This window comes from Cricetulus griseus, assembly GCF_003668045.3.
Source record: "Cricetulus griseus strain 17A/GY chromosome 1 unlocalized genomic scaffold, alternate assembly CriGri-PICRH-1.0 chr1_0, whole genome shotgun sequence".
Classification (NCBI taxonomy): domain Eukaryota; kingdom Metazoa; phylum Chordata; class Mammalia; order Rodentia; family Cricetidae; genus Cricetulus; species Cricetulus griseus.
In genome coordinates this window covers 71,458,434-71,530,522 of record NW_023276806.1, presented here as the reverse complement: position 1 = coordinate 71,530,522, position 72,089 = coordinate 71,458,434, and the positions used below count along the sequence as shown (strand labels likewise).

At 37.4% G+C, this 72,089-nt stretch overlaps 1 protein-coding gene across 2 annotated transcripts; it reads right to left on the bottom strand.

Moving 5' to 3' along the window:
- Positions 1 to 31,012: 31,012 nt before the first annotated feature.
- On the bottom strand, positions 31,013 to 67,609 carry Rbm46 (RNA binding motif protein 46). Of its 2 annotated transcripts, none has more exons than XM_035452030.1 (4): positions 67,459 to 67,609; positions 59,244 to 59,711; positions 57,821 to 58,603; positions 31,013 to 31,212 (listed from the first exon to the last, which is right to left on the bottom strand). In XM_035452030.1, exons 1-4 carry the CDS (start codon positions 67,607 to 67,609, stop codon positions 31,013 to 31,015), a joined length of 1,602 nt encoding a protein of 533 aa, XP_035307921.1. The 2 variants fall into 2 exon arrangements, with proteins under 2 accessions (XP_035307921.1, XP_035307922.1); XM_035452031.1 differs by lacking the exon at positions 31,013 to 31,212 and adding an exon at positions 36,329 to 36,384.
- Positions 67,610 to 72,089: the final 4,480 nt, after the last annotated feature.

The following is a 72,089-nucleotide window of genomic DNA, read 5'->3' as shown; positions in this document are numbered from 1 at the left end:
TGTGTTTTGTTGGTGTTTTCAGAGAACACTGTGGAGCCTATTTCTCTAGGTGCTTGGATTTGTACATCTTGTTTCCCCAGCTCCTGTTTGCCCTTGAACTGGTGACCAAGTCAAACACTCCAGCAGTACACATGAATCAGTCTGTGTTACCAGTTAGAGTGCCACTAAACAAGAATTTCCACTTCCTATCACATTATTACTATTAGATAATTGTGTGGCTTTTGTTTGGACATCATTTGGAGAAACACCTGGAAGGCTGGGGCAGCCACCTTGTTGGTAGACACTTGCAAATATCAGAAAACTCTTATATTAAGGTGTGTTTTTTTCCTTACAATACCCAATGAACTGATCATAGTTCTATATGGTCATTGAGGAGTAGAATTTATTATTATATCTCAAAGAAAACAGTAACAAAGCCAGTGTTTCGGCATGTTTGTCACTGCCCTTATCAAAGAACTTGGTGCAAGACTTCATGGGATGGAGTTATATTCATAGCACACAGAGGCAGAAGTCAGTGTCATTAAGGACCACTGTGGCCAGAAAAGGCAGATGTACCACAGTGACTGGGTTCATAACAGACAAATAGTCAATTTTGTTGATGGATTGAACTGGTCTTGGGCAGTTTGCTGTCTAAATATGATTATACTAATCACAACACCAGAGTCCTCCTTCTGATTAATCATGCCCCAAAACCCAATGTGGAAATTCACCAAAGGGGACTAATTGCTAATGTTTTGCAATTTGGAGAAGAACCACAGAATCAGCATGCCTTGGGCCACTGTTTCACACTTCTGAGACTGCTCCTGTGGAGCTGCTGATTCTGAATTGTAAGTTCCTGATTGCTGAGTCCTCCATTCAGCCAAGGCTGCAGTACATAACTGAGCAAGGCACAGACAGTAGATTACAGACTTATATCTAAGTTAGAAAAGACCAGTCCTCACAATGATCATAAGAATAATGGAAAATATTACTAATGAAAATGCTTAGGCAGCACTTCAACTATTGTCAACATTCAGTGCTTTTAACTCAGACTTAACCAGCACCCTTCACATGAGGAAAGATTCACAAAAGTTAATGAAACATTAATAAATATCAGACTTGACACAGGAGTTCAGCTGTTCAGCTAGTTCAGTAGTAAGTCTAGGACCAGAAGTGAAAAAAAAACCCTTCCTCTGCATACTTAAGATGTATGCATCTCACTATATACAGATTGCATCGCATATGTTTTAAAGTCAGCAAGATGGCTCAGCCAGTAAATGACCTTGCTGCTAAGACTGAAAACCTAAGTTTGATCCCTGAGACTGGCAGGGTAAAAGGAGATAGTCTCCCACAGATTGTCCTCTGACTTTACATCTGTGCTATGGCATAAGTGAGTACAGAGAGAGGAGAGAGAGAGAGAGAGAGAGAGAGAGAGAGAGAGAGAGGAGGAGGGAGGAGGGAGGGAGGGAGGGAGGGAGGGAGAGGGAGAGGGAGAGGGAGAGGGAGAGAGAGAGAGGGAGAGGGAGAGAGAGAGAGAGAGAGAGGGAGGGAGAGAGAGGGGGGGAGAGAGAGATGTTATAGATAGTTCTTCCTGCCAGCCTAGTCCCACAGCTGCCTCAGCCCCAAATGAAAACATAAATGCTATATTAGTTACAAATCTGTTGGCTGATGACTAGCGCTTCTTACTGGGAAGCTCTGTCTTAATTCTTAACCCATAACTACTAATCTATGTATTTCTACATGGTCTTATCTTACCAGAGAACACCTGACTCAAGCCCTCCCTTCCCAGGATCACATGATGACTCCTCTCTGCCTACACCTCCCAGAATTCTCCTCATCTCCTAGACCCACCTATCTTGCTGCCCTACTGGCCAACAGTGTTTTATTCATGAACCAATAAGATAAAAATATATAGAAGGACAACTCCATCAACAAATTAACTAATTTATTATTTTTAATTTAAAAATATGCCCTGGTAACAGCTATAAGGGATTGATTGACTTGTAAAAACTAGTGACAAATGGAAAAACATATCCATCTATGATGGTCTTCCTCCTCTTAACTCATGGACACCTTTTGTGGAGGTCAGAGGTCAACTTTTACAGGCTGCTTCTCCCCCCTCCACCTTGTTGAGGCAGGGTCTCTCTTGTTTCTCTTACTGTGCCTTGTCCTTCAGGATACCTGACCTGTGAGCTTCTGGGAGATTCTCCTGTCTCTACCTCCTGGATCCCCGCAGGGGTTCTAATGTTACTGTTGGAAGACACTGAGTCCAGCTTGTTTGTGGGCTCCAGGGATAGAACTCAGCTGGCCAGGCATGTGTGTTTCCACCTGCTGAGCCAACTCACTGGCCTGAACTTTAGGGTTGTCTTTTGATTTTTGACAAGGTCTAACACTGAAGCCCAAGTTGTTCTCAGTTTTATTATGTTGCTCATATCTCAAAGTCCCTGAATCCTCATGTTTCAGTTCTCAAGTGCTGGGATTACAGATGTGAGCTGTCACACACTATCTAACACACTATTGTTTAACAATGAAAATATTATATTGAAAATTAGATAACCAAGATTGTAACCAGATTAGGCAAAGTCTTTTCAAAGATGGCTGCTGTTTGCCCGTAAGCAATTCCGATGAGGAAGAGTATAAACAAACATACAGAGAGAAGCTTCCAGGAGAGAAATGGGAGGTGTTTAGGAGCCTGGATTCTTAAGTCAGGAGAAGATGACAATCATGCACATAAGATGGGACTGGCCTTAGCCATTTCTTTCATTGAACCTGTAATGAAAGGAGCTAAGAAGAAAAACATGAGAGTGTTGGGACATTTGGCAGGTACAAGTCATGGTGTTCTCCTTTGGCTCTTCCATGTTATCAATATACACCAATGCTATCTGCTAAGAACAAATGGGTACAACATCTAAACAGACTCGGGATGAGAGCCCATGCTTCTGCATAGGCAAGAATGCTGACTCTGAGTTTTCCTAGAAGAAGCCACTGACTAAAAGGAAGAGAACTAGGGGGTGTTATTGCTTTCTTTATAGCTACAAGATTGAAGGGTGGAAAGGGCCTCCTGGGACCAATCTTAGGCTTTTCTCTCAGCAAAGGATATCATATTTAACAATAAAAATGCTTTATCTGGTATATCAACATCCCAGCTAATCAGAACACAAAGAAATTGTGGACTCAGAACCCACACTCCCACAAGATGTGAAGGATAATAGCTGGCTAGGCATCTCAGAAGCTGGACTTCTTTCTCAGTGCCAGAATGACCATCATATGAACAGTGAGCACAAGATAATGAGACACACTTCCAACCCTCATGCATCCCCTCTACTTCAGCATCAACAAGGGGGAGAGATCCAGAATGCTGAACTTATCTACGACCACTGTTGTTTAGCAGCATCAAAGCCCCTAGTCAAAAGAAAGTGAAAACCAGATTTCAAAACCAGGCTCCATGGCACATGCCTATCATCCTTGCAGAAGAAGTGAAAGGATTGGGAATTGAAGGCTAGCTTTGCCTACACAGGATGTTTAAGACCAGCTACATGCTGATCCATTGCAAAAACAAAGAAACAAAAAAAAAAAAATCACAGGAACAAGAATAAACTGAACAATGGAAGTGTCTACTTCTACCAGTTTCTGACTCTGCATTGCAACCTCTCTATGCTTTCCTGAATCAGAGATTTTTTTTATTATTTTAGTAATGATGAATTGATTCTTTACCACAGCCAGTGTGCATGCGGAAATGGTGGGACCCCGTGCTAGAGCATGGGGTTAATGGTGAGATTATCACCGAGCAAACACAACGTCAGCAGAACATGAGTCTCACATCTGAAGTTCAAAATAATATTCCTAGCTATATATATATATATATATATATATATATATATTATATATGTGTGTGTGTGTTTGTGTGTGTGTGTGTGTGTGTGTGTGTGTGTGTGTGTGTGTGCTATAGGAGAGTGTTAAGAGTTCCATTATGTCTAATGTTCTTACTCTTTTTCCTGATCTGGAGTCTCACTATGTGAGCCTGGAATTCTTGATCTTCCTACCTCAGCTGCTGAGTGCTGGGACTCCAAGTTACAGTGACTCAAAGTTGAATAGTATTCAACAATTTCAAGGTCATGCTGACAAGAACCCAGAGGTTTATTTAAAGGCTAAGTGTGGGTCAGTGATTTGCCATGGGAAAAATGCTGCCTGTGATTCTTATAAGCCCTGTAGCTCCAGAGCTATGATTGTGACTCAGGGCATGTTAACACAAAGTCTGTCCCTCCTAAAGTTTCAGTCAGATTCCTCAGGTGGAACTACTGAACAGCTGAACAACTCCATGTGAGCAGAAATGGGGAGTCTTTGCAGAATTGCCCATTATCCTCAGTTCTGCTGGAACAATAAAGAAGACCATAGCAGCAGCAGCCAGCATCTGCTCAAGCACAAGCCATACTAGTCCATCTTTAGAGGCAAAGGGAATGCTCATCCTTTTAAGGCTCTTTTCACTGTAAGTCCTTTGAGAAATCCCATTTTACTCTGATATATAATATAGTGCTTGTACGGGTTTATAATAAAATACTCAAACTCCCTGACAGAGAAGATTGTGTAGCCACCATTCATCTACCACTGTCACCATTATTTACACATCTGTGTTCAATTTAATAATGGCTCAATGTAATGTAATGCAATGTAAGCAGATTGCATATGATTTCTTGCTCTATGGGCACATTCATTTCCTATTACAAAAGAGCAGAGTCCAGAGTAATTATATTCCCTGCTCTAAGAGCAGTCTATGGAGTGCTGTGGTCCCCTGTAAGCCATTAGTGAGCTCTGTGACCTAGAGCAGATAACTCACCCTCTCTGGGGCCAGTTTCTTTTACTTGCAAATATGAGCCCCTTCAAATCTCTGGTTCTTCCACCATTCATTATCTGGTCTACCATAATAGATTTCATGCCTGGCCCTGTAGTTCTATCCTTAGTCCTGTTGCTGCTAAAACTAGTTCCCAAAGCACAAGTTCTCACGTATGTCATCATGCTAGCATTTCCTGGCAGAATAAGATGATGCTCAAGCTTCCCTATGGGGTCACCAAGGCCCTCTACCTGGCCTCAGTTCACTTTCCTAGCAAATTCCTAAGGATGTAGTTTTCACCAGGACTCTCCTTTCCCTTCACCACTGAAAGAAGGAAGCATCTCAATCCTTAGATCATAGATTCTTTTTCCCCTCACAGCTAGAAATCAAAATTAAGTCAGGAAAATTTCATGGGCTATTTTCTAATCTATTTTCTAGAGTTCACTATTTATTTGAACCTTGGATAACTATTCCTTTACATATCTTTCGAAAGGGCAACATTGAGGTCAACTTGTTTTTTAATTTTTTGCTTTCCTCTCCTCTTGCCTCTGAGCTTTCTAATGGGAAAACTATTGCCATAAACTAACTTAACATCACAACGTTAGGAATATAGCACCTCTCTTTAATTCTGTAACACGGAAGATAAATTCTAAATATTAAGTAATTTAAAAATATTGTTCATTTATAGAATATTATATCATATAAATATTCATGGTAAAATAAGGAAGGATCTGCAAGTTTTTGAAAGCATTGATAAATGTGTACTACTAGATCTTATTTCCTTGACTGATGTTGAGTTAGTTGCCTGAATGGTAAAGGCAACAGCAGTCTACATAATCAACAACAAAACTGACTATCAAAGATGCATTTAATATTGTGTTGCCTTAAATAAAACAAAAATAATCTTAAAAATACATTTGAGTCAACATTTCCAAAAGCATTTGATTTGTATAGGAGTTCTGACTTGATGATTTATGCCTTTTAAGAAGAAAAGAAAGGTAAATAACAAAAGGTCAGGAAATTACTGCTCTACTAGAAAAAAAATCTATGAAACATTTTCCATATTAATCACCTGTTTCATGGGTCAATGAGCCTAAGAAAAACTGCTTAATATTCAATTATTTAAAATGCAGCAAAGGTAAATAGGATTGAAAATGTTTTTTTCTTCTTCCTATGTTTTATTTTGGTTTGGTTTTGTTTGAGCTCTATCACTGAACCACACCCCTGGCCCTATTATCACACTTTTTAAATAATTGTATATGCTAAACCTAATAAAAGAGGTATTCTATGCGATCAGGTTTAAGAGTATTTTGTTATAATGATTAAGTTATTTATGTCATGGCTATATTCCCCATGTACATAAATAACCAGTACATTTATCCCTTAATAGAAGGATGGAATTTATTCAGAATGCATGTGTTGAGAGCCACCATATACCCCTTTGGTATTCTTAATTGTGAGCATGACCAAGAACAGCATAGAGAAATAGAACTCTCGGGAAGAACACACTCTCTTTGAGAAAGACATAAAATAAATAAATGCTAAGACTATTTCACACAGTGATAAACACTTTGGAGAAATGAAAGGAGTGGTAAAGGGTAGAGCAAGGAGCTGAGCAGTACTAGAGCTGCCAAGGAGGATGTCAGCCTACGTGACAAGAGTCATCCATGGAAAGACCTGGGAGAAGAACATTACACACAGTGAAAGCAAAGGCCTCTAACCAGCTGCAGGGAGGGCAGGATGGAGTCTGTATCATGAGAGCCAGGCGACCTTGGAAAAGGAGTGCCATAGCCTGGGAAGGAGCTTCCTGCCCTTGTGTGTTGGCCACACTAACAGAGTTCAATTTTGTTGGAATTTTATCTGTATATCACTAAAATCTTAAACAAGGAATATGTAATCTATATGTATTGTTTGCAGAGAACATTTTGAGTATTGAATGGGAGAGAAGACAGGGGAAAGCAGATGAAAACAACTAGAAATCTAGATTCAGAATTGCTGAGGAGAAGCAGTGGACATGGTGGGATGCCCTTAGGTCGAGGCTATCCATCTCTTCTAACCTGGGATATATATGAAACAGAGCTAAGGCTGCTGATGTAACACTTTAAGTGAATAATTAATATTCTTCACTGAGAAGATTATAAATGGATAAGATTTGGGAAGGGGGATAAAGAATTGTACTATTGGTAGGCAAAACTCTATGGAGTTATTAGACAGCCAAGAAGATATGTAAAATGATCAGTCAAAAATATGAGAATCGCTCCCTAGTCTATATGATTGGCAGCTCATTTCATTTTATTTCAATCTCCTCCCCAACACCACTAGCAGAATCTCTTCACAGAGAGGCACAGTGAATTCTTTACTTCCTCACACAGATGACCCAAGCTAACAATGAACAATAGCAAATTGTGTTGGCTTCCTGAAATAGAAACATTTCTCCATCGTCTGAGGCTTAAGTAAGCAAATACTGCTTCCTTCCAGAAACATGGCTTCCAATACACAATTGGAAATGGGGATTTAAAACTACCTGAAGGTGCAGATGTAGAGATTCATGGAATTGATGGAGAATGAGGTCTGGGCCCATGCCGACCTTATCCCTGGTAGACCACAATTCAGTACTCAAATGAAAAAGGGAAAAGGAAGGCTGAGCACACTCCGTGAACAATAGGGTTCACATCCCTCCAGTGACAGAACAAGTGAGAGCAAGTCATCCTGTCTCCCCAGGCACTGCTTAAAGAGTCAGAAGAGATTTGAGAGACTAGCTGTGGAGTTGGTTTGTGGGACATCAAGAGCTGCCTCTGAAGAGCAGTGCATGGCAGGCAAGGTAGGAGTGTGCTTGCGCAGAAGCAAGGACTGACTTGGTTTGATGTCTCTAACAAAACAGACTTTTCTTTCCTTTGAAGTACATTGCCAGTTTGCATGACTTGTGTCTTTCCCCATATTTACTTCTGTTCATAGTTCCTTTCTTGTCACTGGTAAAAATGCCTGGCACAAGAAACTTCTAAACAGAAAAGTTTATTTAGCTCACAGTTTCAGCGGCTTTAGCCCATTGTGTAAGGGAAAAGCTCATCATAGCAGCTCACACCATACATTGTAGGAAATACTGTGTGGGATTTGTTGCTGTTGTTGTTTTGTTTTGCTTTGTTTTTTTAACTTTGTAGTAGGATTCAAATGTGTTACTTAGTAAGATAATCCACTCTGAATTTACCCAAATCAAACATCCCACATAAGTAATGAGAGATGCTAGGTCATGACAAGTCGGTGAACTTGAGTCTTCTAATTCTATTGCACAAGATTTCTTTTTGAAAATAAAACAGAGCCAATTATAGTGAAGCACATTTGTAATCTCTGTACTTGAGAGGTGAAGGCAGAAGGATTAAGAATTCAAGGCCATGCTCAGCTTAGTAGTGAGTTCCAGGTGAACTTGGGCTACATGAGTCCTTGTTAAAACATAATTATAAATATTTAGAATAAATTGATTTTTAAGTGTAAGAACAAATAATAAACTCCTTCAGCTATAAGGACCCACTCTTATTCACCTTTTATTTTCCCAGCCCTGAATGGATGGATAAATAACTGAATGAACAATCTGTGTTAAATTCTGCCTCCTTCTATATTAGAATTTAAGAATTATTCCAACAACAGCAGAAGCAAAAGAAAGCAGGAATTCTACTTTTGCCCTTTAAGGTATGGAATACATCTACAGATGAATTTTGCTTAGAATGGAAACGTCTTCACCTGTGCAGTTAACGTTTCAAAATCCCATAGAAATGGCCTCGTATGAATCACCAGGCTTCAGTTCCACCTAGATTGCTGCCTCACAGGAAGAGCTGTAAATGGGATCATGGAACAGATACATAGCTTTTTGGATTTTTTTTGGTTTTTACTGGAATTGAACAACACTGTATTCCTGGAATTACTATAAAAATTGATTGTGTTTTATTTTAAATCAAAAGCAAAGAGAAGAGACATCATCAGCAAAGGCAGAAAGAGTAAGAATTCATGTATGACCTAACAGCAGAGCTGGAGAAAGCCAGATGCAGTCATCATCTGGTTTCACAAAACCGGGAACTACAGGTACTTACCATATGTAAGCTCACTAAAACTTCTTACTTTAAGTTTCCATAGCTTTGTCTGCTCATGGTCATCAATACACATTTATTTCAACTGTATCTACTTAATGCTTGCAACAGGCCACTGTACAAGACATATTGGAAGGCTCACAAATAAGGCAGGCAGAAACATAGATACATACAATGGAAAATAAAGGTGCATACTGCTTTCTTCCCATTTCTTAAGCCATTAGACTATATATAATTAAATATTGTCTAAATGTGCCCAGTGCTCATAAACAAAGATTTTATTTCCCAATCAGCAAATGATACTTGATACATTGTTGGCTAATATGAAAAAGAGTACAAGTTTGAAACTTGGGGTTCCTCCTTTCATAGGATATTGGTTAAATTGATTGAAATGCTGGACACTGCCTTTAGCCACTTACTTTCAAAATAAGAACATTACACACTCCATGTGCTTCTGATCTGAGACCTAAGGAGCAAAGAGAGGGAGAAACAAGAGTAGACATTGGGAGTCTACAAAATCACAGTGTTCCATTTCTAAAAAGCTATAGACCTTGTCAAAGAAGAAAAACAAGTGTAAAATCAAAATTCAGTAACCTTAGAAATTTCCTGTCTCAAAACACAGCAGTATCAAAAATAAATTGTGTAAGTGTCCCTTATAGGATTGGTCACTAACACTTTCAGTAGGTGGTGGAATCTTTTGGGGTGGAGCTTACAGAGAGGATTCTAATGATTAAATGATCCCTGAAAGAATGTTGAGTCTCCTCTTCTCTCTTCCTGTCCCCTGTGAGGTGGGCAACTTTCCCCACCACATAATTCCCATCACAGTGTTCAAGCTCAAAAACAAAGCCACCACTCACTCACTGAAACTTCTGAAACTGTAACCAAAATAAACCTTTTACTCCTTTTGAGTTGATTTTATTGGGTATTTTGCCACAATGACAAAAAATCAGAGTATGTAAGAAGTAAATAAAATAGAAGCAAGAAAGAGTATGAGGACAAAATTATGTGTTTGATCTCTAAGTAATTCTATTTTTGTTTGTCTGCATATATGTATGTGCAGCACATACATGAAGTGCCAACCAAGACCAGAAGAAATGTCCAGTAGCTATGGACAGTTGTGATCTCTCATGTGGCTTCTGGGAACCAAACCCAGATGTTCTGGAAGAGTAGCAAGTGTTCTTAGCTGTGGAGCCATCTCTTTTGGCCCAGATTGTAGGGTCTTTAAAATCTATTTATTATATAGACTATTATTTAATAATAGTCTATAATAAATAAATAGTCTATAATAAATAAATAAATAAATAATAGACTAAAAGTCTATTTATTATATAGACTATTATTATATATAAAAGTCTATTAACACACATGCCTCTAAGAAATTGGTAGCATTGCTACATATCAGAAGCATCTAAGAGAAGTTTTCTATACTACTTTTAAGTTCTTATAACACTGACAAAAATAGATAGGCCTCCATTTATATTCATTGCACAAAAACTTACATTAAATCTATTAACAAATTCCTGCTGCAGATTGGATACCTGCCAATCACAGACCCCTTGTGTGATGAGAAAACCTTCTTGCTTCCCTCCATATTTAAAGATAAAAAATGTTCCCACTAGGAGAGGAGACAGGATGGTGTATTATCAGTATAGAATTGGTATCAGAATTATGAGACAAAGAATGAGAGGAAGCACCATCCTTTTGATGTATCTGTCTCAGTGGTTTAGAGAGGATGGTCTCATGTGTAAGTAGTCAACTGACATATCTGTATCATTGAAAATGTGAACCTTCTGAGTTAAGACTTGACCTACACAGCCATCTAACAGACCTGAGTCTTTAAAGCAATTCCATGCTTAATGAGTTTGAAAGATGCTCTATGAAATTGGAATAGAAAGAAATTTCTTGAAAAGCATTGTCTTATTCTGTAAGTATACTGAGAGATACAGCTGTAGAATCATCAGCTGATAGGAGGGAAAGACTATGTGACAGGTATCACCTCTTCACAGTGTCACTATAACCACTATTACCATGGTACCTTTTGATTTCTATTTCACATTATAGAAGTAACTATAATGTTGCAATAGTTAAAATTCAGCTATTTAGAGGACATCAGATTTTTATTCCTGGCTGAAATGGTGAGTTTGGTTTCAAAGTGCTACCAATTTCTTCATCTTTAAGGAAGAAAAAGAATATAATGAACACATGCCTGTAGGTCTCCTTTAGAGAGTCTTCAGAGATGCCTCTTAAGTGAGTGCTCCATCCTCCCTCCTGTTTTATCTACATGAAAAGCGTATTGTTTCTCTCTGAGTATGAGTTTCAAGTTTCCATTCATAGGTTGAAAGTGTGGTCCACAATCTGATTCTTATATAATTGTGATAATTTTGTTCTTACCACACATTCATGTCACTGTGTCAAAGTAGAACTTCAAACTGCTGTAAAGTTAGTCCACAGGAGAAGCCTTCCACACTGTCATTTCTCTGCCTCTACCCTTCAGGGCATGTTGGATCACCTCCAGTTTCTGTGCTCTTGTAAACATTACTGAGCTTTTGTGATTTCATCATGAACCTGTATGAGAATTTTCTGGTTTCATCTTCTGTTCACTGCTCTTCAATGTTCCTTTTGTTTCTGTTTCACAGGTTTTTGGAAAATTCCCACTTATTCTAATTGTCATTTCCTGATTGGTTTTAGATTTTTCAAATAATTCCATCCAATTTCTTTGTTATTCTGATCACAAGTGTCAAAATTCTGAACCAAATCCAGGGCATAGGTAAATAACAAAGTTTTCTGGAACCCTAAAGGAATTGTTAATACTGGTAGCACTGATTAGTTCTAAATGTTACCATGACACAACCTAGAATACATCAACTGGGAGGAAAGGATTAACTAAAAAACTGTTTAGATCAGGTTGGCCTATGGCCATGTCTATGAGCAGTTGTCTTGATTGTTAATTGGGATGGTAAGTTCCTCCATGAGTGTGGGTGGCACTGTTTACTGGGTTGGGCCTTGAGTAGTCTAAGAGTGAAGAAAGCAGGCTGAGCATAGCAACAGATAAACAGTACACAGCATTCATCTCTCTCAGCCACCCAGCCAGCCCTTGACTGTGGTTGTGACGTAGCTAGCTGCTGGAGTTCCTGCCTTGCCTTCCCTCCAAGGATAGACATAGCTAGGAAGTATAAGCTGAATAAACCTGTCCCTCCTCTAAGTTGCTTTTCAGCCAAGGGTGTTCTATCAGAGCAACAAATGTAGAAATAGGACATTTGTCAACTGTCTACCCATGAATTTGCTGGGTTGCATGATGTCACCTAGGTCTACAATTACAATATGAAAAAGGGCCTTAAAAAAGTCCATAGGTTTCTAAACATCCAGAGTTCCCATGGGTGCCTTAACTATAAATGTATCCTTGTTTCATTGCCCTTTTAAAAGCTATTCAAACATCAATTCTTGATATTACAGCTATTTCAACATATAACTAAATGTTTTCTTTGAGACATTAAACACCAAATGAGGTCAAAGTGAAGAAACAAGAATGCAGAGAGGATTGGTGAATTCATGAGGTGAGTGTTCAGAGAGCCACTGAAGTGGGTACCAAGAGAGCAAATATGAAGTTCTTGCCTCTAAGACTGAAATGGAATGCTTCAAGATATTAAGAAATAAAAAGAGAGTTCCTAATGCTAAAGGAATTGTAAATTTTTTGAGTCTAACTAGAATGTAGTTTAATGGAAATAATTTACATAGAAATACAAGCAAACATTAAGACAGAATCTGTGTCATGTATTTTCTTTATATAAAACTAAAGCAATTTAAATCCTTTTCAAAGTGGATATATCTTTAATGCAAAAGAAAACCATTGAATCAATCATGACTTTGATCTTTGATTGTACGTCTTTGATTAAATTGAATCTTAGTAATGTGGTCTTTCCTTTTGTTTTGTTCCATTTCTCACCAAAGAAATAAATATCATCCTGAAAAGGTTAATGTTAGCTCCTTCTGGTTCTTAATATAATTCTCTGCTAACATTCCCATTTTCTGAGAGTTGCTACATCATATTTCTTATATATTAATAGCAGTGCCACATTAATGCCAAGTGTATACGTGAGATATTAAAATGGGAATACATAGATACAAAGGCAGGAATAAAGATGATAATAGTAGCTATGTTCCTAACTGTAAACAATGCAAAGCCCTTTCAGAGTCTCTAACTAATCTATTAAGACTCAAATAGCCAATACAGAACCTCTTGTCCCTAGGCAACAGGCTTTCTGTCCTGGGAAAATAAATTCAGACTTAATGGACTGAGCTTGGTTACAGCAATACAGAATTATAAGAGTGAGGCATTTGGGGGCTTACAAAAACATAAATATTTAGTAAGCTATTCTTTGTTCCTGTCATTTCAAAAGGTACTATTTCCATGAATTACTATGACTCTCTTTATAGTGAGGGATAGCTTTTAAGTATATCTTTTGAATATGAGACATTTGTATCTATTTCACAAATAATTTTTCATTGTAAATGATTAACAAGGAGCAATAGATATGAAGACCACTGGATTTTCTTTAACTCATGGGCTTAAAAAAATGAAGTTAAAAGGAACTGTGTTTGTACCAACAGACTTGCTCTGCATTCAGCCTGGGCAAAGGACCTTCCTTTTGAGATGGTCAGAGATGCATGACTGGTCTAAATGTTGGGTTCGCACCTCAGGCTGAGAAATGAATGTAGAGTGTTGAGTGTCTCTGTGACCTCTCCAGGACCCAGTGAACATTACCTGGAAGAAGGAACAACTTCTACACACATTTCAAAAGATGGAAAGCAGAAGTCTAACCCTAAATACAATCTTCTTGATGAAGACTCACTGAAAAGATTTCTAAACTTCAGATAAGTCACAAAACACTGAATCATTGTTGATAGAAATACATCTACAAATATTAATTTGGACTCATAGAAGCTCATGATTTGCTCAGAAAAAGGAGCCAAGACAGACTAGTACATTTCTAATGGAATGAGTTAGACAAATATTAAAGAAAAATAAATATCACCAAGTTTCACTATGTGCAAGTTATAGGGTCTGCATTCATTGAGGAAGCATTCATGAGAAAGTATGTAGATAATTCTTTCTCATTGAGTATTTTGGCTTCCTCTGTTAAAGCTTTGATCTCAGATAATATCAATTCCTCCTCACTGTACAAATACATTCTCCAACAACAGTATCTGTCGGATCCCCTCTGCCAGACACAGCACAGCTCCTCCCCACCCCCATTTTCAGCTCCCTGCCCCCAAATAATCACCTTGTTGTTTCTCAGTCTGTCTGTTCCTTCTCCATCTCCTTACTTGTTCTTCTGATTTTCTAACCTCTCAAATATAAGCAATCCTTAAGTTTGTTCTTGGAGCATTTTCTTATTTTCACTCCTAAGACATGAATCAAAATTTTCACCTGTGATATCAAAAACATTGAGCCAGTGTATTTACACACACACACACACACACACACACACACACACACACACACACACACCTACCCCTCCTTCTCCTATACTATCTAGTGGCATTCCAGATACTGCAATGGAGTATCTGTTGAAGTTACTGCTTGTACAACAAAATCAAAAATAAGGGTCCTTGATGACTGGGCCATTCTTTGTCAAGGGTCACTCAAGGAATCAAGCACCTTCCATTGCATTAATTTTGAACTTTTAAGGTCATGAATGTATCTTGATTTAGCTGTTAGAAGGGACATGAATATTTTAAGATAAGGCAAAAATGACTGTTTTTTTTATTTTTTAATGTTGTAAAAATTAAACATACCACTCCTCTTCATAGTCTCTTAACTAGAAGTCATTCAAAAAGGACCACATCTGGGGGGTGGGTACTAGTTAATGTGGGCTTCCATACAAAATATAGTTGCCTGGTGGCTTAAAATATCATTTTATTCCTCACAGTTATAAAGGCACCAAGAAGAAGGTGCCAGCTGCAGGTGAGGTTGCTCTTCTTGATTTGTATGTAAACAGCTTCCCACTGGGACTTCAGAGAAAAGGAAGTGGCATCTCTCCTCTTCTTCCTGTAAGGCCACAGTTCCATCAGATTGGGTATCTCCCCTGACACTCTTTCTTTCTTGTCTCTTAGACCCTATCTCCAAATACAGAGTTGCTGGGGGATAGGAATTCTGTGCTGACACACAGACTTGAAGGAAAGACAATTCAGTTTTTAGCACAAGTCTAGGAGGAAAAGGATGTAGGTAAATGACTAACTAGTTAGAGTATACAACAGAGCCCCTGATTCCTATCAAGTGTCTGTTTTGTTTTTCTTTCTAGATGAGTAGTGCAGTCACATTCTTTTAGGGAAAGAAGCAAAAGTCCCATCTAGTTAACTGTAACCAATTCAAAGTCCAGGGTCTCCGGGTTAGCTAAGTTTCCCTCTGTTGAACATATAAATGTCTTCTTATGGTTCAGTGAGGTATAACATAAACAGTACATGCTGCCTTACCTCCTTACTACCTCCCACACTGACATCTACCATGTGTTATTTAACAGGAACAAGACAGCCACAATGAACAAGAAGAACTTGTCATTGCTGCATAGTAGTAATGGCATCCTTCCAGAAGGTAATTTGGAAAAAATTATGTCCTAGAAATTAAGAATTTCCTTAATCTATTCGATTCTAATTGACAAGCAGGGGCCTATTGCCCTTTGTTCTCTGTATCCCTACTGTCCTCTCTGGAGATTCTTCATGAATTATCTTCAATGGCTATGGGTGAAGCAAGTATTGAGAAACATGCTTTCTTCGGTGTTATGGAATTTTACAACTTCATGGGAGCCTGAGAGTTGTTAAAAGCTGCATCCCTGTGCAATATGGTTTCCTCCAACTCCTTCTAGACTGCTGTTACTATGTTTGTAGTTACTTGCACTGTGCCAACACTGGATGCTCTTTCTTAGACAGAGTCCTGAAAGGATGCTGTATTTCTTTGCCCACCCTACCTCAAGAAGTCTCGAACCATCAAGCCTCTCTCTTTTCCATGTAACAAAAACTGACCCAAGGTTGACTGCCCGGAAATCTCATCTCTGCTGTGGGATAAGCTCTCGGCAGACTTAGTCTTCCTTTTGATATTTGAAACCTGGTTTTTCTTTGAAGCTTGATGGTTGTAAACTTGTTACTAGATAACTGTACTTAGGAGCTAATCTCTCTACTACTGAAAGTACTGTTAGTTACAGTACAGCAAAATTCCAACATCTGGGGCTATATTATACAGGAGCTATATTTCCTACCCATGTAAGTTCTGAAACTGAGATTCATCTCCTTCTATGCTCTGGACCTTCAAGATTCCTTCTTACACAACTCCCAGGATTGCCATGTTCTCTGCTCAATCTGCAGGAGGAGAAACTGTCTAAAGAGTTGCTGGTGGAACCAGTTGTACAGTGGTACACATTCCGTGGCTTTATTCACATTCCATTGGCTAAAACCTAATCACACAAACACATTAACTGAAAGGGAGAGTAGAAGGGATAATTAATCCATATGCCCCCCCCCAAAAAATGGATTGTTATCAATTGAATGTACAACTAAGCAGTCTGTCATAACTCCCTCCAAAAGTTCATCATTTTCCCTTAATTTACTACAGTCATCCTTAATTTGATTTCTACAGTATTTTCTATACCCATTTCCTCTTCTTCCTTTCCTTTGCAACATCGCTCAATTAGAAAGATGCATGCATCCATCCTGTTTTTTTTTTTTTTTAAGCATGTTCTCAGGTCAGCTGGATCTTACATTCCAACGAGGAACTGATGGAAAGCACAAAAACAACCATGTAGCACTCTGTGAACTGAGGATAGGAAACCTGGCAACTCCAGAACATATATGTCTGAGAAACCAGGGAAAACATCTCAGAGAAGGCAGGTTTATGCTGAAGCTTTAAAGTGGTTTTCTGGGGTTATAAGAAGAGAGGAGAATCTTTTAAACAATGTGGAAGACATTCAAACAAGTTAATTAGCATTATGTTCAAGGCCTGAAGAGAGGCATCAACAAGTGAAGAGCATGCACTGCTCTCGTAGAGAGCCTGAGGTCAGTTCCAGGAAGCCGTGTCAGGCTACTCTCACAACCACGTGTAACTCCAGCTGCAGGAAATCCAGCTCCAGACTCTCTCTTCTGGATGTCATAAGTTCTTGCATTGTCAGGTGCATATTGTCACACACAAACATAGACATATATACATAATTCAAAATTTTCAACTAAATGTCGGGGCCTGCAAGATGACTCAGCAGTTAAGAGACTGGCTTTTCTTCTAGAAGACCTGGGTTTACTTCCCAGCACTCATGTAGCAGCTGACAAACTGTCTACAACCCCAGTTCCAGGGACTCTGACACGTCCTTCTGATCTCTACTAGCACCAGGCAAATACACACATAAACTAAAAGCAAATAAAATATTCTTAAAAATTAATCTTTAATGTGTTCATAGCTGGGCGTTGGTGGCGCACGCCTTTAATCCCAGCACTCGGGAGGCAGAGGCAGGCGGATCTCTGTGAGTTCGAGACCAGCCTGGTCTACAAGAACTAGTTCCAGGACAGCCTCCAAAGCCACAGAGAAACCCTGTCTCAAAAAACCAAAAAAAAAAAAAAAAAAAAAAAAAAAAAAAAAAAAAAGAAATGTGTTCATTATACATTTTCAAAACTTATTTAGCATTTAACTTTTGCTTTAAATAATAGAAATATAATAAAAGTTGGGAGTACACAGGCTTCCCAAGGTATACCGGGACACACATTTTAATATAATTATCCTATTCCTTGGTTTTCATATGTAGGGGAAACCATAACCAAGCCTGCTAGGGGCTGGCTACAGGTGTGCCTGACCACGACTGCAAGGGCGTGGTCAGGGTGCTATAGGGAAGGTTTAAGAGAGAGGAGTGCACACGTGGGTGGCCCTTCTTCGGTTTCATCCTCGGCTTTCTGTACTTACTTCTGCCCTGCCGGCTGCTAGGTCGCTCTGTAAGTAAGGCTTTTCCCTAATAAATACCCTTATATCTTTACCTGACTCCATATTGGTAATTCCCACATTATTCATATGTCATTTTTCTTAAGCATAACTAATTGGGACATAACTGAATTTCAAACATAATGCTGTTTTTCTTCTCCCACCAGCCTTGTGATATTAAGCATCCATATCTCAAGGAGACCACCAGACATGTCACTTCCAGGTAGGGAAAGTCAGTGTCCCTACTGAGGGCATTATATATATATATCTGTTGCTGTTGTATTTAGATAGCTTCTCAAATCCTTGCTTTTGATAAAACGAAAGGAACTAATGTTAGCAGACAGATCGCCAAAAATAAATTTTTGATTAGAGCAATTATTCAGAAGGAATAAATGAGGCACTGTTACATAATCATCTTCCATTTCCCTCTGCTTATTCAAATAAACAGGTTTCTTGGCACTTAAGTCTATTACAGGGAGTAATGTGAGTAGAATTGCCAATGAGCCATGTTTCATTGGAGCAGTAAGTAATGCTCAGCACAGATACAAAAGCGACTGTGCCTGTTTATTATTCTAGGCTGCCTTCTTTCAGGCTCACAGGCCAACTGCAGATATTGGAGTGGCCCATGTGAATAACAACCTCAGAGCTGGGAAGAAACACACTCCCCAGGCAAACCTCCTTTCCAGGACTGGGAAACATGACCCAGGAATCCAGTCCTCCAAGCCTGTCCCTTCCTGGTCTTCTGGTGACTCCTAAAACCAATCGTGATTCCCTCCTGATGATAGGTTGAATCACAACCTGGTTATGGACCTCAGACCATCTAGTACATGACCAAGCCTCTTGAAGAACTTCCACCAAGCAGCATGGGTAAGAAAATGTAGGCATAGAAGAGGGTGTGACTGCATTTGAACTCACATAGGGTGATCTTGTGTGCAATAATAAGAATTGGTCAGTGCAGTGAAGGTTGGCTCTCCCAGCTCCCTTCCACCATATGAACTATTGTAAATAGAATCAAACTTCAATTACCCTTGACAACTCTTAGCACAGTCCTTTGCATGTGATTTAATAGTCAATGAAATTTATTGAATGTCTTCTACTGCCACATACTCCTCCAAATGCTTCCTTCCTATGTGGGGAGTGATTTATTACTCCCCACAAGTGAGGGTTTAGCATCTCCATTTTATAAGCAAATGAAACCAGGGTCCAGAAAGCTTAAGTACCCATCCAAGGTCCCAGGTCTCACTATTGTATTTCTGCCTCTAATTAGCGTTTATTGTAGGAAACACTGAATTCTCTCTGCTTGTTACACAGCAAATGTGCAGTGTTGGTTACTAGTTATGTGCCTGGAATGCTGGCATGTACTGAGTGCTTCTGCACATGCTACCTTGTAGAATGCTGGTTTTCTCACTCTTGCAAATATGGAATGTTACCTGAAGAGATACTGAGTAAAGCAGCCACATCACCAGCTACTAAGAACCACTATTGTCCCTTTCTTTTGCACTTTTTTATGCAAATAGAAACAACACAACCATTTATAAATGTCAAAACAAATTACTTCTTTCTGTAAATGTGGCTTGGCCAGTAATAACTGACATCTTGAAAAACCTACCCATTTTTTGTTACCTGAATATATTCTTTACCCTATCTATCTACAGGAGGTCTCTGTGTATTCTTAAATCCTGTTTTCATCAGTTATTTTGAGATATCTTACTGTGAATTCTTAGATCCGTAAGATATTTAAAAGAGCAATTACATCTATCACATTGATTTCTTCTGTCAATGAACTTACTTAAAGTGCCAATAGACTAATCAATCAGCAGTTGATATTTGATCTGTTCCTCTTGTGTCCTGTCTATCAGGTGCTAAAGCTTACATTATAAAATTCACAGATATATTTAATAGATTATCATCCTTTGAGAACTTTGTGGTCCTCTTGAATACCACCATTAAAATACTTCATCATGACAACATGTAATCTTTTCTGTTAAAATGCACTTAAATACACACACACCTTAAGAAACTTTAAGATATGAAAAAGTTAAAAATGATTCAAGAAAAAGAAGAGGGACTAGATTTTAGATTTGCTATACAAAATGGTTTGCCTGAGTGAATTTTGTAACACATCTCTACAGCAGGATATTCTGTAAGTGCTGTTAAAGTTAAAAACAAAAAACTGGTAGATTAAAGTGGGCAAAAGTAGATGTAAGACCACCCCACTTTGATCTTTGCCACATATTCAGAAACTATTATGTCTCTACCATTTCTGGACTTTATTTTGCAATTTTGCTTCTATCAAAGTTCAAAATCTCAGAAGGAAAACAAAAGAACGAAAGAAGACAATATTAAGCAAAACAGCCCAAGATTAAAGCCAAGGGACACAAGAGAGTAAAAGGCTATAGCAGTGTTTGTCATCTGTAAAGGTAATTTTCAATTGTGATGGGCATAAACAGCAAGGGCCATTTAATACAAACTTGATTCCTTAATTAATTAGGTTGCACCTAAATCATGTAATGAAAACTGTTGAGAATGCTCACGTGACCAAAAGGGTGGTGTGTGTGTGTGTGTGTGTGTGTGTGTAGGATACCACAGCAATCATCAGAAAGGACCAAACATCAACAAAGCCTTCATAAGAATGTGGAGTTTTAAGTTGGCCCATGAAATAAAGGTGTGAAATGTTCCCCAAGATAAAGGAGGAGTGGCTAAGGAGTTAAAACACTTGTTCTTCCCAAGTACCCTAGTTCAGCACCCACATCTGAGAGCTCACAATTGCCCGTACCTCCAGCTCCAGGGGATCCAGTGCTCTCTCTGACCTCCACAGGCATCTGTATACATGTGCACATACCCCCCCACAACACGCACACAAGTAACAAAGTTAAAAAAATTTAAAATCAGATAAAAGATGAAGAGACAATGGCACAGATTCATTGCAGGTCTGAAGGACTGAGAACTGGGTAAGCTGATGGAATGATTCCCAATCCAACTCTGAGCCCCAAAACAGAAAATACTAATATCCTTTTCAAAGAACACCAAGCAGGGAGGGTATCCTCTACTTTACTCCACTTTTTATCCTACTCACAGTCAACTAGAGAGGCCTACCCACACTGAAGAGGGAAGGAAGTACAACCCCTTGAGTTACCCTCCCTAATACATATGGAATACTGTCCAACCAAACAGCTATCCTAGTATCTAACAAAATAGACTTCTAACCAAAATTAATCAAAAGCGATGGAGAAGGGCACTTCATATTCATCAAAGGAAAAGTCCACCAAGATGATGTTTCAATTCTGAACATCTATGCCCCAAATATAAGGGCACCCACATTTGTAAAAGAAACATTACTAAAGCTTAAATCACTCATAGAACCCCACACAATACTAATGGTACTCATAGAAGACCTGCCCTTTCCTGGATGGAGACAAAAGGGGAGGGAACTGTGAGTGGGGGGGATGGAGGAGAAGGACTGAGATGGGAAGATGGGGGGGCTGTGGCCAGAATGTAAAATAAATGGATGAATTTTAAAAATGTAATTAATATTCCCTGGCTTGATTTGCCTCCATTCAGTTCCTGTACTGATAAATCATAGTTAGGGTTGTTATTCTGTACAAAATCTTAAGCATGCATTACATGTTTTTACAAAGCCCATAGATTTCTTCCTGGATTATTGGCAGACATACCGGGCATCTAAAATTCTAAACTTATATATGAAGACAATTTTCCCATTCTGAGCTTTGTTTCAGGGCTCCCTGCCATGTTTTGTCTGAGAAATCCCTCATGGAAAAGAGGGTTTAGACAAAGGCCTTTGTGAGACTCACGCTTGGGACTAGAGGAATAAAAGACATCAACTTTCCAACCTTGTAGCACCACAGATCTCTGGGCTTTGAGTTCTTCCACTGTTTGGAAATAAGCTAATTCTACCATGACCATATGACAGTCTTACAATACCTTGTTATTAGTACCAGGTAGCAGCACACAATTCAAATTAACTTTTCAGCAGCCTAGACAACTAATGTCACAGGGAGTGATTTTCTGAGGGTCATGGCCTCTGATGCTGTCAACTGAGGTGACTGTCAGTAGTTTCATGAAAGGTCCAGAGATTTACAGCAGTTTGTGGGTGATTTCTCAGCATTTCCACATGATGTCACCATTGATAACTTCTCTCTCATTTCCTTATAATGAGCACAAAAACTTCTAATTCCCCATATTAAAAGAATTTATTTTTAGCATATAAGTGTTGGCTTTTGTTTTTGTGACCTAAGCAAAATTATTTATTAAATTCCATCAAATCTCAGTTATTATCATACATAAGATCAACTATTATTCAAAACAAGGTAAAATAGCAAATCAAGCTAACTGATGTGTTGGTTGTAAAGTTAATCTTATTGTAAGCAAATGAACTGAATGAATATTTTCAAATGAATAACTTCGAACAGCCAATAAACACATGAAAATATGTTTCACATCTCCAGTCATCAAAGCAATGCAAATAAAAACTACAAGAGTCCATCTAATCCCAGCCAGAATGGCTGCCAACCAAAAGCAATTAATTATAGTCATATACTACAGAATGTATAGTAGAATGTATAGATAGAATGTAAAGTAGTTAAGCCAATATGAAGCGTACACACACAAAAATAATAAAGCCAGAACTACCATGGGATGTAGCTATACTGTTCCTGAATCCACACTGGCAATAATCAAGGTCACTTGACTGTGAAGATGCTATTATGGAACCTGCTAAATACCCAGCAAAAGGTAAGTGGATGCAGAAAATATGTTGTATGTGCACAATATAACTTTACTTTGCTTGAGGGGAAATATTGGAGCTGGAGATCATCATATTAAATGAAACAAACCAGCCTCACAAAAGTGTGTATGTTTTTCTACTTTGTGAAATCTAGGGGTTAGGGAGGGAGATGGAAATCAAAGCGAAAGAGAAAGTAATGGATAAGGAAAGGACAATGGAAGCCTGATTGCAGCTTCATATGCTTGTAATCCAAGCACTTGGGAGGAAAGATGCAGAAGGATGAACAGTCCAAAGCCAGCCTTGACTACATAAAGTTCTGTACTAGCCTAGGCTACACAAGACCATCTTAACCAACCAACCAGCCAACCAACAAAACACACACAGACAGAGAGAGAGAGAGAGAGAGAGAAAGAGAGAGAGAGAGAGAGAGAGAGAGAGAGAGAAACAATGCACAACTATTACATCATTAAGTAACTACACATATGTATGTGATACTGTAACAAAAATTTTCCTTTGTACAACTCATATACACCAGGTTTTTTGTTTTGTTTTTGCTTTGTTTTTGTTTAGAATTCCTGAGGGAGCTGGAGAGATGACTCAGTGGTTAAATGAACCTGCTGCTCTTCTAGAGAACCCAGGTTTCGTTCTCGCTATCACACGGCAGTAACAACCATCTATAACTACAGTAGCAGGGGATCTAATGCCCTCTCCTGGCTTGCCCGAGCCTCACACGAAACAAAAAGTTAAAAAAAAAAATTCATTCCTAGGCTGGCAAGATGATCATTGGATAAAGGCACCTGCTGCCAAGTCTGACCATCTGAGTTCAATGCCCAGAATTCACATGGGAGAAGAGAAGCAATGCCAACAAATTGTCTTCTGACTTCCCCACTCCAGCAACAGTATGCCTCTATCCCCCACAATACAAATGTGTTTCTAAATTTAAGCCTCCTTATTAGGGAGACACTTAAAATGGTGAGAGAAAAGGGGACACTGACAACTTCCAAGTCATCTCCTTTTTATAGGTATGCTTTGGCTCCTCCTCGCTTTTCCTGCAGTCCAGAAAGTTGATATGCATGCAGTCCAGCTGTGAACACAACCCAGGGTATGGCACAGCAGCTGGTAGACACTTTGTTCTCCTCCTCTCCATCTGCATAGGACCTGATAGAGAAAATCAATCAAGTAAAATATGAGTTTTCTCCTGCTAGGAAAATATTCTACAACTCACCATATGACTTACCAACAATCCCACAAATATGCTTGGAAACTTAACCCATGTAAACCCAAGACTTCTGTAAAAATCTCCCAGTACTTTCCTTACAGGCAGGAATATAGGAAGGAGGGAAGAAAGAGATTTGTATTTCTGAAAAACACATTCTGTACCCTAAAGAGTACACTTAGTAATGGAAAATATAGCACAAATCAGTTTTCCTTTATTAATAGGAGTTTTTTACATTTTACTAGAAAAGGTCTATGTATTCAGTCACTTCCAACAGCTATGTTTGTTTTCAAACGTCACTTGTTTTTATGTCTTGTTTCACTGAAGTTGAAGAAATCTTGCCAAAAGCCAATTTTATTCAAATTAGATAGGAAGAGAAAGATCAGTGTGGGGGGATAGAACCATCATGTACATCCTACTATAAGGCCTTGGAAAGAGCTTATGATCCTAGTGTGCTCAGAGTACACAGAGCCCCAGGAGCCCCTGGCGAAATTGAATTTGCTTTGAAGTATACCACATAGTAAATGCTTACCTTGGGGTTTGAGTCACTTTCTGATTACTAAATTGTTCTGAAACACTTTCTAGGCATTATGGGTTGTACCTAGTGAAAGAAGGTAAAAATTTGGCAAGCAAGCCTGGTGTAGTGGTAGACACCTTTCATCCCAGCACTCACGAGGCACATCTATGAGTCTGTAGTTAGCCTGATCTACACAGTGAGTTCCAGGAAAGCCAGCGCTACATAGTGGGATCCTTTTTAAAACAAAACAAACAAAAACCAGAATTGGGGAAAGATGATTTCTGCTTTGAACAGAGATGGGATTGCATGTTCATAGCTGACTCCTCACCCACCCAGAGTTAGTCAAATAGCAAAACACATACAAATGATGATTTGAGAAATCAGTTCCAATTTGAAATCATTGGGAACTTCGGGGAAGTTGAGATCTGAGCTAAACATAAAGACAGAATTCTGACAAAGTTGAAGAAGGAAAATGGCCCTCCAGTTTTCAGACAGCCTCACGTGGTCTGGACCGCAGTACTTCACATCCTTTCCTCTGAGGGGCTTTTGGCCATCGTGTTTGTCACAGCAACAGAATGAAAGTAGAGCACAGCCTTTCAAATCTGAGATCTCAGTTCCCACCAGGATATATGCTTAGAGACACGCTGGAAGTTAGTCTTGAAGAAATATATGGTAAGTTCAAAATGGACTAAGCCTCTGTACATTTTGGGAAAAGCTGGGAAGAGGGGATGATTTCCTAATATTAATTCTTACAAGCTTATTTGTGTCTGGGAAACAAATTAAGAGATTTAAGAGTCACTGTGAAGCAATGGCTATGCAGCAATGGCTGTGTAGTGCAGCAGCAGTTTAGGTGTCTGCTAGCACTGCCCTGCCCCAGCACACCCACCCCACAGCTTCCTGTGGCTTGGCCACCTACCACCCACCTGTTTTGCGCAGTTCTTCTTGGCACTGACACCTAGGGGCCATCTTCATCGCAAATTCACACCATCTTCTGGGATCCTTACCTTGGTGTTAAATCTTGGTGTATCACTGAGAAGAGTGCTTATAAACTAACCTGTTAGACTAGCCACTTAAGGTCCTTTGGAACCCAGTCTCATTCATCCTCTCTGGCTCCTTACCAAGATATGCTAAAGTTGGCATTATCAGGCCCATGTGGTTGTGTTGAAACTTCAGAGTACATCTAGAACTTAAGACTTGGGCAAGTGGTATATGAAGGCCTGATGGTAGGAGAGTTATGCTGTCTTGTTGCTCAGGAGCTGACTCTGCAGTCTTCTAATTTAGGAGAGTACAAGCTATTAACAGGGGAGAAAAAGCTTTAGAGATGGATATATGACACTCCGATGTATCTGTGAAGGTCCCATTCTTTTTAAACCATTGTTGGGTTGACTGCTAGCTCCCCTTCCATGTGAGGCCATTGATACCGACTAGTTTTCAACTTGACAAAAGTTAGTCAGTTGGGAAGAGGCAACCTTAATTGGGAAAGTGCCCCCCTCCCTGACTGGCCTGTGGGCAAGCCTATAGGATATTTTCTTGATTAATGATTGATATGGTGGGCTCAGCCCATGGCATGGGAGTGGGGATCAGAGTAACCCCTGGTCAGGTTGTCCTGAGTTGTATTTTGAAAAAGGCATATTGAGCAATGTGAGCAAGCCAGTAAGAGCATTCCTCCCATGGCCTCTATTTCAATCTTCCTTCTCAGTTCCTACTTTGATTTCCAGCCCTTACTTTGATGATGGACTGTGATGTAGAAGTGTCAGCTGAAACTCTTCCCTCCCCAAGTTACTTTTTAGTCATGGTGTTTTGTGCAGCAATAGAAACCATCACTAAGACACCATTTCTCTATCAAGGAAGGAATTATAGAATGAGAAGTTTGCATTCTACTACATACAAGATCTACTGCAGCAAAGACAGGGCATAATCACATAGCTCATAGCCAGAGCCCCACCCATAACACAGGGCAAGAGGTGTCCAGAGAAGCAGCACCTTCTGGCCCTGTGAGTATGGGTTTACATAAAGCTTTTAATAGGGTGTGGGATGGTGCTGGATTCCTTTCTGTTTTCTTGAACAGGAATGGACAGTTCATTTGGCCAGTTGGATCATTTTAAATGACATAGGTGGAATCTGTGAAATTCCCAGAAGCCAGCTGAGCCTTAACCAGATCTGCCTGCAGCAACTGTTTACTCTTTTCTCCATAGTACTTTCCTTTATTGGGTACTGAGTGATAATTATCCTCATACCCTTATCTCCTCCTCTGACCCACTCCTTAAACTCCAGCTGTTGAGATTAGCAACTTTGTTCTACCCACCACCCAAAAAGGAACCTCAGTGACCATGGATTTACACTGAAAGCTCTGAAAACATGAGTCAAAAATATATTCCCCTTTTAAGTTTTTTCAGGTATTTTATTACAGCAACAACAAAAATTCTAACAGATCATGTTGGTATTGGTGGCTATAAAATTAATTAGCTTAGGACATAAGACATGGACTTACCTAAGTTATAGATATGTTGAATTTTAGATATTCAGGGGACATGTGAATTAGAGAATTAGTTTTTTGTTCAATGTGACATTATAGTCAATATTTGTATACCAATATAACCGATAATTCTTTCTTGCCCAATGGGCTCCTTTAAAACTGGCTAACAGCCTTTTATTGTGACTTCTAAACTTTGAGTCATTGCTACAAACAGTCTTACCCACTCTAACAAATTCTGAGAGTTAGGGTTTTCCATCTTTCTGAAGACCCACAGCTCCATAGTAATAGGCCCAAAATTTAGCAATAGGTCTTTGCAAAAAGCTGCATACAATATTTCACAAAGGTTGTCATTTGAACTGTTTCTTAGCCCAATGAGCTATACAGTGCCTAAGATATATCAACAGTTTGTGACCAATTAAGGAAGCCTTAATTTGGGGCATATATAATTAACCTGCTCTACAGAAATTAAGACAGCATGTGATTAGTTATATTTACTAGTCAAGTAAAGTCTCATACAATATGAACAAGATTACCATACCACTGCACAAAGGAAGTGTTTCACATAAATGCAATGGTGGCTGCAATTGTGACTGAAGGGAGAAGTGATTAAAATGTGCAAAAAATACACTGGTATAAATATAGCCTCAAAATATCAGCTACTGTGTGACTTCTTACACTTACCAATGTTTTAGCTTTACTATTATAAAGACCACAGGAGCCTTCAGCTAGACTCAAATAGATTAAAAACTGTTCAAGGTCAAAGAACAGGTTTTTGGCAGAAATAGTAGTCAAACTTGATATCAAAGTTTATGCACGTACCATTACATCACCATGGATCTTCAAACATTTTATCTGGTTAATAAATCTCTAAATTGTTTCGAGTTTTTCTTCCTTAAAGTAAAAATTCATAGTAACTTATAATTTGGACTAATCCAAGTATTTCTGTGAAAAACTAAATGTGGGGGAAAAAAGAAAACCTAAATGTGTCTCTTTTTCTGGTGTAAAGTCTGAGTCACCTGTGTCCCATGGGTAGTCAGTCTCATAGCAGCTGGAAGCATTCACTGCATGTTTTCTGAATAGATGATTTTCATCCGAAAGCCTATCATACATGTGACAGCTGTGCTGTCAAATATATGCAGTGCTGGTTTCATGTCTACACTCTTTTAGATCAGAAAATCTAACACATATGTTACAGGGTAAATAAGCCTTCTTTAGCACTGAAAAAAACTGAGATTCATTTACTCTTCTTACAACTTTCCACTAGAAAAATCAAATCAAGCTGAAAGGAAAATTATTTGCAACTATTTTGAATTCTATATATGCAAATCCTGGCTCTACCGCTTGTTATTTTAATATGTAGGTAATAATGATATCTAAAAATGTCTGATATCAACTATGAAAACCATCATTAGAATTCTCCATGTGTGCTAATAAACTGATGAAGTCAAAATGATCTGAATTCATTAATTATTAAGTAAAAGGGGAAAATTTCTGTGACTCTACCAAGAAAACATTTCTACAGGCACTTGGAAATGATGTTACTTCATTTTACAACTCTCTTTACAATATCTGACACTTTGATCTCATGAAGCCATGGTCCTAAGACCCTGAAACTGTTAATCTGGAAAGTAAAACTGTTCTCAGAGATGAGAGACGTGTGTGTGTGTGTGTGTGTGTGTGTGTGTGTGTGTGTGTGTGTGTGTGTGTGTGTGTGTGTGTGTGTGTGTGTGTGTGTGTGTGTGTGTGTATGTGAGAGAGAGAGAGTGTGAGATTTTTCTTATAACCTCCTACCACCGAGTTACACTCCCCTTCCCTGATTGAATTTTATTTTTATTTAAATTAGAAGCAAGCCTGCTTCACATATCAATCCCAGATCCCTCTCCCTCTCCTCCTCCCCCACCCTCCACAAATCCCCCACCCCATTCCCTCTCCACTACCCAGGGAGGGTGAGGCCCTCCATAGCGGATTGCCAGGGCAGGTCCTCCCCCATGTGTCCAGGCTGAGAGAACATCCCTCCACATGGACTGGGCTCCCAAAGTCTATTGATATGCCAGGGATAAATACTGGTCTACTACCAGAGGTCCCATATATTGCTGAGTCCTCCTCACTGACACCCACGTTCAGGGGGGATGGATATTCAGACACTGAGAGGCTTCTGTAAGGCAAAGGACACAGTTAACAAGACAAAAAGGCAGCCCACAGAATGGGAAAAGATATTCACCAACCCCACATCTGACAGAGGGCTGATCTCCAATATTTATAAAGAACTCAAGAAGCTAGTCTCCAAAACACCAAATAATCCAATTAAAAAGTTGGGTACAGAACTAAATACAGAATTCTCAATAGAGGAGTCTAAAATGGCTGTTAGACACTTAAGAAAGTGCTCAACATCTTAGCCATCAGGGAAATGCAAATCAATTCTGAGATACCATCTTACTCCTGTCAGAATGGCTAAAATCAAAAACACCAATGACAGTTTATGCTGGAGAGGATTTTGAGAAAGGGGAACACTCCTCCACTGCTGGTGGGAGTGCCAACTTGTACAGCCACTTTGGAAATCAGTGTATGGTGAGTCCTCAGGAAAATAGGAATCGGTCTACCACACAAAGGAGTCTACTCTTAGGCATATACCCAAAATATGCACATTCATACAACAAGGACATCTGTTCAACTATGTTCATAGCAGCATTATTTGTAATAGCCAGAACCTGGAAGCAACCTAGATGTGCCTCAACTGATAGAGAAAATGTGGTATATTTACACAATGGAGTACTAGTCAAAGGGAAAAAACAATGGAATCTTGAAATTCACAGGCAAATCCATGGCACTAGAAGAACCATCCTAAGTAAGGTAATACAATCACGAAAAGACAAGCATTGTATGTACTCACTCATACATAGATTTTAGATATGGAACGGGGGATTGCCAGCCTACAATCCACACCACCAGAGAAGCTGGGAAACAGGGAACACCCTAAGAGAGACATGCATGGTACCCTGGAGAAGAGGAAGGGGATAGGATCTCCTGAGCCTATTGGGAACATGGGGGAAGGGGAGAGGGAGCTGGGAGAAAGGGAGGGAGAGAAGAGGAGGGGAGAGGAGGAAGGATGAGGGAAGAATAGAGGAGAGCAGGATGAGAGATATAATAGAGGGAGCCATTAAAGATTTGAGGAGAGATCTGGCACTAGGGAGAATTCCAGAGATCTACAAGGATGACACCAACTGGCAAGTTAAGCAATAGTGGAGAGGCTACCTTAAATGCCCTACCCCATAATGAGACCTTATATGTCACCCTAGAGCCTTCATCCAGTGGCTGATATAAGCAGAGGCAGATACCACAGCTAAACACTGAACTGACCTTCTGGAATCCAGTCGCAAAGAGGGAGGAATGAAGAGCAAAGGAGTCAAGACCACAGAAACAGCTGACCTGAACAAGGGGGAACTCATGGACCTCAGACTAATGACTGGGAGACCAGTGTGTGTGAATTCTAATAAAAAACAAAGCACACATTAGTAGCATCATATATTTAATGTTGAAGAATTTGAAGTATAAAAATTAAACAACACATGATTTCAACATTTAAAAAACATTAACACTTCTTACCAAAACAATGTAATGAATATCAAAACATAAATGAATCATAACTATAAAAACCTTAAATATATTAACAGCAAAATTGTAATTTATTTGTGTAACAAATATTAACTAAAATATTTAGTTACTTTCAAGGACCACAATGGTAAACTGATTTTTATTACAACTTGCAAAAATTTGCATCTTAATCTCTTTTGTCTCATCATTTCTTTCTACATAATATTTAGATGCTTCTGGTTACATAACTGTTCTGAACTCCACTACAGATAGCGATCCTTGGTAATCTAGTCTAGTACATACACTGTCTCTAAGTACTTCAATATTTGTGAAATGATGCTTTACAAAGTTGTTATACAAAAAAACATAAACTACTGGAATCTTCAAACTAAGGAATTAGAAACCCCCCAAGTTTACAAAGACAATAGTAGTTTGCTGTCACTGAATAACTTTTAAATGCATCTCTGCAAATCCTACCATTCTTGTCATTCTGAATTATAGCTGATGTTTAATATGTTAAGATACAGTTTTTAAAGTCAAATGTGCAAACCCAATTCAAAAATACAACAGTACTTTTAATTTTCATGCCTTATACAAAGAAAATGTTATCTAATGTATCCAGACTTTCTTCAGAAGAATGAGGCCTGATTGGAGATATATAGTCGTTGTCCAACATGGCTGCCATTAGCAAGTGATATTGTTGGTGACAAGGGATAACTTGGATAAGAGTAAGGCCTTGAAGTATAAGGAAGCACGCTGGGAGTCCCAGAAGAGAGGGTAGCACTAACAGGGGAAAGACTATTTATTGAGCTGCGACGGAAATTGTAGTCTGTAAATAAATACATGAACAATTATGCTGCGCATCTTTATGGACACAAATTTAATTCAAGAGACAAAACATTCAGACGACAATCACATTTTAACATAATGTTCTAACATTTAAACACCTGATGATACTGTAATGATGGTAGATTACTATCACTGCAGTGCAAACACTAACAGTTACATCAAGTCAGGACTCTTTCCTTAACTGACAGCACTGCTTGAAAGGTCTTACTATAGTGCATTCTTGGGGTTTTTTTTTTTTTTGGTTTTTTTTTTTTTTTTGCTTTCTAATGCAGAAAAACAGAACCTCTGATTTCTCTTTAATCAACAAAAAAGCTTCTTTAAATTTTGTTTTGACACCAAGTATATCATGAAGAAAAAAAAAAAGTACAGCAAAATCAGTTTCTTTTTCTTTTTTTGAAACTATATTAGGCATCAAACCAGCATAAACATTTGCCCCTGGACTTCTGGTATAAACTAACTGTCCAAAATTTCATTATTTAAAGGCTGGCACAAACACTCATATAACCAAACACATCAATTTAACATTAGAATCTCACTGGTACCACAAAACAGGAAAAATGAATCATCTCTACCAAATGAACTTCAAAAACCATTATCAACTTAATAGTATAGAAAAATATCCAAAATTAACCAAATTTTAAAACAATTATATTTGAAATAGTAATTTCAAACAAACATTCATCTTATGTACCAATAATTTCCTGCTTCCTTAATTATAGTAATTCTGTATGTGTGTATTTTATTGACCAAATTTGTAGATCCTGACTTTCCAAAAACTCAACTATGCTCTTTAGTCTAGTGTAAGTCAAAGTGGTGACTGCAACTGTAAAAATGATCATGTATAAAAGTTGTGGTATTGATGGAATGGAAGAAATGGAATAAGGTCAATGAATGTACAGGCCAAGCTTTCCCCCTCCAGTATCATTCACTATGAGGCCTATAACACAAGAGCATCAACTTAATGTTGTCATGGGACTTAATGTTTAACGAACAGGAATGAGACCAACTGCAGGAGAATAAGCTCAAGCAACATCAGAAAGGACCTATTTAAGAAAAAATAAAAAATGAAAATCAGTTGTAAATAGTTTTAATTGCTAGCATTGTAAAACTCTAATTAGATTAATTTTATAAACTAATTTTTATGAATGGTACCACATGATCAATAAAGCAGCTTATTTTAAGAAATGTTTTGGAATGTCCAAAACAATGTTCAAAATATTCTGGATATTTTAAATTTTGAAATTACTTTGAAACCATTTGCTTTTCTAACATCAGAATTATTTTAAAGAATCTACTTTACCCAAGGGTTAAAGTATTGAATATAAACTGAAACATTAGACGTTCTATGTATTGATGAATAAATTGCCCTATAAGAGTCCTGATTCTTTCCTGTTGAAGACTGTTATCCAAATACAGTCTCTTAGTAGCCACATAAAGATACATCTAGCTCTTTAAATTTTACTAATGTAGTAAAAGTGAATTGAGCAGACAGGAAATGTTTTCAAGGAGATACCAGCTTTCTTTGCGTTTCCATCCATTCAAGAGTTAGTGGAGCCTACTTATGAAATGTGGACTCAGAAAGCAGAGGAAGACTGAAAAACAAGCTGGAGAGCTAGCTGGCTATGAGTGTAAAACAGCATTTCTGGCAGCCCTTTACCATAAATCTTTATGCAAACATGGATCACCTACTATATTCTCATTTTTTAAAGAAAAGTACATTAAAACCAAAATTAGAAGTTGACTCATAACATTACTCATGTAAGATAATGAGAAAAACTCTAAAGTACTCCAAGAATTGGGCAAGTGAAAGACTTTATTTAGCTAGATATTTGTTAAAATTTCACAAGCGCTTCATAAATAAATGCTATTCTAAAAACCACTATGAGTCTAAGCATATCAGAAAAACATCTGGGTAATTAGAAAATAGAACACATGTCAAATAAGATAATAAATTAAATGTAAAATAAAAATATATAGCTAAATAAGCCCAGGAGTAGAGCATTTCCCTTAGATATATTTTATATATCATAGAAAACAGAAAGCAGAAAAAGAAAAAATTAACTAATGAGTTAATACTCCAAGCATGTACATACTTGCCCCAACCCTCCCCCAGTTATTCCCCTTCAAGTACATTCTCAACTCTTCAGTCCCACTGTTTCAGACCCAACTGTACTGTACATCCTTTTTCCTCCTTTATGAATGATAGACAATTTCAGAGTTTAAATTTTATATTTTATGTAATTCAGCTGTCTTGATATTTAAAATTGAGGCACAATTTACAAACAGTAAAAGGCACATACTCTATGTATTCATTTATTGAATTTTGACAGTTATTTATATAAGCTTATGCAAAACAGATGGTTTTAAAAAAATCCACTAGATCACCTGTCTCTTTTCAATTTGTAGTCACTTTCTGATTTCTACCTCCATGGATTAATTCATCTAGTTTTGGATTGTGTTATTTTTTAAAATATTTGCTATTCTAGCTTCTTTTATTTAATATACTTTCTAAGATTCATGTTATCTATTTAAGCAATATCTTCCATTTCATTGTTACGTATTACTCGGCTTCATGAATATACCATGATTTTTATGCAATCACCTATTGATGAATATGTGAACTTTTCTAACACTGATCTCTTACAAATATGCTCTATGCTCGTTCTTATATGAACTTTTTGTGTTTCTTTTTCTTTGTGGTAAATTCTTGGGAATAGGGTTGCTGGGGAGATATTATGCTCTAGAATTCTTTACTGTGACCACACTGCATTCAAATAGTAAAATATGAAGTTGCCAGTTGGTCACACCACATCTTCTACAACAGTTTGTATGCCAGCATGCTGGCATATATACATACATACATACATACATACACACACACACACACACACACACACACACACACACACACACACACGTGGGGGGGGGGGACGGTTCCCACTACATCTTTCTATGGCTTTGGCTGGCCTGGAATTTACCTTGTAGAAAAGTTTATCCTCAAATTTGCACTCATCCTCCTACTTCTGACTCCCAAATGTTGTGATAACAGGTATGCACCACCAAACCTGGTCTAGTATTTTTAGCTATAGCCATGTCAATAAATGTGATACTGTATTTCACTTTGGTTTTAATTTAGATTCTTCTATGACTAATAATGTAAACATCACATATGTAAATATCTTTGTGTAGGTATATTAAGCCTCTTGCTCATCAATACTGATTTTGTTTTTTAACTATTGGTGCTAATAAACTTTTTACTAATGTAATTCCAAACTGAAGGTGCAGAATGGATTGAAACTTTACAAGGTGTTAATTCAAATGACTCCAATTCATATGAATGACAAAAACAGAAGACAGTTGATTAGGTAAGGCAGATTCATAGGTCCACGAATATATGGATATACAACAAGTTAAAAATTTTAGATCTCCTGACTCTTAGGAAGGTATTGTTTCCATCTGGCCATCCTTTTAAGAAACCTTAAGCAGAGCATTTGAAAGAAAACATCTCCAAAGGCCTCCAAAATTCTCCATTTCAAAAGAGCAGAAGAACAAAGGTCAAGTCAATGGTGTTATTCTCTAACCCTGCCTGGGTGTGACTTGAACCTATCTATTTTCACAACTTCTGTTCTCAAAGCATGCAGCTCCCTCCACATTTCCTTATTTGCATTGGTGGCGAGATCAACCATGAGAATATTCTAATAGAGATCTTTCTCCCTTCCTTCCAGTGTCTCATGTATCCCAGACTATCCTTTAACTTGTACCAGGGATGAGCTTGATTCTGATCCCTTTGCCTCTACCTCCCCAGTACTGGCAAATAAAAAGAAAACATGAACAACAATAAATCCCTCTAGAGACCAAAACTTAGCACACAAACAAAAGGAGGACAACATATAAAGAAAAGTGCCCACTGACAATAAAATTAGTCTAGCTGCTTTCCTTTTAAAGAAGCAAGAAGACCAAACTATATTGTGAGATGTCTATTTGTTCCATGTGCACTAAAGATCATAATGACAGACTCTTTCTAATGCTAGTTTCTCAACTGGCTAGACAGCAGTCTCTCAAAGTTGAGAACCATGACTGGAGCTCTAAGTGTAGGCGTCAGAACAGACCCCACACTGTAGCTCACAGATAAGTATCTGGGCCAGACTGAAGAGAAAAGGCTTAGACTTAGATGAAGACAGCAACTCTCCTCAGGTTTCATTTTTGCCAGTAAATCAGTCCTCACAATCACTCTAAGTCAAGCTTTAACTCTATGGGGTTAAAAGAGGTAGTTCTAAAAGAACACTGTGTCTTTGAAATTGAGGTAAGATTTAAGATCTGTAAGTTTAACAGCTCATTCTGCTAAATTCTGTGAGGATAAATTTAGGGTCTAAAATTTAAGTGTCAAGAATAATAAACATATTTCTATCATAGACATTAATAATCTCAGATAATGTTTATCTAGCACTTAGCACATGTCAAAAATGACCATATTAGATCAGCTACAAAGGAGACCCTTCTATAAGTGTTGCAAGTACTCTCACTGCTCCATTTGATAATGCTGAATTAAAGCACATTTTGGTGAAGTAACCAATTCAGGACACAGAATTATTACATGTAAAAAATGAGTTTTAGCAATTCATAAACTGCCTTCAAGCTGCACCCCTCCCCCACCTACAGGTCTCTTTCTTGTGCCCTGGAGAGAAAACCACACAGTGAATTGTTATGGAAACAATTTAGAGTCAAAATATTATTTTAATAATGTAGAAAATAGTCTCATTCTAAAGCTTGAGAAAGACCAGCTAACTGAAATGTAGCATTCACTCTTAACTATATCTGATTTAAACTACTATTTACAATCTTAGTGGCTCAATTTAGATATCAGAACATTGTTAGGTTCAAACATTGTAAATTATCTGAAATATGGAAACCCAATTAACTTTTAAATTTTTTTCCTTAATGAGTCTATAGCTAATAAGCTCTTATAAGCAAAATACCACAGAGGGTTTTATTATACAATTCTAGGCATTTCCTCATATGACAGGAGATTAGCTGAAAACCGTTTTTCTGAGAACAAAATATACCACAATATTCCTAAGAGATGTTTTCTTACCTGCTTATTTTCTCCAAATTCTTCTACACAGGTCCAGGCTGAAGAGACTGTGTTCCCTGTCTGTAAGCAGTGAAGACAGAAAAGAATTGAGTCTTTAGGTTGGTGTTATCCCTATCTTGGAAGTGCATGGAATCCTTGATAACTTTAGTTTAAAACTTTCTGATTGGTAAATTTAAAAATGGAGAAAAAGAAACAATTGCCAAACAGGTATCATTTCTGGACTCTGAAAAGATGAACAGAGAACAGTCTTCTGATATCTAAATGAAAATCATGATAGTACATCATCTTAAAAAAAAAACTAAGTCAATTAAGTTCTTACTCATCAGAGTATTCAGGAAATACTCTACTATTAAGATAAAGAATTTTAAAAATTAAGTAAGGATGCATAATTTCAGAAAAGCAGAGAAATTTAAGCAAATTCAGTAAATGTTCTGTAGGTATAGTTATTTACACATGAAGTATCATTTATTTCCTGCCTTTAGAAGAGACAGATGGCCAAAATAATGGTAAACTTCAAAAACTTGCTTGACAAGTCAATTTTCCTAGGAAACTACTATAACCAAACAGTTCCACTGTAACATTCATCTATTTTAGTTGTCATCACTTCTTATGCCTTGAACCTTTCCATCAAGAATATATATCCAACTCCATGCTATGCAACTACATACAAGTATGCACAAGTATAACAAGTCTGATGATCTCCAAAAGTACTGTAGCATTTTAAATAATACTTTAAAGAAAAATTCAGCATAAAAATGTCACAATAACTTGTCACCAGATAATGAACTAGGTATTAAACAATTTTGTTTTTAAACACAGAACACCTATCTGAAAAACAATGACAACAGCTAAGAGGATAACAAATTGTAGGATCATGAACTTAAGATACAATGAAAATTCAAAGAGGTACAATCTTCTTTGAGAACTGTCTTTGTCCCTCGTAAGGACTGGTTAAGTCTCAAATGGGAGATGACAAACAAGGGGAAATTATAATACATGGAAAAAATCAGTGAAGCTCAGAGGTAACAATCTGGGAGCTGAGGAGGAGCTACTGTTAAGGCAACATCAACCCTGGTAAAATTCAACTCAAGTAGCCTGACTCAGGAACTGAACTCAAGTAGACCAGCAGTGTGAACTGAACTGACCAGTACACTAAACTGAACTTAGAAAGCATCTCACTTCCCATTGGGAATAAGACAATCTGGACTTTTCAATCCTTTGACACCTTTGTGATGAGGAAATAACTCCTCTCTGAGTAAAGGTAACATCATGTTAGAATTCAAATTCTCTGTAATTTTCATATGAAATATCTGGCATCCAATAAAATTCAGTATATTAGAAAATAAACTAGAGCATATAAAATTAACATAACAGGTCCCTATGATATTTAGATAATAAAATTTCAAACTGGGTATTAAAATAATGAAGACCAGGGAGAAAGCAGAGGACACCTTAAAGTAAGCTCATTTTTGACAGAGGTTCTTACTAGTGAACATCAGGGGAAAGACAGTGGTAAGAAGCTGGGAATCTGTGTTATAGAATAAAACTAAACCCTGTATCTTCCATGATGCACAAAAATCAACTTAAAATGGATCAAACATGTAATGTAGTAAACTTCTAAACTACAGAGGATACATGTCAAGATATGAGGATAGGAAGTGACTTTCTGGATAGCTTGGGACACAACAGCAAGAACTGACAACTGAGATTAATCAAATAAAGTCTCTGCACAGTGAATGGCAGCAGTGAATGAAGAGAGAGCCTTACAGATGAGAGAAAATCTTTCTCATCTACTCAGCTGACAGGGAATTATTATCCAAAATACAGAGAACTCAAAGAATTTGTTATCAAAAGACCAAATCATTCAACCAACAAATGAATTGAAGAGACAGTGCTCAAAAGAAATATAAATGGGCAATAAATTTATGAAAAGGTGTTCAGTATCTGTAGCCATTACAGAAATGTAAATAATTAAAGGGTGTAGGGATCCTTAGTCATTGCTAGTAGGGGTGTGAATTAATCAATCAGTATGGAGATTCTGAAAAAACTAAGGATGATCACATGATCTGCACCAAACGCCTGGGATATACACAAGGTGTTCTATGTCTGTACATCACAGATATATCTGTACATCCATGTTTACTGCAGCAACTGTCACATTAACCAACATAATGAAACCTGCCCAGCAACAGATGACCAAATAAGGGAAATGTGGCATATACACACAAAGGAGTTTTATTCAAACATAGAAATGAGATTATGGGGATACCAAGATAGCTCAGTGTGTAAAAGTGCTTACCGCTGAACCTGACAACCTGAGTTCAACTCCTGGGATCTACACAGTGGACAGGGAGAACTGATTTCTTCCTTCCTTTTGGCTGTTGTGCACCTGTGTTTGCACACATGTGCACATTCAATGTTTAAAAATATTTTAAATTGAAATATGGCATCTATGAGATAATACATTGGAATGGAGATGATCTTGCTATATGATATAAACTCAGAAAGATAAATATTGCATCTTCTCTCATATGCAAACTCTATATTTAAAAGCAAAAACCCCACAAAAGCAGTGACACTGCTTGGATTAAGGAATGGGATCAGTGGGATGGCTGAAGAGTAAAGAGAGTAATGCTGGTTGGATTTAATCAAAGAACATAAAATACATGTATTATATCATGATTTTAGGATGAAAGGCATTTTTCTTGTATGATTAATTTGCAGCAATAGGGCCTGGGGAGAAAGTGCAATAAAGTGCTTACAGCACAAGAATGAGGGTTGAAGTTGAGGTCCCTAGCACCCACACCAGAGCCTGGAAGGATGTATTCTCAGTGTTCAGAAAGTGAAGACAGGATCCTCAGAATAAGCTAACAGAAAGGAGACAAATGAAGTGCAAGACCAGATGTCAACCTTTGGCCATCACATGCACATACACATACATGTTCATATAATAAAAATGAGCAGACCCACACATCAATACATCGAGAATACTCACACATACAAGCATGCAGAACATAGGCAAACACATTAATAAATATGACTGGTTACAAATAAAAATAGCTATGCCTAATATAATCAGGAATTTAAAGGCTAAATTCTTTAGAAGAAACTGGAAATCCTAAATTGAGCTAGGCCTGGTGATACAGGTCTGTAATCCCAGCTTTGAGGAATCAGACTTAAGCTACAAAGCAAAAAATGATCAAAACAAGTAAATAAAATAAAGTAAAACTCCAAACCTGAGAAATCTAAATCAATGTTTCTTACCAGCATGCTAAGATTTAACATACAAAAGAGTAGAAAATACTGAATGAAAATGTAAATTCCAATAGGTGGGTAAGTAGAATGATAGAAGCAAAGGAGAAATGGGTATTTGAAGACAACACTAGACATTTCTCAGGCACATCATAAAACCTGTTAACATAGCAAAAATAATCTTCCAAAAACCAAATATATGAAACAGAAAGCTGAAATAATTTCATCAGTATATCCACACAAAATCTGAATGTTTTCAGATAGATGCTTTTGCCTTTAATGTTAAAAAAAACTGATGTTACCTAGTTCATCATTTAGTACATGTGCACACATATGCCACTGATTTATCCTAATGTGACACTAGTTCATCATATGGTACATGTGAGCACATATGCCACTGATTTAGGCGTGTGTGACACTATAGTCATAAGGAAATGGCAGTCTTCCATAATTGTAAATAAATGGAATAGCAGGATGGTTTAGTGGGCAAAGCATTAGCTAGGTAATTAACCTGATGACCTGAGTTCAGATACCCAAAACACCCTTCAAAAGCTGGATATAGTAACACGAATTCCTGTAATCCCAGGGCACATATATGGGGAAATGGGAGGGAGAGACTAGACATGACCAAGCAACTCCCAAGATAGCTAGCAGAAAGAAGAACCAACCAAAAGCCTTATCTCAGCAATGCAGAAGACACTATACAATTCCAGAAAGCTGTCATAAGACTTCCATGGGCACAGCATTCTCATTCCCACTCACATAAATGCCACGCACATACAAAAAACATACATTAAAAGTAGTTTGGTGGCAGAAGTGGGATTACGAACTTCCACATAAAATCTTCACTAAAGCTTAAAAAAGGATTTTAGAAGCAAAAGAACAGAGACAAGCATGACTTCTTGGTAGCAGCATTTTCTCGGGTGGTCTCTGTTTGCCAGAGACAAGCAGGGGCTCGTGGCTCCTTTAAGAGAGGTTTCCTGACTCAGCTCTTTTTAAGAGGCTGGGTTAGCTCAGTAGGTAGAGCATGGGACTCTTGATCTCAGGATCATGGATTCATGCCCCATGCAGCTGGCAGCGGCAGTGACCCCATCTCCAAGCTGGCAGCTTGCTGCTTGATGATAGCATAGACCAAGGCAATGAGCACAGCTCTCAGTGCTGGTGGTAAACATACCATCACCATCTTGGAAAGACAGTGGCTAAAGCAGCCTCCACTTTAATTTTAGCAGTATTGTTTAACAGATAAAAGACTTCGTGGCCAGAAAAAGATAAAGATATACAGTAAAGATAGATTCAGAGGGAAAAAGTAAAACCTCTAAAGGTTTACAGTGTGTTTAAAAATAAACGTAGGCTTGTGTGAGAAAAAGAAACAGGATAAAGTGTTAAAAAAAAAAAAAAAGGAGAAATAGAGTAGCTGGATGTGGTGGCACACGCCTTTAATCCCAGCACTCCAGAAGCAAAGGCAGGTGGATTTCCAGAGAAACCCTGTCTCATAAAAGGGAAAAATAAAAGTAAAAGAAATAGGATAATGAAAAGCCAAGTAAAGATGGAAAATACACAGAGAGTCTGGATACTATTATATTGTTGTCTTTAAATTGTTTGATTGCCGAGGAAGGAGCAACAGCTGCTACAATACATTTGATTATCAATGCTGCTAAATTAATCCAACTTACATATTTTAAAAATACTTTGACTTCAAAATTTAAATGTAAGGACAGTTTACTTGGGAAAGTAGTTTTTGCTTGTGTTTCCACAGAAAATGGAAAGCTATGGATTCCTTCCAGACTAATATGGTTTGACCAAGCAAGACCCCCTGAAGCAGTGGCCCAGCTGATCCAAAACAGCTGAGATGATGCATTCATAGATGACTACAACCAGGATTTCTGCATTTTTATCATGATCCCCATGGTATGGAAATTGCCCCCAACCATCAGGAAACTTGGAATGAACGATGCCCAAATTCCCAAATATTGTTTATAAATGTTTGTTTTCATTTAAATAGGGTTAGTTATAAATGGTAATGATCAATCTCTTTTTAAAGGAAAAAAGGGGAATAAGATATAGGAATGAATACTTTGCATTGGTTTGGATTTTCATTAACTGATACAAATTTAAGGTTAATTTTGTTATACATATATTTATCCTCTTGTTGAGGTATTGTGTTTATACAGATCTTTTAAAATGTAATGCATAATTAAATACAGATTATATAGTCACCTATAATAGTCAAAAATTATAATTAGATTAGTTAGGTTTTCTAGATAATACAAAGATGTATTTGAGATAGGTAGATATTCTTCAAACCTTTCAAAGACCTACAGAATTTATGGCATTTAAATGGTTTAGGGTTTTTCATGAGACTGCTCCTGGCACACCAATTACATCTGAGAGGAAGATGGGCATCAAAGAAACTCCTTATAGAGTTTTCGTTCAACATGGCAAGATTAGCTATTTGGGCAAGAAACTGTTCTTGCCTGGACTGTTTGTTGCTGCATAAACTGGACATGCAGGACCCACAAGAAAGTGACTGCTGAACTTACAAAACAAGATGAACAGTCCTGAAGGGTTCCTGCTGAAATGGAGAAGTCTGCCAGACAAACTGTGGCCTATAAGCTGAAGATGGATGCCCCAACATTACAGAGGAATTTTAGGTGACTGTGCAGGCAGCAAGATGTCTCTGTTGGTTCTAGAGTTTATTTATTATCCTTCTGTGGTCTTTGATAGAGTTGAAGACAGATAGTTATGGTTATAGTTTTCTTTAGTTATTATGAAAGATAAGTTACATATAAGACTTTAGATTCACAAAGATAGACGACAGAACATTTTCTTTAAAACTTGCTAAATGTTAATGAACTAAATATTGTAACTATAGTTCTTACTTGATAACTGTTTTGTTATATATTTTACTATGCTAAAGTTAAAACCCTTTTTATGATGGGGGACATCCTTCTATGTATGTTTGTTTTATTGGTTGATAAATAAAGTACTGTTGGCCAATAGGAAAGCAAAATAGGTGGGACTAGAAGTCGAGGTGGATTCTGGGAAATGTAGTAAAGACAAGTCTTGTGATCCAGGCAGGAAGTGACAGAGCATGCAGCCTCAGAATATAAGCAGGAAATTGCTTGCGCTATTTCTCTCTCTCTCTCTCTCTCTCTCTCTCTCTCTCTCTCTCTCTCTCTCTCTCTCTCCCCCCCCTCTCCCTCTCTCTCTCTCTCTCTCTTCCTCCTGCTCTCTGCTCCGGAGCTGCCATGTGATCCCAGGAAGACAGGACGAATTCCCACCTGCATCCTCCATAAGATAAGTCTTATGATTATTGTTGATAATTAAGACTGAGCCAGCAGATAAGAAATCCTAGCCGTTGGCCAACAGCATTGTACCTAATATAAACCTCTGTGTTATTTGGGGCCCTTGGGCGACTGGCAGAAAGCGCCCACATGGCGGCAGGGCTCAGTTGGCTTTGGCAGAAAGGCTTATAGTAACAGAAGTTAATACAAGAGGGCTGAGGATGAGCTTAGTTTGGTAAATTGCTAGCTTTGCATATATAAAACCAAGTTCATCACCCTCTGCCCTCTGGTACATAGGGAGTATGAGGACAGCTTGGGCTAGAAATCCTGAATCCAAAACAATAACAGCAAAAAGATACAGGACAATTATTCACAATTTGACACAAGATACAAATGTCACTAACTTTAAAAGAATAATAGATGGAATTATATTAAAATTAAAAACTTGTTTTCTCAAGATATACAGTGAAAGGGGATATTATAAAATATATATCCTACAAAATGTAAACATGTGACAGAAAAAGGCAGGAGTTCTCAACCTGTGAGTAATGACCCCTTTGAAGGACTAATGACCCTTTCACAGGGGTTACATATCAGATATCCTGCATATCAGATACTTATATTACAATTCATAACAGTATCAAAATTACAGCAGTAAAGTAGCAATGAAAATAATGTTATGGTTGGGGGTCACCACAACATGAGGGATTGTATTCAAGTGTCACAGCATTAGGAAGGTTGAGAAACACTGCTTTAGATTAAAGGACAGTCTTCAGAAACATATTTCTCAAGATGATAGCTTAATAACATATAATCCTTACAAAAATATTTGCCAGTAAATACACACACACACTCTCTCTCTCTCACACACACACACACACACACACACACACACACACACACACACACACACACACTGAATGAGACTGCAGAACTAAAATTCACATATATTGCTAACAAAGTGTAAACTGGAAAAAAACATTTTGGAAAACTGTTCATCACAGACCACTGAAGTTTTAAAAACATAGCCATACTATATTCAGCAAAGCTGGATGCAAATAACCACTACAAGTATTATGTACAAGAATCACCATAGCATTATTACCCCAAAAGTCCAAAACTGGCAACATCAATAGAAACAACAGATTATAAAATTCAATGGATTCTTGTGTTCATAACAGCAAATAGGCGGAGGTGAGCCTCAGATGGTAGACTATTTGCCTAGCATGCATAAAGCCTTGTGTTCAAACCTTGGCAGCACATAAACCAGTTATAATGGTCCATGCCTGAAATCTGAACATTTAAGGACATGGAAGCAGGAAGATCAATGTCATCCTTGGCTCCATAGAAATGTGGATATCCTTAGAACACATGAGATCCTGTCTCAAATAAAGAATAAAGTAACAGCAAGTGAACAAAACTGCTACAAAATACCACATGGATCATATTCAGAATCACAATGTTAAAGAAGCAGACCAAAGTATATAAAAATGTATAGATTTCACAAACATACAGAATTAACCAACTAGAAGAATGGCTAAATTATGGAAGAAAACAGGATAATGTCTGGAGGAAAACACAATAAGCAGCTTCAAGTGGGCAGTAGACTACACACATTTGCCACTAAGATAACAGTCTGTATACTTAATTTACATGTAGTAAATAATAAGTAAAAAATAAAAGTAAAAATACTGGGTAGTATGACATCTTCCATTAATATAAAAATATTCTTAATATACTGTGATGAAATATAAAACCACTGATTCTAACAGGTTATCAAACCTAGATAATACGAAGTAATAGACATCCCAAACTATAAAGACTATTAAAACTCTGATGGTTATTTAGAGTACAGGTGTGGAATGGAAACACCATAAAATACAGAAACTATCTTCTCTCTGCAACACCCCTACTATCTACTCAACTGGAGTTTTGTGATTTAGTTTAAATCTTTAATTTCAATGAAAACAAGTCAAACAGAGAAATGGAGTTTAAATTGAAATCACCACTTACAAATAAATGCTTTCAACATAAAAAGATAATGATAATTCTTACAGGAAATCCAAAAACAATAAGGCACAAAAGTATTATTTACAGAATTTAAATTCGGAATTTATTGGGGTCATTTCTTTTTTAAGTTAAGTTTCAATGCTTAATGAGTGTATTTTGAGAAATATTTTAAAGAGAATAGTCAGTAATCAAGACAAGAGACTGGCAAAAAGAAAAGGAATGTCAAAAAGTCAAGAATAGGATAAAGGACATTCAAAAACAGGAAATTGACCGTTCTTCGAAAAATGAGAATCATTAAATGTGTTCCCTTTAATTTTTTTACTATGCAGCAAAAAGATAAGCTATATTTTGTTCCTCTGGCCCTTTAAACATTCTTCCTGCCCCTCCCTCCCTCCCTCCCTCTCTCCCCTCCCTCCCTCTCTCTCTCTCATACACACAAATATATAAAGCTGCCAATTATTTATTATTGCTAAAGTTTAAGCAAATGTTCATGGTGTTAAATGTTAATTATACTTAGTTTGTTCCAATTATATTGAGTTTGGTTTCTATTATAATAAAGATCTTAAAGAACTCACGGGGCAGTGACTGAAGCAAAGACTATGGAGGAATGCTGCTTACTAGCTTGCTCAGCCTGCTTTGTTATACAAGCTAGGACCACCAGCCCAGGGATGGTGTCCTCTTTCATTAATCATTTATCAAGAAATGTCCCAGAGTCATAGGACACCTGCCACAGAAAGCTGCAGACTGGGTGTAGAACAAGCCCAAGAGGGACAAGTGTGTTGCAGTCAACAAAGCTAAAAAGAGTTGGAAATCTGAAGAGTACACATCAGGCATGGAGATGCAGAGTCTAGAGTTTGCCCTGATGTTTTTCAGTCTGCTTTGGTCCAGAATTTCCTCACTGTGCTCCCTTTCCTCCCTTTTAGAAAGGTTATGTATATTCAGTGCCATTATGTGCTGGAAGTGTGTGATCTGCTTTTTTATTTTGATTTTACAGGGGTTTACAGTTAAGAGATTGCCAAGTGCCTCAGTTTTAATAAACTATAATAGACTATGGGGACCAATGAAGTTGGACAGAATCCACTTTTTACACTATATGGCTACAAATCTATGGGGACCAGGGAGTAGAATGTGGTGGCATAAATAAGAATGCCCCACAGGCTCATACATTTGAGTAATTAGTCACCAGGAAGTGGCACTATTTGAAAGGATTAGGAGATGAGGTCTTTCGGGAGGAAGTGTGTCACTGGAGGTAGGCTTTGAGGTTTTCAAAAGCCCATACTGGACCCAATGTTTTCCACTTTCTTTATCTCAGTCATCAGATTAAGATGTAATTCTCAGACACTTCTCCAGTGCCAGGCATGCAACTAAGTTCCCTGCTGTGATAATGTACAAAACCTCTGAAACTGTATGCAAGCCCCCAATTAGATGCTTTCTTTTTTAACAGTTGCTTTGGTCATGGTGTCTCTTCACAGCAACAGAACAATGTCTAATATATCAACAGTACACTGAAGTCGTCTAGTTAAGAATCTGTAGGAATGGTAAAGACACTATTTCTAAAAAGGAGGCAAAGTGTGGGTGAGGTATTTTATTTTTAAAAGTAGTAACTTGTTAATAAAATTTCACAAGTTCTCAATCTGTTATCAGATGTTTAACATTAGACAAATGCTGGTTTTCATTGGAATTGTATGGTAAAGTTACAAAGACTAGGAGTTAATTATTACGAGTAACTGGACAACAAGAAAATTATTTAACCTTTTGCCAAAAATGAATCCTTGCCAGGCACAATGGCATATACCTCTAATCCCAGCATTTGGGAAGCAGAGAAGGACAGATCAGAAGTTCAAGGCCAAACAGAGCTACATAGCAAGATCTTATCACAAAACAATATACCACACTCTCCTTCTTCCCTAAGTTTATTTAGGAAACACACACAAGCTGAAAATTCGAGGCACTTAAAGGTTTAGTTTTGTAGCAGTGTCCTTGTCTTCAATAGTTTAAAGGCTTAGACAGTTCTAGAACCTTGCCATCATCTACCTCCCTAAAACATTCCTTTACTTCTACTTCCTGAGACTTTGAAGATAAATTTTAAAGTCTTTCTTCCACATGTCAACACTTCAGACATCTGAAGATAGCAACTATATAAATACAGAAATTACAGACTGAACAAGTCCCAGATATTTCAACTATCCATTCTCTGCTTCATATTACAGTCTCCAGAGCCTCACCAGCTGTCAAGGTTTAACTAGACGGTGGTACCCAAAAGCAAACACTCCACATATTCTGAGCGGAATATGATGATTTAGTCTGGAAATTATGTAACTTTCCTGTTTTGCTTTGAATTATATTAATTTGAGACTTTGCAGAACAAAATGATTGTTGTTCTGAATTTGCTTTACAAAAAATGAAAAAACAATATAAGCATTTGGTGGCTGGCTTTCATTCTTTTGCCACTTTAGTTATCTAACTATAAAAACAAAAAAATGTACATAATAAAGATGAACGAATTATGTAATTTATAAAATGAAAACTCATGATCATAAATAGAAAACTCTTAATGCCTAGGTTCCTTTTATATTTTTTTCAAATTCTCGCTCTAACTAATAATCACATCTTGATTTTTAAAAAATAATCATGATCAACTTAATTGTGACTGTTAATCATTCTTGCTTTTCAAAGAAGTTTTAGTCTATATTTACATAGGCCCTACAGTACATTTTTTAGTTTTATTTGTCTTTATTTGCCTAATCACTTTCTCCTTGTTTAATCTTTCAGCTTAAAAACTGTGCATTTTCTGTTTTATATTTTAATAACAGGGCTGTTAAATGCATCCCAGGACAAATAAATATAATTAAAGAATCCAATTAATATATGGATTATATAATATAATCATGCCTCAGATATATATACACACATATATATGTACATATGCATTTTATACACATGCACACTTTAGAGTTGACTATAAATTTTTCATCACATAAAACTTAGCAAAACTTCAGAATCTCAAGCTTAAAAAACTGAAAACAATTCACTTTTCAATAAAATATTAGACAAAAGCTTAAGAAAATGGACTAATTCCCCTATTCCAATAACAGAGTACTTGTCTTCATAAGCTATTTTCTAGGTCTTCGAACATTTATGAAAGAACAAGGCAATCTACCTCAACCAATGTTACTTAATGTACCAACTCCCTGGTTACAGCACAAAGCACAAAAAGAAACAAGGAAAAAAGTCCATTTAAAAAATTATTTAATTTATTTGTATGTAAGCATGGAGTGTACACATGTGCCTGCACATATACAGAGGACCAAAAGATGGTATCAGATCCCTTGGAGCTGTTACCAGGACATCAGGCTCATTATGTGGGTCCTGGGATCCACATAAACACTCTTAACCTCTGAGATATTGCTGTCATCCAAACAGACTTGAGAAAAGTGAGGTTTTTAATGCTGGCGCATAATTGAGAGACATGACAGATACCTGCCTATATGTACTTGAGGTACAAGAATTAAAACAAAGTATACTAAGTAAATCATGGGCAAAATAAAAAACAGAGTAGGAAAGCCTTTTCATATTTGCAATTTCCCTATGAACTAGTACTTTAGAAAGTATAAAATCATAGTTTTGCTTAAAACTCTCTGATGGGGAGGTCCTTCTGTGTATATGTTTGTCTTATTGGTTGATAAAGCACTGTTGGCCAATAGGGAAGAAAGTTAGGCAGAACTAGGAGAGAAGGAGGATTCTGGGAAATATAGGAGAGAGAGTTGCCATCTGATCCCAGGAAGAGAGGACGCATAAGGCCAGTGTCCTTGGTAAGATAAGTCCCCACAAAAATATATAAATTAGTAGTTATGGTTGATAATTAAAACTGAGCTAGCAAATAAGAAATCCTAGTCATTGGCCAGCAGCACTGTAACGAATATTAAGACTCTGTGTGTTATTTGGGGGCCCTAAAGCAGTGGCAGAACCCAGGCAGCTGGCAGAGAGTTATCGTTACAACTCCTCTTTCCCTTTAAAGTTTAAAGAAAAATGTCATTTTTCCCATATTGTGGCATTATCATGTTTATAAATGGTACACCTAAATTTCATACAAAGGAATCCATCAAATAATTCTTTTTCTCCTTGGGTGAGATCCTATTAAATTAACAGACATTTTTCTGCCAATTTTTAGTGTCATACACAATTTCAAACTTACCTACTTAAGGTTCATATAGCTCACCTGAACCTTAAGAATTCTGTGTTCCTAAATTTTAATAAATTATTAACTACAGAATTGATCCCTCTCCAGCCAAAAATTAAGGAAAAGCATAATAGAGGAAAGCTATCCACATATATGACACACATTATGCCAATTTTATGACATTCATTTTTCTTATGGTGTAGGCCAGTAAACAAGTAGACATGAACATGTACTGCTGAAGTAAAGTTAATATGAAAGAAAAAAAGTTAACAGGCTCATGGTCTTAAAATAATCCACAAGCAAAGCAAGATTACAAAAAAAAATTAAGAGAAAAACATGTAACACACATAAAAATATGGTAAAGAACAATCAATACATAAGACAGGAAAGGTAAAAAGTAACCATAGGCATATCTTGTATTTAAAAACAGACTGAAGTTCTATATCCTGGGTTTATATTTTTTACTAATTCATATTTGTCAACTACAAATGTGTTGTTCCTACACAAAGAACCAGTTATGTATTTTTAAAATGTTTTTATTTTCTGTAAGTGTTGACCTGCATAGTCTGTGTGCTGAGTGCAAGCCTCGTGCCTGTACAGGACAGGTACAGCTGTTCTCCTGGGACTGGAGCTGCAGATGGTTGAGCCTCCATGTGGGGAAACAAACCCAGGGCCTCTGCAAGACCAGCATCTCTCCACTGAAAGAGCACTCAAGCTCCAAGTTACATTATTTTGAATACACAGCATAAGACTGGTTTCATGAACAATTATCAAGGTATCAGGCAATACAATTACAATCAGCTAATGTTTTGCAATGATTGTGGACCTACAAACTTTTTCTGGGCAGAAGGGCACTGTGCAGCAGAGGAGGATATTAGGAATGAAGGCTACACCCAGACCCAGTCTAATATGATTTTGAAGATTTTAATTTTTAAATCTGTGGGTATGTGGATCTGTGCATCTGAGTGCAGTGCTCTTGTAAGTCAGAATGGGGTGATGATGGATCCTCCCATCCCCCAGAGTTGCTGTGAGCCACCTGACATGGGTTCTGAGGATAAAACCCTGGAAGTCCTCTGGAAGAGCAGCAAGCACTCTTCACTTCTGAGCCATCCTTCCTGTCCCTGTCCTATACACCTGCTAGTCTGAATTACAGACAGAATTATAACCCAAGTTATTATATTACCAGTGTGGTATAAATACTATAACTACTGGATCAAATCAATAAATAACCATTTATATGTAGTTACCAAACAATTTATTTCCTTAAAATATGAGTTATTGTCTAAATAAAAATCCCAATTGCAGGTATTATAGTTCAAGTCTAACTTTCTAGGAGACAAATGAGCCACATGTAATTAATACAAGTCTATACAATAATAACCACTTAAAAGCGCAAATATACTCAAGTAGTTATTGATAATCTCACTTCTTAAAACGTCTGATTGAGGAGACTAAAGTTTGAAACAATGTGCTTTCTACAGATAAGCCTATAACTCTTGAGGTAACATGATACCAGTGCTTAAACTGGACACCTCTACAAGGATGAGCTCTAGGACTGATATTAACTACTAAGTGTCGATCTGATTTTAAACAAATGTCTATAAGCAAAGGCATATGAAATAATTTAGAACATTAGAAGAACAAAATGGATAGACATAGTAACAAACACCCATAATTCCACCATTTGAGGGGTAAAGGAAGAAGGCACAGATGTTTCAGGCTCGCCTGAACTAAACAGCAAGTTTGAGGCCAGTCTGGGATTCATGAGACCCTGCCTCACAAGAAGAAAAAAAATAACAAAATAAATTCTTGTCAGTAAAAATCCTTACTGTGAACATTTGTCTCTAGTCAGTATTCCATTACATTATGGTGCCTCTGCATAAACTGTTGTTGCATATTAAATATTAACTAACCAGAAATAAAAGCAAGAAATGCTGAAAAACAAAAACTATCTTCCATGTGTCATGCTAGTATCCCTAACTCAAAACCAAAAGAAAACAGAGGAGCTTAAGATAAAAACAAAAATTCCTTCTAAAGCTACGTTCACTCATGTATTTAGGCGACACCATGTGGCAGAACTATGAACTACTGCTAACATCTACCATGTATTGATATACTTGAATATTTAATGTGAGGGGAAAATTTAAAACCACTGTTTAAAATGAGTTAAATGACAAAATTAGAAAATCAATTATCCTTATAAAAATAGCTTTTAATGAATATATTAAAGAATGAATTTTAGAAATATATTAGACAATGATGTGGGAGGCACAGAGATTCTTGTACACACAAGAATGTTAAACACACAGGAATGTTCCTTCAAAGGGAGAAGGCGCAACTTGTTCTCTGCCCAGAACAGCCTGGTGACATTTTCACTATCTGTGTGGTGCGTGCCATCTCCCAGACGCTTATCGTGAGCTTGTCCAATTTATAGAACCTATCTTTTTGGAAGATGTCCCATGTAGTCAATCTGTAGAACCCATCTTTATGCCAGATGTCACACATACTTCACAGAAGTTTCAATGTAATCACATCTTAAGCTTTATTGTACACATAGGATTGAGTTAATTATCACCAGGAAGATTTTCAGGAAACTGTGCTGTGTTTTTAAGTGCCTTTAAAAAACTATTTGGAGTCAGACTCCCAAGTTTGACCCAATACAAGCTACTTAGTCATGTGAAACAAAACTACTTTCGTGCCTCCTACAGATTGTTACTCTGATGGCTGTGATGGTTGCAGAGACCACTACTCACAGAGATACTAAGAAATTATACCCTAAAGGATCAAGCTAATTTAATTTATAAGCAAAATTGCAGGCATTATTAACTTTATGCTAAAGCTATTAACTTTAAGCAGTTAATAAATATAACTATGGAACACATGTTAGCCTGATATACATATATATTATATAATTATATATATATATATATATATATATCAGTAGTTTTCTAGATTCTGTTACAAAATGTTTCTGAACTTCTAAATGTTCCATGGAATTTACAATCTTGGTTTAACTATAATTTATAGGAAAATTCAGAAAAGAAAATAACCAAAAGGATGTGCCACCACAAAGGAGCTGGATGATGGACTCCTTCACTTTTCCATACTGCTGTTCAGCTGTGAAAAATACATAAATCACAGCATACATGAGGGAAATGCAGGCAGATTTCTGTGAGTCTGGGGCCAGCCTGGTCTATATAGTATGTTCCAGGACATCCAGAGCTCACACACATACATAAGCTTTGAATCATATAAAGAAATAATATATTGATAAAGGGTTAATTCTTAGAAAAGAAGCTCCTGGTCTTAAATTATCAGAACCCAAATATGTATGTTGGCAGATACAAATTTGTAAAAGTGTTGTATTTGGTCATACAAAGATACTTGGACATGCCCTTAAATAACTTAAAACTATAAATTTGTGAGATAAAAAGAATCCTTAGAAACCAGGTATGGTAGCACACTCCTAAAGGAGGGGAAGGCAGGAGTATCTCTTTTGAGTTCAAGACCAGCCTGGTCCACAATACCAAGTTCTAGGCTAGCCAGGGCTATGTCTCAAAAAAAAAAAAAAAAAAAAAAGCCCTACAGCCCACCAAATAGCCCTGTTATTTAGGAAGCGACGGCACTGAAGTCTACTGATCAAATGACTCATAACCCATTTACATTCACAGTGTTCAATACTTTAAATAGCATGATTCTTATGCTTTCATTTTAGCCCTCCATTAAGCCGCTTCATTCACATTAAATGTATAGTATTTGTGGCCCATAATTAAAATAAGTGCTATCAAGATGAGAATTATGATGAATATGAGGTCATCAAAGAATCTTAAAGAAATTTTCAATTGGAATATACACATTTCAAAAGAACTAGTCCCTCTTCCAGGGTCAAAGACACATAGTTGAGTTAATGGAATTTTGGTCTTATCATTTGGTCATGTGAAAGTGAATTTTGTCAAATGTTAAAACTGAAAATGTTAAAACTGATGGCTACTTCTTATTTGGGTGAATTTTAAAACAAATTCAACTATTGTATTCTCTTAAGAGTATGAAAGATCTCCACTTAAATCTAGAAGGAATACATTCTGAAAGTAGTTTCTTCTATTTATAATGAAAAGTTCTGTTGTAATACAACCATTATTTTATATTTAGCTTAAATATCTATTAAAAGTATTCTAATAAGAAACCAAAGTTTTCTATTTCAAAACAATTTATTGACAAACTTTCTAAATCTAAAATCCAGCTTATGTCTTATACTTTGCCCATCAATCTGGAAATAATAGCTCATGAGAAAAAAAAACACCAATTATCTTTCAAGTAAAAAAAAATCCTCACAGCAGTGGCACTTTTCCCCCTCAGCATCTAACTAAATTTGTGTGGCATAGAGAAATCAAAACCTATACATGTGAAGATACAAAATAAAATATTTACAAAATTCCACTGAACAATTAGAAAAAATTAAAAGTCCTGTGTGTCATTTCAAATCAAATATAAGATGCAATAAATATCTACTGCAGATTAAATACTGAGAAAAGCAGTGGAATTAAAAAGCATGAACACTGACACATAAAATGTTTCTAAAAACTAGAATTATCAAGAAAAATCCTTGCTCAGAGGAAAAGCAAGTACAGCCAAGAAAACCATACTGTTTTAAACAGTTAAATTGTTTTAAACAGAAAGATTAATGAAAGTTCAAGTAACTAATGTCACATCTCAGTTTCTTCATTCTTCTTTAAACTCATCAGAAATCATCAAAGCAAACCTTACAGAGTTTACCTGCCATTAACCCACCCCATGCTACTTTCCTAAAAGATGCCTGTTCATCTGGAGGCTCCTTGCTCTGTTCAGAAACTTTCCTTAAGAATTACAAGTCAGAAGGGCAGAAGCTGAACCCTTCCCTTTATCCCCAAATAGCATATAAATAGAATTTTTGCATCTATCTTCTTCACTGCACTCTGACCCCTCAAGGAAAGAAACAAACAATGTTGCTTATCTTTAACTCCTAAATGCTTGAAAACTTATACTCAGCACATAGCATTCATGAGGCCTGTGCTAGAATGTAAACTTCACTGGTCATGACCAAAAAAAAAAAAAACCAGCACACAAATCAGATAAAACAGTTTCAAACAGGAAAGCTAACCAATGTTCAATTAACTAATGCCACATCTTTTCGATTTCTTTAATTCCTAAAATCTGCCAGAAATCACCAAAGCAAACCTTCCCAGAGCTATCTGAAGGGACACAGCTACTTTCCAACAGTGAATCGCATCCCTGTTTTTAAAAAGACCAAGAGGTCACACAAGAAAAACAAAACCCGGCCACCGTTATCAGTGAATATCACACAGGGAAACAGGAAAGATGAACCATGTTTGGCGTGATCTGTTAACACATTATTTGATAAGGTCGATTCATATCAACAGAGGAAGACTCTCTCTCCTCCACAGCCTTATAGTCCAGCATTTTTTTAAAAAAGCATAACCACCTTGAAAAGCAATGGTAATACTGACAGACCCGTATTCAAAATAGTCACATTTAAAAAAAGTGATACTCAATAATCTCAAATGTCTCCACTAACCAAACATTAAGTATAGAACTCGTGATCCTAATGTACATGTCTACATCTGATCCATTAAACTCACTGATTTCAAGGCCAGTATGATCTAACAGGGAAAGATCCTGTCTTAGACACCTAGGTACATAAATAGGTAAACTCACTGAATATATACTACTTACTTCTCAGGAAATAAAATGAAAATATTTTTACTTTTAAAAAATAAGTCTTGTGTTTCTAAAAATAAGTAAATGAATGCATTATTGCTTATCCCACTGGATGACTGAAATGAGGAAGGTTATTCTGACATGAAGATTGAGACAGGCTCTAATTCTGAAGTGCAAATAAAGCGGGTTATATTAGAGATTAACCCTTAACCCTCTTTTGGCCTTCTTTCTACTAAAAACACTTTAATCAGAAGAGAGTTTGTTTTAAAAGGGAAACAAATCTATACATTTTTAAACTACTGCAAGGGTCTTCAGATCAAGAGTCACTTGAAGTGATGGCTTCTAATACTCATTCAGGCATCTACTATCCCTAAACGACTGTATCCCTAAACGACAAATATGATTTAAACACATAGCATCTTTTAGTTCCCATTCAAGTTTTCAAATTTGAAAAACAGGGACAGCAAATCCAAGATATCACATACAAGATTGTCAAAGCTCACCAGGTCAGACTGAGTTTAGCTTGGTGGTGAATATCTGGCTTAGCAATGACATAAAAAAAAACAAGATAAAACTAGATAATGATGACTGAACAAAAACACTAAATTTGCAGGGTAAAAGTAGTATCAAAGCAAATTGTAAGAAAAAATTACTATATCCAAAGAAAGTACCTTTTAATCACACTATTTGCAAAATTATTTCTGAAATGTTTTTTTTAAAATAGAACCAAGATATATTAATATAGGGGAAACCCTCTATTTGAAGCACTCTGAAGGATCAGTAGCAATTTCAAAAAACCTCAAGAAAAAAAAAATGCTACATAGATTGCAAAGAATATGAGAGGACATGTCACCTCACTAACACCTCTCTAGGACACATCACTGCCACCAACTAGTCCCAAGCCTCAACTATAGCATAAAATACTTCACTTTTTACCCAAGGGGAAGGTGTGCTGGAAAGGAAGGCATCAGCCCTTTAAGATCTGCCATTGAGTATCCAACATCACTGAAGGAATGATCAAGCCACAACACTGCTACTTAACTGCCACATGGTACACAGCACCTCCTGTCTACACACACTTCCTAAACCTACTCTACACACATTTCGTAATCCTACTTTAAGATCTTTAATAAAGGTCTCACATATGCTTTCTGACCAAGGCTTTCTAGATTCCTGGTAAATTTTCCACTTCCATTCTCAACTGTTCTTCACTTGCCTCAACAATATTTTCAACAGCCTCCATTTATACTTTAGTCAAGCACAATAAGCACTGTTGTATCGCATTCCCTACTTGCAGTCTCAGACCTGGTCACTGTGCTTTAATATGCCCCAGTGCTTACTGTAAGATTTTTTTTTGGAAAGCCTGAGGATTTAATACAGGGCCATGCAACCTACTAAGGCTACATCTCAGCCCAATTTCTTTTAATAGTTATATACTCATATTCTATTAACTCTTCTCCCTAGTGATGAACAGAAACAAAAGAAATACGTAAAAATACAAACTTTTATATTTTTAAATTAGAAGTTCTGATACAAGACTGATAAAAATCCAAAATAAGTGATTTAAGCCATTTGCATGCACATTCTAGCAGGTGTCTAATCTGTCTCATGTGGAATGCACACACCTCAGTGCTGCTATGAATGTAGCCGGACACAAAACTATAAAGTAGTCAAACACAAAACTATAAACTTAACTCTAAATACTGAAATTTTGTTTTGCAATTTTTAACCTCAACTGTGCAGCTCCCAAGTGTGAACTTTGTATATGACAATACAGTATCAAAATGTGACAGGTTGGACACATCTGCCAGAGTGCTGGTTAACATTTTATCAACTTGATACCGGCTAGACTCAATATATAAGAGGAAACTCTCAGTTGAGAAAATGTCCCACCAAACTGGCCTGTGGGAAAGTGGTGCATTTTCTTGAATGACTCATGTGGGAGGGCTCAGCTGGCAGTCCCAGGTACTATAAGAAAGCAGACTGAGTAAGCCACTGGAGACAGAGACAGTAAACAGCATTCCTTCATGTCCTTTTGCCTCCAGGTCCTTCTTGAGTTCCTGCACTGACTTCCTTCAATGGACTGCGATATGCAAGTGCAATCCATATAAACCCTTTCCTCCCCAAAGTCACTTTGGCCTTAGTATTTTATCTGAGCAATAGAAACCATAACTAAGACACACCACTAATTTTATCCCTAAACATGACAAATCAGGAATAATCTTTCTTAGATCAGTAATGGTGTACTGTAGCCCAAGGCTGAATCTAAATCTCCTCAGAGGGGAGTTAAAAGGCTCATAAAGAGCTTCTGACTTCATGTAGAATCTTACCTCTATGTGGCAACTAGATGGGCAAACCTTTATCTCCATAAAAGAATGCTATAAGCATAATACAAGTAAGGACAACTGCAGAGGGTTGTATCTTTTTCTTTAGAGTATCAAGTAAGTATATTTTATATATCCTGATTTTTAATCAGCCTCCAACATTTAAGAAAACGAGGTCTTTAAAAACATGAAATTTGAAAAGAGAATTGTCATCAACGTCTCTTAGTGATACATTTTGCATTTCATGAGTCATAATGACAAATTTCCAGATTGGTGAGCATAAAGCCGTCTCTATACATGACCCGCAAGATACATCTGTGATTTTTATGAATCTCTAACCTGTCCCACTAAAAATTCATGTGTCAACCTCACCAAAGATACAAGGACAGAATTAAAATTTGATTCACATAACAAAATCTGTAACATACAATAAAAAATTATCAAATGATGATTAGTCATTAAGAAAAAATAAAGTAACGAAATGGAGCCTAAACTCTGTAACCAAAGCTCACCTTCCCTCTCAGTAATTAGTGCTTGAAAGCAAAATGTAGGAAAATTATACAGGAGCCAAGTCTCAAGGAAATTAATTATGAGTTTTAAACTTGCAGTCCTGCTCTGGTCTCAGAGAACTGAGAAAAAATTTAAAGACTCACTAGTAACGTTCAGAGTTGAAATCAACAACTGTGTAATCTATCATATTCCCTGATGTCAACACCTCATGTACTACTTACCCAAATGAAGCAGCGTGAACTGGGCTGCCAGCTCCTTTGCATCTTCCAGTGTAGTGCAGAGTTTATCTGGCATGAAGTAACTCTGGGATCCATTTGCAATTGCAGGAATAACTATCTTATATACCAAGAGTACTTTTCCATCCTGACTGGTTGTTGAATATAAATAATATTCTGGTGGTGCCCAATTATTTTTGTTGCAGTAATAATCCAAATGCATCACTGCAGAATTAAAATGATTGGATTTTAAAGAATACATACTAATTGGGGTAAGCTTTGTTCCAGGAAAAAAAGGATAAGTACATCTTTCAATTTCAGGGGGGCTTGGACTATGCTGACCGTTGAGACGAGTGGGAAGAGTTGGCGGCTTGCCTAGAGCTTTGGAGTGACTCTCTTCTTTGTTAGCATATACAAGCAGGTTTTCAGAATTTGGGCTGATCTGGCCATTAAGATGCTGTCGCCAAGTATTTTCTTTGTTCACTGGCTTTGCCAGTGTTACCTCAATACTGGCTCCGTCAATGCATTTTCCATTCATAACAGACATAGCAGCCACTGCATCTTCTCGGTTGAAAAAGTGAACAAATGCATAATCTCTAAGTTTCTTTACTCTTTCCACTGCACCAGGCTTGAATTTATTGAATTCTGCTTTAATTGTTTCCTCTGTAGTTGAGATCATTAGATTTCTTACATAGAGAACTTTCACTCTTTGCATGGTTTCCTCATCAACTTCTTTCTCTGGATCAGCCCAATCTACCTGAATGGTGTGGCCCCAGAGTTGAAACGTTCCTGAAAAAAAATGCACAAATTGATTTGAAATTAAATAAAAGAAAGAATACAAGTTTAAAGAGCTCAATTAATTTCTCCAAGAAACTCAAGCATGTATCAATATATCTGATTAGCCACTTGTGCCTACTCACACCAAAGTTTTTAGTAAAGCAAACCTAATCAGAACTTACGACAAAATTTAAGAGTTGGAAAGACAAACAATACTTTAAAGATTGGTTACTGTTAGAATTAAATAATGCATTATGGATTTGGATTAAGTATAATTAACTAAGTTAAAGTTATATACACATTAAAGTATCAGTTAAAGTATATATGTATTCAGTAACTAGCAAATGTAACTTGTAAAAAAAAAATTTCTTGTACCTTGTAGTCATTTACTTCCTTGTTAAAACATATTCCTCCACTTGGGAGGCAGAGGCAGGCAGATCTCTGTGATTTCGAGACAAGCCTGGTCTACAAGAGCTAGTTCCAGGACAGCCTCCAAAGCCACAGAGAAAGCCTGTCTCGAAAAAAGAAAAAAACAAAGCATGTTCCTCAAGTGACATTATATCTTACTAATAATGCTCTATCACTTACTGTTGTTTTTCCCTATTTATAATGGGGTTAATATGTAAAGTAACTTTTGAAAAGGCTATCTTACCTGGAATCAGCTTTCTCCTGGCCATTGCAGCAGCTCTGTGGGACTCATATTCAACAAACGCAAACCCACGGTTCTTGGTTTTGTCAGTTGCACTTGGGTAAACAATCACATCTACAACACCTTCAGTAACTTTCTTCATTTCATCCAAAATTTCTTCCTTTTTCTTTTCTTTGGGAATTGCTCCAATAAATAATCTGCAATTATCCAAGCTTACACAAACACCAATAAACTTCCCTGGTCGAATCTCATAATTGTTAAGAATCCGGATGGCTAACTGGGCTTCTTCTTTAGTAGTGTACATCACAAAAGCATAACCTCTATTTTCACCACTAAATTCCATCATCAGTCGAAATTCATATATCTTCCCAGCTCTTTCAAATACAGGAACCAATTCATCTTCATACATATCACGAGGTATTTTTCCAACAAAAACTTCACAGCCTCTAGGGGGAGGTGGACCTTCCCAACCTGAGAAAATGAAGATAAACACAACTAAAAATTAAATTCTAAAAAGCTACACTCGATCCTGAGCCCTACTCCTGCCGAAGGTCCTCATCACCCCAGGATCTCTGGGGCCTGAAGAGAGAGAAACCCACCTGCATAGAGTAGACCTGCCCAGACAGGAAGGACCTCCTTGAATCTGGAAATACTTCACTCTCCCTTCCCCCTCTGGCACCCTAAAATCTCCTGAGTGAGTAGACTACCAGGAGAGGCAAGACTATTCATATCTGCAGACACTGAAGTCTTGGCCCACACACATGACCAGTGACAAGAGGAGACAGAGAGACCCCACCTGCACCCACTGGAAGAAGAGATGGGAAGAAGGCAGAATAAGAACACACTCAACCGAGAGACCAATATGACACCACAAGAATCGAGGGACTCCACACCAGCAAGATCTGAAAAGCACAACACAGAGGAAGAGAGGAGACAGACCTAAAAATCTACTTCATGAAGATGTTCAAGAACCTTAAAGAGGAAACAAGAAAATCTCTTAAAGAAATAGAAGAAAAAACAAACAAAAAAATTCAAGAAGTAAGTAATTCTCTTAAAGAATCTAAAGAAAAAACAACCAAACAAGTGAAGGAAGCACTGGAAACAGTTCAAGGCATGAAAGCTGAAATAGAAACAGTAAAGAAAACACAGAATGAGGGGATGTTGGAAATACAAAGGCTGGATAAACGATCAGGATCTAAGGTTGTGAGTATAACCAACAGAATACAAAAGATGGAAGACAGTATCTCAATTGTTGAAGACTTGCTAGAGGATATACAGTTACAGACCAAGGAAAATCTCAAGTCCAACAAATCTCTAACACAAAATATCCAGGAAATATGGGACACCGTGAAAAGGCTGAATCTAAGAATAATAGGTATGCAAGAAGGTGAAGAAATACAGCTCAAAGGTACAGAAAACATATTCAACAAAATCATAGAAGAAAACTTCCCCAACCTACAGAAGGATATGCCTATGAAAGTATAAGAAGCTTACAGAACACCAAATAGATGGACCACAAAAATAACTCCCCTCGCCACATAATAATCAAAACACCAAACTTACAGAATAAAGAGAAAATATTAAGAGCAGCAAAGGAAAAAGGTCAAGTATCATATAAAGGCAGACCTATGAGAATCACACCTGACTTCTCAATGGAAACTTTGAAAGTCAGAAGGTCCTGAATAGATGTCCTACAAACACTAAGGGAACATGGATGCCAACCCTGACTACTGTACCCAGCAAAGCTTTCAATCACTATAGATGGAGAGAACAAGATATTCCATGACAAAACCAGATTTAAACAATACATATCCACAAATCCAGCACTACAGAAAGTCCTAGAGGGAGAGCTCCAACCCAATGAAGATAACTACACTCACAAAAACGAAGGTAATAGATAATCCAACTTCACCAAACAGGAAAAGAAACAGGAGGGCGAAATCCACACACAATGACACCACCACCAACAAATCGGAAAACAAACAAGAACCAACAATCAGTGGACACTAATATCCCTCAATGTCAATGGTCTTAACCTGCCTATAAAAAGATACAGGTTAAAAGAATGGATACGAAGACAGAATCCATCCTTCTGCTGTATACAAGAAACATACCTCAACTCCAGAGATAGGTGTTACCTCAGAGTAAAGGGTTGGGCAAAGATTTTCCAATCAAATGGACCCAAGAAACAAGCTGGTGTAGCAATCTTAATAACCAACAAATTAGACTTTAAACTAAAATCAATCAAAATAGATGAAGAAGAGCATTTCATAATCATCATAGGAAAAGTCCATCAAGATGAAGTCTCAATCCTAGGCATCTATGCCCCAAATATAAAGGCACCCACATTTGTAAAAGAAACATTACTAAAGCTCAAACCACACATAAAACCACACAAACTTATAATAGGAAACTTCAACACCCCTCTTTCACCATTAGACAGTAGCAAACAGAAGTTAACAAAGAAACAAAGGATATAACAGAAGTTATGACCCAATTGGGATTAACAGACATCTATAGAACATTCCATCCAAACACAAAAGAATATACCTTCATATCAGCACCACATGGAACCTTCTCTAAAACTGAACACATACTTGGCAACATAGCAAACCTCCACAGATACAAAAAAAAATTGAAATAACCCCCTGTATCTCATCAGATCACCACGCCTTAAGATTAGAATTCAACAGCAATACAAATTGCAGAAAACATAAAAGCAAATGGAAATTGAATAACACTCAATTGCACCATTGCTGGGTCGAGGAAAAATAAAAAGTGAAATTGAAGACTTCCTAGAATTTAATGAGAATGTAGACATCTGAAAGCAGTGCTAAGAGGAAAGTTCATAGCACTAAGTGCCCACATGAAGAAACTGGAGAATAGTCACACTAGAGAATTGACAGAACTGAAAGCTTTAGAGAAAAAGAAGGAAACTCACCACGGAGGAGTAGATGCCAGGAAATAATCAAATTCAGGGCTGAAATTAATAAAGTAGAAACTAGGAACACATTACAAAGAATCAATGAAACAAAAAGTTGGTTCTTTGAGAAGATCAACAAGATAGATAAACCTCTATCCAAATTAACCAAAAGGCAGAGAGAGTATGCTAATTAACAAAATCAGAAACAAAAAAGGGGATATAACAACTGACACTGAGGAAATCCAGAAAATCATCAGGTCATACTTTGAAAACCTGTACTCCACAAAATTCAAAAATCTAAAGAAAATGGACAATTTCCTGGATAGATATCACTTACCAAAATTAAACCAAAAACATTTGGTAAGCATTTAAATCGACCTATAACCCCTAATGAAATAGAAGCAGTCATCAAAAACCTCCCAACCAAAAAAAGCCCAGGGCCGCCGGGCATTGGTGGCCCATGCCTTTAATCCCAGCACAAGGGAGGCAGAGGCAGGCAGATCTATGTGAGTTAGAGGCCAGGCTGGTCTCCAGAGCGAGTGCCAGGATAGGCTCCAAAGCTACACGGAGAAACCCTGTCTCGAAAAACCAAAAAAAAAAAAAAAAAGCCCAGGGCCAGATGGCTTCACTGCAGAATTCTACCAGAAATTCAAACAAGAGCTAATACCAGTACTCCTCAAATTGTTCCACACAATAGAAGCAGAAGGGACACTACCAAACTCTTTTTACGAGGCTACAATCACTTTGATACCCAAGCCACACAAAGATACAACTAAAAAAGAGAACTATAGATCAATATCCCTCATGAACATCAATGCAAAACACTCAAGAAAATATTGGCGAATTGAAGCCAAGAACACATCAGAAAAATATCCACTATGATCAAGAAGGCTTAATCCCAGGGATGCAAGGATGGTTCAACATATGAAAATCCATCAATGTAATCCACCATATAAACAAACTGAAAAAGAAAACCCACATGATCATCTCACTAGATGCTGAAAAAACCTTTGACAAAATCCAACATTCCTTTATGATAAAGATCTTGGAGAGAACAGGAATAACAGGAAAATATCTAAACATGATAAAAGCAATATACACCAAACCAAGAGCCAACATCAAACTAAATGGAGAGAAACTCAAAGCAATTCCTCTAAAGTCAGGAACAAGACAAGGCTGTCCACTCTCTCTATGCCTCTTCAATATTGTACTTGAAGTTCTAGCTAGAGCAATAAGACAAGAAAAGGAGATCAAAGGGTTACTTACAAATTGGAAAGGAAGTCAAACTTTCACTGTTTGCAGATGATACGATAGTCTACATAAGTGACCTGAAAAACTCTACAAAAAAAACTCTCCTACAGCTGATAAACACCTTCAGCAAAGTAGTAGGATATAAAATTATCTCAAAAATATCAGTAGCCCTACTATATACAGATGATAAATCCAATGAGAAAGAAATCAGAGAAACATCACCCTTCACAGTATCCACAAGCAACAGAAAAGATCTTGGGGTAACACTAACCAAAAAAGTGAAAGACCTGTATAGTAAGAACTTTGAGTCTTTAAAGAAAGAAATTAAAGATACCAGAAAATGGAAAGATCTCCCATGCTCTTGGATAGGTAGAATCAACATAGTAAAAATGGCAATCTTGATCAAAGTAATCTACAGATTCAATGCAATCCCCATCAAAATCCCAACACAGTTCTTCACAGACCTTGAAAGAACAATACACAACTTTATATGGAAAGACAAAAAACCCAGAATAGCCAAAACAACTCTGTACAATAAAGGATCTTCTAGAGGCATCACCATCCCTGACTTCAAGTTCTATTATAGAGCCATAGTTCTGAAAACAGCTTGGTATTGGCACAAAAATAGACATGGAATGGAATTGAAAACACTGATATTAACCCACACACCTTATTTTTGACAGATGCTAAACCTATACATGGAACTGGCACAGGAGACTGCTTCCTGAATATTACACCACTAGCACAGACATTGAGATCTGCAATTAATAAATGGGACCTCCTGAAACTAAGAAGCTTCTACAAGGCAAAGGACACAGTCAGTAAGACAAATCGACAGCCCACAGAATGGGAAAAGATCTTCACCAACCCCACATCTGACAGAGGGCTGATTTCCAAAATATACAAGGAACTCAAGAAGCTAGCCACCAAAACACCATACAATGAAATTAAAAAGTGGGGTTCAAAAAAGACAATATATATGCTAATTGAAACTCAAATATGTGATGAATCCAAGGTGTTTCAGTGAGTGCTCACCTGTGCATGCAAATTTGATTTCATCTTTAGAAAGTAGTAAAGTTATATGCTTGACAAAAAAAATTAAGTGACACACTGGAAGACAAATGTCACACAATTTCAATTTTATGTGTAACCTAGAAATGATGAACTTATAGGAACAGAGAGCAGAATTGTGGCTATTAGGCTTCAATGTGGGTCTTTTAACAATGGGGAAACGATTGGTTTAAGGATATAAAACTGCAGTTGGACAAGAGGCATGGACTCTGTGAAGTCTTGAGGTCTACTGAGAGCATGATAAATATGGTTGATAACAATATGCTATATTTTAAAAGTTGTGAGATAGTATACTTTAAGTGTTCTCAAAACAAAAATGATGAATATGTGTGATATAACATGTTAATTGGTTTAATTAAGCCATGCCATTGTGAACATACTATATTCTGTATCATGATTGTGCATGACTTTATTTATGAACTAAATAAATGAATGAAAAAAAGAAGAAGAGAGTTAAGGGACTGGAGAGATGGCTCAGTGGTTAAGAGCACTGACTGTTCTTCCAGAGGACCCAGGTTCAATTCCCAGCATCCACATGGCAGCTCACAACTGTCTGTAACTCCAGTTCCAGGGGACCTGACACCCATGGCAAAACATAAAATAAATTTTAAAAAAAAAAGGAAGAGAATTGAAAAAAAAGTGGGGTGCAGAACTAAATAGAGAATTCTCAAGAGAGAAATTTGAAATGGCTGAAAGACACTTAAGAAAATGCTCAAAATCCTTGGCCATCAGAGAAATGCAACTCAAAACAACCTTGAGATACCATCTTACACCGGCCAGAATGGCTAAAATAAAAAACACCAATGACAATCTATGCTGGAGAGGATGTGGAGAAAAAAGAACACTCCTCCATTGCTGGTGGGAGTGCAAACTTGTAAGACCACTTTGGAAATCAGTATGGCTGTTGTTCAGAAAAATGGGAATCAGTCTACCTTAGGATCCAGCAATTCCTCTCTTGGGCATATACCCAAATAATGTATGTTCATACAATGAGGACATATGCTCAACCATGTTCATAGCCACATTGTTTGTAATAGCCAGAACCTGGAAGCAACCTAGTTGCCCTTCAACTGAAGAATGATAGAGAAAATATGGTACATTTATACAATGGAGTACTACTCAGCAGAAAAAAGCAATGGAATCTTGAAATTTTCAGGCAAATGGATCGAACTATAAGAAACCATCCTGAGTGAGGTAACCCAGTGACAAAAAGACAAACATGGTATGTACTCACTCATATATGAATTTTAGACGTAGAGCAAAGGATTACCAGCATACAATCCTCTTCACCAAAGAAACTAGGAAACATGAAGGACTCTAAGAGAAAAATGCATGGACCCCAGAGAATGGGAAGGGGCAGGAGCTCATGAGCTAATTGGGAGCATGAGGGTAGGGGACAGGGAGCTGCCAGAATGAGAAGAGGAGAAGAGGAGAGGAGAGGAGGAAATGGAGGACCTGAAATGTTTAGTTGGGGGAAGAATAGAGGAGAGCAAGATTAGAGATACCATATCAGAGGAAGCCATTACAGGTCTGAGGAGAGATCTGGCACTAGGGAGATTTCCAGAGATCTACAAGGAAGACATGAATTGACAATCTAGGCAATGGTGAAGAGGATAACCTAAATTCCTTTCCCCTATGAGACTGATGACTAATTTTTTATGCCATCCTAGAGCCCTCATCCAGTGGCTAATGGAAGCAGAGGCAGATATCCACAGATATACACTGAACTGAACTCTGGAATCTAGTAGCAGAGAGGGAGGAATGAAGATCAAAGGGGTAGGTACCAGGCTGGTGAAACCCACAGAATCAGCTGGCCTGAACAAGGGGGAGCACATGGACCCCAGACTGCTGTCTGTGAGGCCAGCACAGGACTGAATCGGACCCCTGAACATGGATGTCAATGAGGAAGCCTCCACACTCTAGGGGGCCCCTGTTAGTGGATTAATATTTTTCCCTGGAGTAAGAAGGCACTTTGGGAGCCCTTCCCACATGAAGGGATGCACTCTTGGCCTAGATACATGGGGGAGGGCCTAGGCCTAGCCCAGGACGATGTGGTGGACTTAGGGGAGCCCTATCGAGGGCCCTACCCTGCCTGGGGAGTGGAGGACAGATGGGGTAGAGGGCAGATGGGGGCTTGGGGGGGAGGGTTGCAGAGAGGAGGGAGAAGTGATTGACATGTGAAGCCAGCTTGTTCCTAATTTGAACTAATAAAAAAATTAATTAAAAAAAGCTACACTCATAACTGATTCATTTACTCATTCAACAAATTGGCTATCAGCCACTTATATGGCAAGCAATATACTAAATGTTAGGAATACAAAAAATAAAGTTCTTTCTATTGTAAAATTTATTTTAACATAACTCTAGGATAAAATGTGTAAATGACAAAATGCTGTGAGGAAAATATAGTCACATAAGGGGTATTACCATTAAAATAGGTACAAAGTTTATGCAAGGACCTGACTGAAACTAAGAGAGTGAAGTACAAGGATTATCTTGGAGAGGAAAAATCAAAAGAAAACTAGAATACAGATGCCTTCTTGTCTAAAGTGTACTAGATGGAGAAGAACAGTAGCAAGTGACGTAACACTGACTATAAGCCAGAATTTTATTTAATCATTTGGAAATTCTGAGCAAAGAAATCTATAGTTAGAATTGTAAGATACCATGCCTATTTGAATCGGGCTATTTAGATACTATGCCTCTGTTTACTGCGCTTTCAAATTCCTCCCCAAATGACTTGTCTTTAATGCCTTGAGCATAATTTTCCATGACACCCTAAATCCTCATTTATTTCTCAACTAAACCATGGTATTTCTCAATTACTTTTTAAATAAGAACAAGGTTGTAAATAAATGCATAATTTCTTTCAAAACCACAGCTGAGACTGGTTAGGATATTTGTGAGAATACATGCCTAATCTAAATGACTATGCTAAAGATTTAATTTAAACAAGTATAAGCAAACTCCCACCTGGAGGAGGACCACCAAATTTCCTTTGTCCATTTTCTTGAACCATGTTGTAGCCAGTCTTTTCCATCAGAGCCAGCAATGCGGCTTCATTCTGAGTGCCAGTGCGTACTTTACCGCATCCATTTGTTCCATCAGTGTTCTCTTCATTCATGGCTAAAATTCCTAAAACAAAGTCAAATAACTGTAAGCACATAGCACAGCTCCAGGATTCTGGGGAATATTTCTTTGATTTTCATGAAGCAAAGGACAGTAAGGCTGACTAACCTTCATTACCCCCCTTTAGGGTGTGCCCCAAAGCTCGCCCCCTACAGCAAAAACTGGAAAACTGAATTTCAAGCTACTCATAAATTAAGCAGTACCTTTAGATGATCTAAGTGGGAGAAAGGGATCCAAAGAAAGAGGAATAAAGAAAAATGTGAAATCAGAAGTGAGAGTTAGATAAAAAGAAAGCAACAAAGTAGCAAAATATACTTCCATCAATGAATTGGTGATCACTGCCAATCTACATAGCCAGTTTTAAATCATTCTGTCATATAGACCAAGTAAATTTTTTCTGTGAGTATAAATATCACACTTGTGAGATACCCATGATGTGGTGCCCATATTGTTCACTTTCTCAGAAATCTTCAAGTGTTTCAAGTTTCCAGAAACAAAGCCTTAAAATCAGCCCATGTGAATCTATTAGAAGTTACCAGACAGAGAATAGAAACACATAATCACAGGTCATCTGAGAAGAAACAGGGCCTTAATGTGATATCCAAGTAGCATCAGCATAAAACACTTTTATTAGTTGGGTGGATAGGAACTAAAGCAAAAGAACCACAGTGTTTCTTCAGCATCCTATATAAAAATGTATACATGTGCATATGTTTTCATGTATGGAAGGGAAATGCTTGTGCATGTGACCAATGATCAACCTTGGGTGTGATTCCTCTGGTGGTTGAATCACAAGTACATGCCACCATGTCCAGTTTTCTTGCTTGTTTGTTTTAAACTAGGATCACACTTAGGTCCTCATACTTACATGGCAAGTACTTTTCCAACTGAGCCATCTCCCTATCTCTGTTTTAATTTTTACAATTAACTTAATTACCATATTTGCATTTCCTAATGATCACTACTGTGGTTTTATCTTGCACATACTTAGTATTATTATACATAATTACAAAAATTTTAAATTCATATTGTGAAGAATGGATTGTGAAAACTATTTTGGCTGCGAACATAATCCTCCTAATTTTAAAATGGAAGACAGGCCACTGTCATATACATTGTTAGGTTTACATTTTGTTTATGGTCATACAACCCTGAACATGTCCAATCCCATGTAATCTTAGAAGCTAAGAAAAGTTGTGCCTGGTTAGTACTTAAAATGGAAGAAGTAAAATACTGAGCCAGTGCACCTCAAATTTAGCCTTTCTACCTAGACAACTTTGACTTCATTTCTTTATACCACATTCATTTAAAACAGACATACTATATGTTCTCACAAGACTCCTTTGAAGGTTGACTAACACAGTGTGTATAAAAGGGCTACTAAAAAATTCCATAAAGATCAAATAAGTGCCTTGATAAATGGCAGTACATTTTAATTTTTTAGGTACTCACATTGTTGACATAGGCCACATTATGTTTTCAGAAACATCTTTCATTTCTCAAAAGTGGCATAGTTGTGGCACAACAGATAAAAATTAAGACTGACTATAAGCAGTGGCTCATGGGTTCACAGAGGGTTCTGGAGTGGATGGGGATGGAGAGGATGTTATCAGTTTGCTCCAGAACAGTGGTTCTCAACATGTGGGTCAAAGACCCCCCAGAATCACATTGTAGATATCCTGTATATCAGATATTTACATTCCAATTCATAGCAATAGCAAAGTAACTTATAAAATATTATATAATAAATAACTTTATGGTTGGGGGAGGCACCACAACATGAGAAAGGATTGGGAAGGATTGAGACAGGATTAGGAAGGTTGAGTACCTCTGCCCTAGATCAAGGGAGACTATCACTGCAGCTCTCAACTAGTGTTTCAGAGGTAAGCAAGTCTCTTGAGTCAGATGGCTTAGGTTCATATGTTTTTTTTTTCACACACTAAGATATACAGTGGAGTAATTTAGTTACATTGTGCCTCAATTTCTTTATCTGTAATATGCTAATAACACTATTATTCTCACTAATGTTTTATAAATAAAATGATAAATAAACCAGCTGATGATTACATAAGAGCAACAGGACTCTTTTTTTAAATCTTAAAACAATTATTCAGAAATGCTAATTTTATGCATATACTGGAATGTTTCATATCAACACATATATGCAAATAACATTACAAACTATTTATTCAATTTCTCTGTACAGTAACTACCTTCAAAATAAAACTGCAATGCCAACTAGAAACAGGCAAAGAATAATAAAAGGTTTACTTTTGCAGGTTTCTTATAAATACAAGGGCATTAATAAGTACCCCCTCTAATATCTATGACTAATAAAGCTACGTAGCTTTATAAAAGAAAATTATTTCCAAGTATCAGAGAGAAAAAAAGGAAGGAAAATAATTTTATGGTTGAGGGTCACTACAACATGAGGAACTATATTATAGGGTCACAACTTTAGGAAGGTTGAGAACAACTCCTCTAGAATCACTGAGACAGGCCTCTAGAAACACTGAAGAATTTTGTACGTTAATCTCTGGGCACACCTGTGAGTGATTTTCTTGACTATGTTAACTGACGTGGGAGTTCCGTCTTTGAATGTGTGTTGCCCTTCCAAGGGTGGCTCAGATATCAGCAGCTCTGAGGAAAGGGAACTGCTTTTTGATGACTGCTTTCACACCTGTCAAGTTCCTTTACCCTGATGCCATCACTCCTGCCCTCTCCACCAACACTGGGACCCAGATTCTTTGGCATTCCCACATGGACTATGATCAGTGGATCCCCAGGAATCCTTCAGGAGTTCCTCACCAGATTGGCACTGTTGAGACATACAGCCACGTGGACTGAGCAGCCACCAGGTTCTCAGCCTCTCCAGTGTGAAGACAGCCATTGCTATCATGAAAGCCAACCTAATAAATAAATCTAATAAATAAAGCATCTAAGAGGATTACCTAGTTGTTAAGAAGTCAATAAAGAATAGAGGTAGAGACAATTAGAAGGCTACTGCTATAATGTGGGTGGAGTGATGAAGATGGCAGAGACCAAAATTTGAGATTCAAAGTGTAAGAAGGGGTTTCATTTGAATTGAAGGCACGATCTACAGAATTATCAGACATCATGGAATAAGAGTCGAGTCAAGGATAACATCAAAGTCTGAGCCTGAGCAGTGAGAAAACAGGACTGCTGAACAGATTTTATCAATGAATACCGTTCAGTTTGGGGCATATTAAACTTTGATATCTATTAAATGATCACCCCAAATTCATACACTATTGGCAGTTCTATTTTAAACTGAAACTTCTTTCTTATAGCAATATTTGGCAATTTATATTAAATACAAAATACACAGATACTTGGTAATTCAAGAATGTAATTGTAGACAGAATTGCCCATGTTTACAAAGATACACACAGATTCAATGATCATTATACATAAAAGCAACAACCTACAAAAAAAACTTCCAAAAACTAAAACCAAAACAAAAAAGCCCTGTAGTCTAAGCAGTGATTAAAAACAGAAGTGTTCAGTGTTTATTCAACACTGTTCTATTATGACACATAATGAACACCATGAGCATCATTTGAGTCTGAATATTCACTTTTTAAATGTGTACATGAAAATTCTGTAGGCAAGGAATCTTGCTATTTAGCCAGACTGTCTGTCCTTGAACTGCCTCAGCTTGTCAAGTGCTGGGATTATTTACCTAATAAAGCTACATTTACAAGAATCAACCAACCAGGGCTTACAGGATTCAGAGACTGAACCAAGGATAAGGTAGGCTGTAGGGGTCTGACCTAGGTAAGTCCTCTGCATATATGTTACGGTTGTGTTGGTTGGTGTTCTTGTAGGACTCATATCAATGGGAGTAGGGGCTGTCTCTAATATTTGGCTGCTTTGGGGACCCTTTTCCTCCTACTAGGTTGCCTTGTCCAACCTTAATATGAGGGGGTGTGCCTAATTATAACTTGACATGCCATGTTTAATTGATATCCCTGGGAGGCCTGCCATTTTCTGAAGGGCAATGATGAGCAGGAGAGGATCTATGAGAGAGGAGAGGTGGAAGGGAGGGACTGAGAGAAGTGGGAAAGGAAATGAGGTTGGGATCTAATATGAGAAGTTAAAAAAGAAAAAAAATGGTTCAACTACAGCACAGGTAAAAGTGCTAGTCTTCTCCTTTTCGTGTTTCAGAATAATAGGCACCATTTTACTTCTCCTTTTCATTATTAGATTCTCCTTACTTAAGAAACCGGAAATAGGAAAGCTCTTGAAACTGTATTAGCACTGATAAAAGATAAAGATTAAGTGAACAAATTTCAAGCTTCCCTTCTTTAATAATACAATTTTATCAGATACAGGTTTAGTATTCCCTATCTGAAATGTTTAACAGACTCTAAAGTGTTTCAGATTTCAAAGAATTCTGGGTTTGGAGATATTTGAGGTAATAATGAGTATCTTGCAGATAAGAGTGAAAGCTA

What these genes read in the sequence shown, in the direction of transcription:
- Rbm46 (XM_035452030.1), bottom strand. Translation starts at nt 67,609, where the DNA reads ATGAATGAAGAGAACACTGATGGAACAAATGGATGCGGTAAAGTACGC. An exon ending in ATTTGGTGGTCCTCCTCCAG is followed by an intron (nt 59,712 to 67,458) that starts GTGGGAGTTTGC and finishes TCATTTTCTCAG; the next exon opens with GTTGGGAAGGTCCACCTCCC. An exon ending in CAGGAGAAAGCTGATTCCAG is followed by an intron (nt 58,604 to 59,243) that starts GTAAGATAGCCT and finishes ATTTTTTTTCAG; the next exon opens with GAACGTTTCAACTCTGGGGC.